Source organism: Elephantulus edwardii, unplaced genomic scaffold (genome assembly GCF_000299155.1).
Source record: "Elephantulus edwardii isolate Elephantulus edwardi_28Jun2011 unplaced genomic scaffold, EleEdw1.0 scaffold00015, whole genome shotgun sequence".
NCBI lineage: Eukaryota > Metazoa > Chordata > Mammalia > Macroscelidea > Macroscelididae > Elephantulus > Elephantulus edwardii.
In genome coordinates, this window is record NW_006399765.1 from 6,526,291 (window position 1) to 6,598,379 (window position 72,089).

At 41.3% G+C, this 72,089-nt stretch overlaps 1 protein-coding gene and 1 pseudogene across 1 annotated transcript; one reads left to right on the plus strand and one right to left on the minus strand.

The window, feature by feature from the left end:
• Positions 1 to 1,725: 1,725 nt before the first annotated feature.
• On the plus strand, positions 1,726 to 59,251 carry CHMP4B (charged multivesicular body protein 4B). Its single transcript, XM_006881453.1, has 5 exons — positions 1,726 to 2,049; positions 52,102 to 52,279; positions 55,732 to 55,846; positions 57,146 to 57,272; positions 58,393 to 59,251. The coding sequence occupies exons 1-5, from the start codon at positions 1,860 to 1,862 to the stop codon at positions 58,455 to 58,457; spliced, it is 675 nt and encodes a 224-aa protein (XP_006881515.1). The 5' UTR covers positions 1,726 to 1,859; the 3' UTR covers positions 58,458 to 59,251.
• A 268-nt stretch (positions 59,252 to 59,519) lies between these two features.
• LOC102875323 lies at positions 59,520 to 60,055 on the minus strand (annotated as a pseudogene).
• Between the last annotated feature and the right edge of the window lie 12,034 nt (positions 60,056 to 72,089).

A 72,089-nucleotide genomic window follows, 5' to 3' on the forward strand; every position in this document is an offset into this window, starting at 1 on the left:
TTGTCTCCAAGGAGCACTCTGGCTGTACTTTCTCCAAGACAACTTCTCTTTGTTTTTTTGTCAGTCCATGGGATTTTCACTACTTTTCTCCAACATCACAACTCAAAAGCACAAATTCTTCTTCTGCCTTCCAATTCACTGTCCAGCTCACAAAATGTTAGTAAGTGATTGAAAAGACGATAGCCTGATTAAAAATGGAATATAACTCAGCCATAAAGAGAAATACAGTTCTGATAGATGTCACATGGATGAAGTTAGAGGATATTATGCTGAACAATCTAAGAAAGACACAAAAAGACAAATACCACATGCTATCACTTACATAAAATAAGCATTAAAAAGAACCATGTTATTATGTGCTATAAAGTTAACTCTGACTCATAGTGATCCTATGAACAATAGCTCTGAATACTGTCCTATCTTTAGCCAATCTCAGTATCTCTGATAAACTTGCCCCCATTGGCACAGTCACTGTGTCAATCCATCTCTTTTGGGTCTTCCTCTCCTGCGCTGACCTCCCACTCTTTTAATTACTAAAAGAAACATGTTATTGTTATGTGCCATGGAGTTGCTTGTGACTCATAGCAACCCTATCTATATACAACAGCTCTAAACTTTGCTCTATCTTGAGCCAATTTCGTTGTCTGTGACATATCTACCTCGATTACCTTAGTCACTGAGTCAGTCCATCTCCTCCAGACTCTTCCTCTATTGCACTGTCCCTCCATCCTTTCAAGCAAGATGTCCTTCTCTAAGGACTGGTCCCTCCTGGCCACATGCATGCCCAAAGTATGTCAGATGGAGCTTCAAAATCCTTGTCTCCAAGGAGCAGCTTGGTTTCACCCTCTCAAGGACAGACCTGTTTGTTGTCTTAGCAGTCCATGGTATAGTCAGTACTCTTCTCCAGTACCACAATTTAACAATTTAGTAATTGTTAAATGGAATATGGAGCTCTGGTGGCCTAGTGTGTAGGGCACTGCACTGGTAACCCTAAGGTAAGACATCTCTGGTGGTTTAAATCCACAAGTGGTTCTGTGAGAGAAGGACAAAGAACCTCCTCCCGTGCAATTTACAGCTTCTGAAAACTTCCTGGAGGATCAGCTATGAGTTGGTTCTGACTCAACGGCAATGAGGTTTTTAAGTTTTTTATTATCTTATTAGCCACAGTTGTGTTGTGAGAATTAAACATGACAACACACAATATCAGAATGTTATGTTCATAATGTTAATTACTGTTATTCTAATTTTTAATTACTGCTCTTTTTTAAATTGTCTCTCCTTCTACCCTTATAGTTGTTGTATGCCCTCTCCTACCTTTATAGTCGTTTTCGTTGGTAGTGCTGTGTGCTGTAGAGTTGGAACTGATCCTTAGCTGACCTTCCTGTGGATTTTCAGGGGCAGTAAATCGCAAGGAAAGAAACTGCCTAGCGTTTTCTTGCTGGACAGCTAGTGTCTTTCAAATTGTAGCACAGCGTCTCACCACTAGGCCACTAGAGTAGTCCCAAAGAGACTACATTTCCCAGCATGCCATCTCGCCCTTTGACCCCGGTTAGACCAGAAAGGCGCGCCACGAAGTACCTCAAGGCGGAAGACTATAGTCTCCCGGCATGCAACGTACCTCTTTCCATTAGATTTGAGGTGCGGTCGACGCATTGCCTGCTGGGAGTCGTGGTCAGCGGCGCGTTGCCCTGACGCCGGCCGGCCCGGGCGTGGGGGCCTGTGGGAGGTGGCGCGGCCGGGCCCAGCTGCGGGGCGGAGGCGGCGGAGAGGCCTGAGGCGGCAGGGAGCGGCGGGGTAAGGAGCGGACGCCGAAGCCGAGCCGGAGCGGGCGGCGCGGGCCGGCGCTGCGAGCAGCAACCATGTCGGTGTTCGGGAAGCTGTTCGGGGCCGGAGGGGGTAAGGCCGGCAAGGGCGGCCCGACCCCGCAAGAGGCCATCCAGCGACTGCGGGACACGGAGGAGATGCTAAGCAAGAAACAGGAGTTCCTGGAGAAGAAGATCGAACAGGAACTGACTGCTGCCAAGAAACACGGCACCAAAAACAAGCGCGGTGAGCCAGTCCTTCCCTCTCAGGCTCCCCTCGGACTCCCGGGGCCAGACTCCACCTTCGGTCAACTCGCTTTGGGGTCATCTCCGGCCCTGGAACTCTCCCTTCTCAGTCTCCTCTCTCGGTCCGGGGCTCCATCCTTTCAGGCCCTTTTCTGCGTCTCCCCGATTTCCCCCATCAACCCTGTTTCATCTCAACCCTGTGTCCTTACCCTTCCAGGCCCTTTCAGACCCTGATCTCGCAGTGTTTTCCGCCCTCGCTGTCTCCTTGCTTCCTCGGAGGCCTTTCCTCCTCCCTCGGACTTGCCCTGACCCCCCAGCCCAGTCTCTGTCCCTCCTGCCCGGTCTCTGTCCCCGCCCCCTCCCTTGCTCATTTCTGCCTCTGATCCTGATCCTTGTGTCTTTTCTAGTTCCCTACCCTGCCCCTACCTCTCCGTGGAGTCGATGAGCTTCCCCTGGCCTCTTCATATTCCCCTGACTCAGAATTCTCCTTGAAATCCACCTTGGTTGGAGAGAAGACTAAGTAAGAGGCGACCTCCCACCCCACCCCGTTCCCTTCTGCCACCGACTTGTTGAGTGAACTTGAGCAAGTTCCTGTTCCTCTTGGGACCTTAGTTTCCCCATCCCTCAGCCTGTGTTTGGCCTACATAAAGCCTAAGGTCTAAGGTGTCTTCCAGCTCTGTGATTCACATCTTGTTGCCTCATAATGTGGCCTTATCACAGTTTCTCTTAGCGCAAGCAAGCCTTCAACCCATGACTCACCACTGTCAATCCCTCCCAATCAGAAGTCTGGACTCCCCCTCCATTTGCTCCGCCTTTACCCAGCCCTCGCGCTTGGGGCTTTGATGCACGATTACTTCCTGTTGTTTTCTGATTTACTGTTGTGTGCCTTCCAGGCTGACCCTCTGGTGGGTTTTCAGAGGCAGTTAATTGTACGGAAGGAGATTGCCCGTCCTTCTCCCGCCGAACAGCTGGCAGCTGGTGGATTTGAACAACGTGCCTTTGGGATTGCAGGGCAGCTTCTTACCACTTAGGTCACCAAAACCTCCTTCTAACTTTTTGTTTTCTTAGGCGGGGTGTATGTGAAGGTGATTTAACTATAAAGAATACCCACCCTGCTGTACCCTGAGAGAGGAGCAGTGTGGAGAGGGGTTTAGAAGATTTTTAAAAAGTTGACTAGTCACTAGGTGTGTTTTCTTGGGCAGGTTAGTTTGCCTCTCTTCGTTTTAATAAAACTCTCAGTTTTAATAAACTTTGCTGAAAGCAGAAGGCAAGATCCTGGCTTTACAGTGCCCAGCACATTGTTGTCTTGCACACTGTAAGGGCTAAGTAGATGTTTTCTCCCTTCTAGCAGTATATCTTGAGGCTATTCCACTGCTGTTAATCAACAGATATTCTGGAAATGGTTTCTGAGTGCCCACTGTGTGCATTGTATTTCCTGGAGTGAACAAAAATAGCTTTCATCCTGATGAGGGAGAAGATAGGCAGCAGACAGCAAAAGAAGCAAGTGAAGACAAAATTGGTGATGATAAGTGCTAGATAAAGAATTCAGGATAATCTATTAGAGAATGATGGGGTGGGTTGGGGAGGAGTGCGACTTTAGAACATTCAGGAAGGCCTCTTTGGAAAGGTGAAGTTTGCGCTGAGCCTTGAAAAGGGACCTCAGCAAAAATCTTCAGGAGCAGTCTTCCTGGCTTCCCAACAGGGCGAACAGCAGGAAAAGACCCAGAGATTGGGATCTTATAAGAAATCATATCCTTATGTCTGGAGTATAGTAATTCAAGGGAAATGTGCTATAAAATTATAAGAGATTGTGAGCTAGCCCCTGAACTTTCCTAATAGAGAGCTTGATATTTATTTCAAACGAATGGAAGATACTGTACTGACATAGTCTTCATCGCTAACCAAGTTTTAAAGTGTTTACTGACTGTTCTTTTTCCAAGTGGGCCACAGGTGGTATTGGAAGGTGGTGATGGTGGGAGCAGGCCGACCAGTAGAGAGGCAGTTGCGGTCATTCATTCTGCTCAGGGCTTTGGTCCTGGCACTGAACACCAAGAGCAGGATTATATTTTGCTGTCTCTAGCTTTTTTCTCTGATGACTCCCTTAGTCAGGATCCTCTGTTGTTCATAGTCACTAGACTCATGTTGTTTTTTACAACCAGTCTGCATATTGGAAGGTTATGGTCTTTGCAGGTGGAAGAAGGTATCAGTTTACCCATCTTCTTTTTGCAGAGCACTTTTTGTGGAATTCCGTTTTGGAGCTAGTATAGTTTCTGGTTTTGAGGGTGATTGAACTGGCTTTCAGAGACTTGGAGAGAGGCTGTAGACTGGAGGACTGAGACAATCTCAGTTTTAATAAACTTTGCTGAAAGCAGTCTATTTTCTTGAAAAGAACAGGAACTTTTGTAGTCTACCCTTTTAATAGTCCTCTGGAGAAACATCTTACCTGCTTATTGATCTAGTACTGTGAGGTATTTGTACTGTCACACACTGTTTATTTAGTCACTCACTGAGTCACTACTGGGCTGGAACTTTGGAAGTCAGAGATGAAAATAGACTCTGTTTATCCTCCAGGAACTCAGGACTGGAAGAATGTGTTTTGTATAGAAATATTAATAGTAGTTAGTACGGAAATGTGTGTGTGTGTGTTTGTACGTGTGTGTGTGTGTGTGTGTGTGTGTGTGTGTGTACATAGTGGGACTGGAGCTGCAGAGGAGGAGGTTCTTGTTTGGAGGGGGAAGGTAAGGATGTGAGGTTGGTTGGCATGGAGTTTGGTGTCTTTGGACAACAGTGTCTTCTGGTAGGAGTTAGTGAATTGGGGCAGTAGTGAAATTAACATGGGGAGGTAACCTCTTCCCTTTAGATCTTGACCTAGGGACAATGAGGAACCAGTGATTGTCTTAAAAATAAAAATGGCATACATACCAGTGTGGATGTTCAGAAAAGCACTCCAACAGCGTAAAGAAAGGAATGTAGATGAGTCAGGAAGAGACTGGAGGCAGGAATCTCACAGACCTGAACTTGAGCCATAGATCTATTCCTTACTAGCTGTGTGTCTTGGGCAGGTTGCTTTGTACTTAATATTCCTCCTCTATAAATCAAGATGTTGGTGTCTTTCTTAGATGATTAAAATATGTTATGCATATAAAACTCTTAGCATAGTGCCTGTCATATGGTACTGATCAATAAACGCTTGCTGTTTTCCCTATTATAAAGGGACTCAGAAATAACGGGAGATTTACAATTACTCAGATGGGGAAAAAAGGCTTAGAGTGGAGACACTGAAAATTGAGAGACCTGTCAGAGTGTCTTCTGAAGGAGACTCAGAAGAGATGTGGTTAATTGTGGGAGTGGCCAGTTTGAATGAGAGAGGGAGAAGTTGAAGATGACTCCCAGGTTTACAATTTGGGCAGTTGGGTGGATAGTAATGCAGCTAAGTGAGTTGGAAAGCACAGAAGGAAGAGCAATACTTATGAATTACATAGTACTCTGAAGTTGATAGGGAGCCATAGTGGCATAGTCTGTAGGGAGCTGCGCTGCTAATCCAGAGTGATACCACTCTGGCAGTTGGTGTCCACTAGTAGCTCCAAGGGAGAAGGGTGAGCCATTTGCTGTGTGATTTGCAGTCCCTAAAAATTCACTGAAGTTTTCAGCTATGAGTTGCTTCTGACTTGATGACAGTGAAAGTGAATTGAAGTTGATTGAAACCATTTTATGTGTCTGTGAACCTAACAGCAAATGCTAAAACTGGATATGATGGTCACATTCTTTGATATTTCTCCAACATCTTATTCAGAGCCTGGCACATATTTAGTACTCTGAGTGTTTATTAATGAATGGAAATAATTTTGTGAGTAAAAATGCCCTGTTACGCCTTTTGTGCAGAGAAAAAAAATGAGTTTTCAGAGGGATTGGTTCAGAGACCAGTTCTGGTAAAGGCATCATGGCCTTCATCATTGATTGACTCATTAAATGCCCACTTAATGTAAAGTGTGGTACTGAGTGTGGGGAAATTAATTGAGACACATTGCTCAGTACCAAATGTGAATGTTGTCTTTATAGAAAGATGACAAATTGCCCTTTGAAGCAAACCTCTGAAGCTTAAGGAGATTTGAAGTACACAGATGTATCTCAGGCAGTGAGTTCATTTAGAGACCTAGAGCAGAATTTGAATTGTGTATCTCTTCCTAGTTTCTTTTTATTTCTTTTAGTCATATATTCATTCTCGTGGATAAGTTCTAGATCTGTGCTAGGAGGTAGGAATATAGAGACAAACCACTCATATTTTCCTGTCATTGAAGAAACTCAAACAACTGCCACATTCCTTATCTATAAAGTAATTCCTTATCTATAAAATAATCTTTATTTCATATGGCTGTGGGTAAGCTTAAGGAACCCCACGGCGCAGTGGTTAAAGCAGTTGGCTTCAAACCAAAGGGCAACAGTTTGTTAGCTCCTCCACAAGAGAAAGATGTGACAGTCAGCTTCTATAAAGATTACTGACTTGGAAACCCTATGCAGCACTTCCATTCTGCCACTATGAATTATATTTGATTTCATGGCAGTGGGTTGTTTTTGAGTTAGAACCAATTAATAGCTGACCTTCCAGCAGGTTTTCAGAGGCAGTAAATTGACTGCGAGGAGATTGCCCATCTCTCGCCCTTGATGCCGCTGGTAGATTTGAACTGCATGTCTTGGAGCTGTGCAGTTTCTTATTACTAAGTCATTAGTACTGTTTGGTGACAGAGGATAGATGGTGATAATTAAAGGTGAAAGAGCTGATGGCACAATGGTTAAGCACTCTGCTATAGTGTTAGCAATTTGAACCCACCAGCCACTTTGGTGATAAAAAATTTGGTCTTCTATTTCTGTAAAAGCATGTTATGTTATAGTAGGTGCTGTTGAGTTGACTACAACTTGTAGCAACCCTATGAACAACAGATTATAACCTTTTCCTCTTCTGTACCATCATCACAATCTCCACCTTGCTCAAAATCCACTGTAAATATTACAGCCTTGGAAAACCATGGGGTGATTTTACCCTGTTCTATAGGGACAAGGAAGAGCAATACATAGACAGAGATACGCCAGAAGTTCAGGCTGGATTTAGAAAAGGCTGTGGCACCAGGGATATCATTGTGGATGTCAGATGGGTCCTGGCTGAAAGCAGAGAATACCAGAAGAATGTCTGTTTGTGCTTTACTGACTCTGCAAAAACGTTTGACTGTGTGGATTATAACAAATTATGGCTAACATTAAGTAGAATGGGAATCCCGGACAGTTAAGTGTGCTCACGTGAAACCTTTATCTAGATCAAGAAGCTGTTGAGTGAATGGAGCAAGAAAACAATATATGGTTTAAAATTAAGAAAGATACCTGTCAGGGTTGTATCCTTTCTCCATACTTATTCAGTCTATATGGTGAGGAGTTTATTCAAGAAGCTGGGCTCCATGAAGAAGAAAGTGGCATGAGGATTGGAAGACTGACCAATAATCTTCAGTATGCAGATTCCTGAAAGTGGTGAGGTCTTGAAGCTCTTGCTGCAGAATATCAGACACTGCCACTTTCAGTGTGGACTGCATCTCAACGTCAAGAAAACAAAAAATTCTCACCACTAGACCGATATGCAACATCATGATAGAAGGGGGAAAGATTTAAACTGTCAGCAACTTCATCTTTCTTAGATCTGCAATCAGTCCACTTGATACCAGCAGTCAGACATGTCACACAAGGAAAATCTCCTCTCAGGGATTTCTCCAAATTATTGAGGAGCAGTGACATTAGTTTGAGGACTAATTATAATACACCTGACTCAGGGCATGATCTTTTTAGTCACTTACTATGCATCTAAGAACAGGACAATGAGTAAGGATGACAGAAGAATTGATGCCTTTGAACTGTGATGTTGGATAAGAGTACTGACTATTCCATTGACTGCCAAAAGAATAAACAGATACCTCTTAGAGAGAGTGATACATCTTGGAGATCCGAGTGGAACCAGAGTTCTTGGAGGCAAGGATGGTGAAGCTTTGTTTCACATACTTTGGGCATATTGTTGAGAGAGGCTCTTCCTTGGAGAAGGCCATTATGCTTGGAAAGGTAGAGGGACTGCAAAAAAAAGAAAGACCCTCAACCAGATGGATTGACTATGGCAATGGGCTGAAGTATGTCAGATTGTGAGGATGGTGCAGGATAGGACAGGGTTCATATCTGTTGTGCATAGGGTTATATTGAGTAATAACAACAGCGACATAACATCGGGTTGCTGTGAATCAGAATTGACTTGATGGTGAGGATCAGCAAGGTAATATATGAAAGAATGTGGTACATTGTGGATATTGCATAAGTAATATAGAAGCAATACCTATTTTCCTTTTTGATGATCAGACTTCTTTGGTCTGAAAAGAAGGATGTAAAAGTTCTTTAACTGAGAGCTAGATGAAAACTAGCTCTGGTGACCTAGTGGCAAGAAGCTGCATTGCAATCCCAAAAGGCACACTGAGGCCACCAAGCTGCTCTGCGGGAGAAAGATGGGCAGTCTCTTCTTGTGCAATTAACTGCCTTTGAAAACCTGCTGGAGGGTCAACTGTAGGTTGTTCTATGTTACGCAGCAAGAACAGATGAAAACTAGGATTGTGTCAGTGTGAACTGTCAAAAAGAAATCCATACTTACACCTCTTTAGCACTTAAATCTCTTTAGCCCCCTTCTAGACTGTGATGCCCTGATGATTTTCTTCGTAAGGAAGATAATAAAATATCATAATTTCTTTTCTTTTTTAAGGCATTGCATTTACTTATGAATATATAACCTAAGTGATTCAGCTTTTAATTTTTTCGCTGTTTTAATAGGGATGAAAACAGTTTGTAGAAAGGATAATTTTTTAGTTTAACAAGAGAAATGTATCATTTATTTTGAATGAGATTGCAAAGTAGTAATTAAATATTTCAAGATTCTGTACATGTATATTTCTCTTGGATTTATGGATGCAAACTAGTGCATTTACAGGTTAATTTATATTTGGCCAAAAATGTCTGATGGATGCAGAGGCCAGGCACTCATGGACAATATATCTTCATTAAATTCTGCTGGTTGCTGGAGCCAGTGTAGCTCACTCATATTTAATAAAGTTGCTCTAAAATGATAGCATGTGAGAAGACATCTTAATGAGTTAAATTTATAATTATCGTGGCCTTTCACTTCTGTGGAATCAAGATGTCAGGTTGAAAGAAGAGCATCGTAATGGTACATGTACCAGCAGGATCTTCTGCCCCAGAGGCCTGGGGATGAAATCCAAAACCCACCCAGGGAACTGAGCAGTGAGACTTTTCCTTGGTGATACTTAAATTTCTTGTTTGAAGAAATAGTTGGCCAGGCTGGGTTTGGTTTCTTTCTTGAGGCAGATGGTGTACCAGAGAAGCCTTGGTGTTGGCTCTCCAAACATGCTGATGCTTTTGATTCAAATGAACAAAATCTTTTTTTGCCCTATTTGGCAGGGAGATTAAATATTTTTAAGTGCTTGCCAGAGTAAATTTATAATGTGATTTGAAATTCAAGCTAGATTTTGTTTGGAAATGTAACTAAATGTGAGAACCTTTAGCTAGACTCTTTTGCTGGACAAAAATTTTAGTTGTTCAGAGTTGGGTTTGAATGTGGTGCACACTATCCTGTGAAGATGTGTGCAAGCCATATCTCTGAGACAGAAAGCCAACATCTGATTTGTTTCCAGGGTCCAAGCCATGACCTGGAGTGGGGCTACTGGAAGCTGGGATGGAGCTCTAACAGACTTAAGGGAATTTCTTTGGGTAGGAAAGTTACAGGAAAACTTGATTCTCTTCCCCTGAATTATTTTTATTCTCTGCTGTCTTCTTTAAAACCATGAGAGAGAGGATACTTAAAAACAAACAGCAACAATTTTGTATTGGTAAATTAGAGGACATTTGAGTATTGCAATGGGAAATTACAACAAACCTAGCTGGATATTATGCTGGCATATTATTAAGTGTGTTTTTAGTTAAATCAGCAGACTTTTACTGTTTTCTTTCTACAAGGCAGGTAGTGTGGTTGGATAGGCAAAAAATTTCAGATTTGAATGGCTTCACCACCACTTATCAAAACAATATTGGGGCTAATATTTACTTCATAGGATTGTTTGGAGGCAGTAGAATAAATTGATGTGTTTGAAGTACCTCATAGAGTAACTGGCATGTAGAGGGACATAACATTTTTCTTGGTATCCCAGATTTTATTTGGGCATAGTAAAGTGTCTTGAATCAGTCAGTGACTCTACAGAAGATGGACAGTCTTGTCCGTTAAGATTTACGGTTTTGGAAATTCATTGGAGGATGGGTGGATAATGAGGTATAGAATCAACTTGAGGGCAGTGAATGAGGGAGTGAGTGAAGGAGTATACAGATAAATAAGGGCTCACAGTTCATTAAGGAAGACACACACATGTGCAGGTAACTTTGATAAAAGGCAAGCTGTGTTAAGTGCACAAATGAAGTGTTAGAGAAAATACAGTGGGGAGAGATTAATTCATCTCTGAGGGTTGGCAGGTTCATCTCACCCAGCTACACATTCAGTGCTCAAGTTCCTTTTGCAGTATTCCTGCCAAGCTATTAACCTCTGCTTGAACCCCTCAGCTGACAGGATTTGTATTAGGTGCTCTATCCTCCCGCTCTATCCGTAGTTTGCCTTTGACCAGCTCCAACTATAAATAAACACCTTTCTTATTTGTAATTGAGATATTTCCTCTACTTCAGGTTGATGTGGTAGCTCCTTTGGGAAGCAAGTTGAGCTTAGAAAAGAATCTGGGATTTGGAGTCAGATGTCCTGGGCAAATGCCAGCTCTGACATTAGACAGTTATGAACTGTAACTGTCCTTTTTCTTTTAGGTCTTTTGGGAAAACAGATTGCTAATTTGGTCTGTTGAGCCCACAGAGAACAGATCCAATACCCTTTTGACATGATGATTCAAGGAAGATTACATTAATGTCTCAAACCTTCACATATTAGGACAAACATTGTCTTTCATTGACTGTTAATTGCCCAGTATTACTGCTTCTTCCTTGTTAATCTCTTCTGTTAACGTCCTTCTGTTCTTTCTTCTTTCTCTTAAGGTTTAGAGTGGGCTGAGCAGAAAAGTCCAGCCAAGGTCTGTGCCATCTCATTTGTTATGGAATTAACTTAATTCTGCTCTTGGCCCTGACAATCCCCATATCACTGAGACTTTTTCTCCCTACAAAGCAATTATACTTCACTTTTCCCTTCATTAGTCAAGGAATGAGCATCTAGGAACCCCTGAAATTTGTTTGGCCCTTCTTAAGGAGTCTTAGCTGAAGGATTGAATGGCTTATGTTCTTAACAAGAACATCTGTCTAGCTTGATTCTCTTATAGCTGATATGTCTAGTGCTGCTGCTTCCTTTACAGGACAGAGCTGGCTAAAGGGCTGTGTGAGGGATGCAGTACTTCTGTTTGTTTATGGCTGTTTAGTTCAAGAGGTTAGTGGCATGGTGAGTGGCAAGAGAGTCAGAAGATCTGAGCTTACAGCCTAAGTCTGCCACTTGTTAGTTTTTTTTTCTTGGGCAAATCTTTTCCGATGATTAGTTTCTTAACCGGCAAAATCAGAAAATCATCTTTATAGTCTTGCATGTACATATAAAGTGGAGTCTGTGGCATTATTTGGAGAATTATTAAAAACGCATATTCTCAGGCCCCATGCAGACCTACTGAATCAGAACTGAATTTTTATAATACTCTCATGTGATTTGCATGCACACTGAAGTTTAGGAGACATCTCTCTATAGTTAGTTGTGAAAATTAAGTGAGAAAGCTAAGTGCTTTTCATGTGCCCCGTCATGATTTATTTTGAATACTCAGAGTTGCCATCTCCTTTTAGTCATTTGACTCAAATTCTGCTTAAAACTTGAACCCTTCACCTAACTTAACCTATTGTCAGGTCCTTTCATTTCCCGCCAAATCTAATGGGACCTCAGAACGAGGTAGAAATCTGTCTTAACTGCTTAGAAAAGAATCCAAAGTACATATTCTGCTGATTGGGTAGCAGTCCACTTTATAAAAAATATAGAATCATCTGGATAAGTGATGATCACTTAATCAGTTGTTGTTGAGGTCATGGGCAGCTCAGTGCCAAGATTAAATTTAGGTATGATTCAGACTCTGAGAGAAACCACTTCCTGGTGGTAAGATCAGTTGGTAAGGAAAGAATTTTCACCCACTGATACTTGTATATTGTTGTTAGGTGCCGTTGATTATGACACATAGCATCCCTAGTGAACAACAGATCTGAACTGTGTCCTATCCTGTGCCATCTACACGTAAGTAAAGGTCCAGGAATTATTTCCAACTGGGGTTGAGGTTAGAAAATTAAGGGGGGCGAAATCATGTATTTTTTTCCTCCAGACATTATTTTTCCAATGATCTCTTGTTTGCTGTTCTTTTGGTTTTTTTGTTTGGTTTTTTGTGCCACTAATACTCTCGTGATCTGCCACTTCCCTGCATCAGGAGAAACATTTGTTTGCTGAGTGCCAGTTCTGTGTTTGGAACCATCTGAGATGCCATGTATATTTCCAGGCATTGAAAAAGACAGCCTAGCCCCGTGTAGTCTACAGTTGAAGATCTTTGATTCTCAGAGAGAAAATTATCATAATTAAATGGTTCATTTATTTTCTTTCTCCTTTGAGTCTTACAGCCTTTATAAAGCTTTTCAGGAACTTATGGATAAAGTAAAACTGGGAAATGCAAGGTTGGCTGTGTGAGGTATGTGATGAGGAAGTGTAGATGGTGGGAGTAAGACAACTTGATTTAGTCTTTGTGCTTGAGAACCCTTAAAATTTCCCAGTAATCAGTTTGTCTCTCTTCTAAAACAGCCAGACTACACTTGAAATGTGTGCAAATGAGGGTCATAGAGACTACTCTCCTAACCTCTGGAAAAGGGCGTGGTTTAGTCTGTCATGCATAATTTTGTTTGTTAGGTTTGAAATTTTTTTTTTTAATACTGGTTTGCTCACAAAATTCGTATACATTGTGTTTCACACTATTCATTGAAAATTGTGTTCCATAAAATCATTCCCATGTATTATGTTTTTTAAAAAATCAATCACCATTGGACCTTGCCTATCATTACCCAATCTTTTCAGGTCCCTGCCATATCCTTCACATTTCCTTCACTCACTCCCTCCACCCACCAGACTGTGCAATCTGTGGTTTCATCCCTACCCATCCTGACCCCTCTGCTCCTACCTCTTCCCCTTTTGGACCTCATAACTTGTTTTACTAGTTATCCTTTTATTTTTACAATAATGGTATTATGCAATATTTGTCCTTGTGAGACTGAGTTACTTTACTCAACATAATGCTCTCCAGTCTCTCAAGTTGTGCGTATTTAATGGTTTAATTGCTCATGATTACATGTGAGTCAGCAACCATGGTAATAGGCAGTGAAGCTAATAAAAGACATTGAACATAAAAGTAGTTGGAGTTTTCTGGTTGATTAAAGAAAGACCTTGGTGCAGTGGTACCATTAGGATGTGGAGTCCCTGTACCAGGAATACATGCCTGTGCATCTCTTAATTTATATTATTTTTTGCTTATCATGGGAAACTGGAAGTATAAATAAGGAGCCCTGGCGAATGGATAAGCTCTCATTTTCTAACTGAGAGGTTGATGATCTGAACCTACTAGCTGCAGTGTGGATTAAAGGTGTGACAAATCTTGTTTCTGTAAACATTCACAGCCTTGGAAATCTAATGGGCAGTTCTCCTCTGTTCTGTAGTTGTAGTGAGTTGGGATTTATTTTGCAGCAGTGTGTCTGGTTTGGTAAATATAGATATTCTCTGTATTCTGTGAACTCTTCCCAGGAATTCATTAAACCACTGGGTGCATTAAAAGCCTACCATTTGGCAGTTGTAAGGATTCAGGCCATGTAACTCATGAACTTTGAACTAGCTCTGGGTGCCTGGGAATCAGAGAAAAGCTGCATGGACAAGCAGTTGTAAGCTCTGATTCAGCTCTGGGTGGTTAGAAGTTGGAATGTCACTCCAGCTATGAAGAGATGAAGCTATGAGGAGATAGATGAGGATGAAGTTAGATTTATTTCCAGGTGAGATTTATATTGATGCTGATTCTTATTACATAGTTGGTGATAAAGGTGGAATTTTCTTGCTGTGCCACTTGCTTAGTAGTGCACTAGATCTGCCCTATTTGATTCTATAAAATGATGTTTTCTTGGAGTTGGAGGTGATGGTAGATTTTTTAGCAGAGATTTTTAATCAGATACCAGCATACTCAAGGTAGTAGGTCTGGGGCTGGATATAAACTGCTGATGCCAGTTTCCTCCTGTTGAGCATACAGAGCAGTAGACTTTACTCAGAGCCAGGAGGCTGAGAGTCGTTAAGAATATGAGTTCACAAGAACCCAGAAATGGACCCATCTATCTCTGGTCAACTTATATTTACAAGAAGATAAAATCTATCAAATGGGGGAAAGACAACCTCTTCAACAAATGGTGCTGGCAAAACTGGACTGCGACCTGCAGAAAGTTGAAACAGGATCCACATCTCACACCATACACAAAAATCAACTTAAGATGGATCAGAGACCTGGGAATAAAGCCCAAAACCATAACATTCGTTCGTAAGAGATAAACTGGGATCAGTCTTAGACAGCCTAATATATGGTATAAATAGATTGCCAAATACAGCCAGAAATGCAGTGTGGAGAGGATAAAATTGATGAATGAGACCATCTAAAGATTAAATCTCAGTGCACATAAAAACGTTTTCCAACAGAAAAGAAAACCTGACTGGGAAAACATATTTGGCAATACCATGTCGGGTCTCATATCAAAAGTTTACAGCATCCTATGGTGGACCTCCCAGTTCAAGACGGGTTTGGAAGCAAGAGTGGCATACACTTCCTAAGCGACATGCTTCTGGAAACTCTTATAAACTTTGATAAATGATGATAGTTCTAGAAAGGCTTCAGGCTTTTTTGTTTATAGAATCGCCGAGTCATGCTCCACTCTATGGCAATCAGCAACAACAACAGGGTGTTCACAAGAAAAAGACTGATCAAACAATTACAAAATGGGCAAAAGATATGGAAAGAATGTTCACAGAGGAAGATATTTGAAGGGCCAACAGACATGGGAAGAAATGTTCAAAATCACTGCAATAAGAGAGATGCAAGTCAAAACCACAATGAGATGCCATCTCACTCCAGTAGCAGTGGCAAAGTTAAACAAGACAGCAAGTAATAAATGTTGAAGAGGATGTGGTAAGATAAGAACTCTTATACACTGTTGGTGGATTGTAAAATGGTACAACCACTCTGGAAGGCAGTTAGGCTTTTTTTTTTTTTTTTTTTTCAGAAAGTTGATCATAGAAATTACACATGACCCACCTATTCCACTGCTTGGCATATACTCTGAGAAAATTAGAACGAGGAACAAATGGAGGCTTATACACCAGTGTTCATTGCAGCTTTACTCACTTGGAAAATGGCTTGATGATCTACTGAAAGGTCAGCCATTGAAATCCCTGTGTTCTACTCTGACACACTTGAGGTCATCATGAGTCAAAATCAACACAAAGACAGCTAGTAGTTTTTGTTGGGGTTTGTTTGTTTTTGTGTTTTTGGTTTTTTTTTTAAAATTTATTTCTAGAAACAGAGCCAGAGCTAGATTCCAGTAGTCTTGTGTTTTCATGACACCTTGTTCTTCCCTGGCTCCTTCCACTCTCAGATTCTCTTGAAAGACCTGGGAGGTACTACATGTCAGAAGTTGGTTAGTCTCAAAATCCAACACCCCTTCCTTATAAAGACACTTAGAAAAATTGGAATAGAAGGGAATTTCCTCAATGTAGTGAAAAGTATATATGCAAAACCAATAGAGCCAATATCATTTTCAATGGAGAAAGACTAAAAACATTTTTCTTGCAAACAGGGACCAGACAAGGATGCCCACTGTCGCTTCTTTTCAGTTTTGTATTTGCTTGCTAGGTCAATATGACAAGAGAAGGAAATAAGAGGCATCCAGATTGGCAAAGAGATGGTTAAACTGTCGCTATATGCAGATGATATGATAGTATACCCAGAGAACCCCAAAGACTTAACAAAAAAAACTGTTAGAGTTAATAGGCCAATTTAGTAGAGAGTGCGAGGATAAAAGATCAATATCCAAAAATCAGTAGGATTCCTCTACAGTAACAACGAGAACTCAGAGACGGAAATAATGAAAGCAGTACCATTTACAATAGCCAACCACAAATTGAGATACTTGGGAGTGAACCTAACTAGAGATACAAAAGACCTATACAAAGTAAACTACAGAGCATTTCTGCAAGACACAATAAAAAACCTAAAGAAATGGAAAAATGTGCCCTGTTCATGGATAGGAAGACTCAATATTGTGAAATGACTGTCCTACCAAAAGCAATCTGCGTGTTCAGTGCAATCCCAATCCAGATACCCAATTCATTTTTCAAGGAGATTGGAAGGGAAATTACCAAATTTATTTTATTTGGAGAAGCAAGAGTCACAGAATAAGCAGAACACTTCTGAGAAACACAAATGAGGTTGGAGAAATAGCACTCTCTGACATCAAAGCTTACTACACAGCAGTAGTAACCAAAACAGTATGGTACTGGAACAATGACAGACACGTAGATCAATGGAACAGAATTGAGAACCCAGAAATAGATCCTGTTATCTATGGTCAGCTGGTATATGACAAGGAAATCAATGCTATCAAACGGGGAAATGATAACCTCGTCAGTAAATGGTGCTAGCAAAACTGGACTTCCACCTGCATAAAGCTGAAACAGAATCCACATCTCACACCAGACACAAAAATCAACTCAGGATGGATCAGAGACCTGGGAGTAAAGCTCAAAACCATAAAGTTCCTAAGAGAAAAACTGGGATCAAGCTTAGAAGTGCTAGTCCAAGGTATAAAGAAACTGCCAAAATTGATGCATGAGACCTTCTAAAGATTAAACCCATGTGTACATAAAAAACTTTTTCCAACAGTGTGAAAAGAAAACCTACAGACTGGGAACAAACATTTGGGAATACCATCTTAGACAAGAGTCTTATAACAAAAGTTTACAGAATACTCTTGGGCTTTCACAAGAAAAATACTGACAACCCAATTACAAAACAGGCAAAAGACATGGAAAGAATTTTCACAGAGGAAGACATTTGAATGACAAACATATACATGAAGAAATGCTCCAAATCACTCGCAGTAAGAGAGATGCAAATCAAAACCATAATGGGATACTGTCTCACTCCTTTAACAGTGGCAAAGTTTAACAGGACAGCAAGTAATAAATAGAGGATGTGACGAGAAAGGAACTCTTACACATTCTTTGTGGAGTTGTTAAATGGTGCAACCGTTCTGGAAGGCAGTTTGGTGCTTCCTCAAAAAGCTGAACATAGAAATTCCTTATGACCCAGTCATTCTATTACTTGGAATATTGTTCTTGTTGTTGTTGTTGTTGTTATGTGCTGTCGAGTTGTTTGCGACTCATAGCGACCCTGTGTACAACAGCCCTAAACCCTGCTCTATCCTGTGCCAATCGCACTGCCTCTGACACACCCATCCCAATTACCCCAGTCACTGAATCAGTTCTTCCCCTCTTGCGCTGGCTCTTCCACCCTCCCAAGCATGATGTCCCTCTCCAAGGACCTGCCCCTCCTTGCAACATGCCCAAAGTATGTCAGACGAAGCCCCAGAAAATGAAATCTGAGGCACAAATGGAGATTTGTACACTAATGTTCACAGCAGCATTATTGACCATCACAAGAACATGGAAACAGCCCAAATGTCCAACCACAAACGAATGGATTGATAAATTATGGTACATTCACACAATGGAATACTCTGAAGCATGTAGGAGCAATGACTTTGTAAATTATTACCTAACTTGGGAGGGACTGGAGAGGTTACGCTGAGTGAGCTAACTCAGTCCCACAAGGATAAATATTGTATAAAACCATTATTATAGAATGAGTATAAGGATTCAAGAGGGGTGAGAGAGGTTGGAAGCAGAGGGATAAGGATGTGCAGGGGGGAGGAGGGATTAATTATGGGGTTGTACAATTTGTTGGGTGGGAGGATGAGGGAAATTGGAAGAATTTGTTCTTGAAAACAGTGTATTCTAATTTTGTAAATAAACTAGTAAAAAAGAAGAAAAAAAGGTGGGTCAGACTTAGGACAAAGATTGGAGGTGCCGTTGACCTTAGAGTGTTTAGATCATATTATACACAGTGACATGGATGCCAGAGAGATGGCAAAGAAGGACTGCTAATAGTGCCTGGAATGGATTGAGAACCTTCATTCATTTGTATTTATTCCTTCAAGGAGCCCTGGTGGCTTATGGTTAAGCACTCAGCTGCTGACTTTAAAGTAGTAAGTTAGAATCCACTAGCTGCCCCTGTAAAGATTACAGCTTGGAAAACTCTGGAATTTATGCGCTTCCAGGGTCACAGTGAGTCAGAATCAACTTGACAGCTCCCAGCGACAACACTTCATTTACAGTCAGCTACGATGTCAGCTTCATGCATTTTCCAGCCTGGTTTCCATTTCTTTTACCAAAATAGACTCATTTCCTCAGTAGCCTTTAGGGCAGAATTTCTTGACCTTGATACTGTTGAAATTTTGGATTAGATGATTCTTTGTTGTTAGAGACTGTCTTTGTGCATTGCAGGATGATTAGCAGCATCCTAGTCTCTATTCACTAGATGTCCATAGCACCTACCCTTCCCCTACCAATTGTGACAATCAGAATGCCTCCAGGTATTCTTATTAGTCCTTGGGAGCAAAAAACACCTGGATTTGAGAATTTCTGCTCTAAAACTCATCAGATCTGGGCACACGCATAGTTCTGGAGCTTCAGTGGCTTACCTAAGGATTGGGAGTCTATAAAAAGGCAGAATAGAGAAGACTGGTCAGCACTTTCAATCCTGCCTTTTTTGCTGTTCTGAAAAAAACTGAAACCTAAAGAGTTAATTTAAGACTGACCATCTCTGCCCCATGGGAATGTGTTTAGAATTGAGATCCACACTCAAGTTTCCTTTCTATAAACCTGTCTAGTGCTTTTTCATTAATCCAGAGCTTTCCATCCTTTTCAGGTTGGATTACCTTTCTCTAATTTAAAAAAATATTAGGCACTTATTGTGTACCCATTTAATAAAAAAAACCCATAATTGCAAAAATTTCAGTTGATTTAGAATTTTTTTAAGAAATTCTTTTATGTTATTATTCTCTTCCTAAAATTACTATTTACCTCCTATTTTGCATCTAAGTAATAAGATTGTATCTGACATAAGTGATAATAGATGCTCAAATATTAGCTGGATTTTTTGTTTTTGTTTCTACTTTCAAAGCTGGGATTTTTCAAATGTTCTTTGTTTTTCTTATTGTGTGATGTATTCCTCATCCTGTGCACAGACCCTGCATTGTGGGCATATTCACAGGCCACTGGAATGATAACTGTGAACCTCATGGGCTCACAGCCCACAGAATGGGAACCAGTTCATGCCTTACACTGTAAGATTTTAGAGAGCAACAGGCCGGTAATGCCTGACTCTTTTTGAAGCCCTGAACTGTCTCCAGACCTGATATGGAAATAAATGCCAAAAGGCTATCTAGAGTCCTCAGTGCAGCTCTGTCAACAGCTGTACTCTAAGGAAAAAAAAAAGAGGCATTTGGTTGGAAACAAGCTTTACGTTTCTAGTTCTAGTTGGTAAATGGGCCTAAGGGGAGTTTAAAATATGACCTTGAACTTGAGAATCTATATTTACAGAACCTCTCTTAAGTACTCAGCTTCTTTGACAAGAACTGTTATTCTTATTTCACATGTAAGTCGCAGAGCAGCCAGGCCACACAGGTGGTCCCTCAGAGAGCCAAGTGCTCCCGGATTTAGGAGCTGGGACTCTGGTTTGACATCCCAGGATGGGCCATTTGTTCCTGTCACTTGATATTGAAAAAAGGAAAATCATTAGATTCCTTCTGCCCAATTCAGTAAACATTTGAATATTCACCGTCCACGTGAAGTGACTCATCAAACACTGATGAATAGATCTCTAAAGTTATTTTCCTCCAGGAGCTCTCCATCTGATAAAGGCTGGAGAGAAAGACAGTGCATAGCTATCTTTAACACACTTTGACATTGGTAGTCAGTACACATATAATAGGAATGAAGGAAGGAAAAGAAAGAAAAAAAGAAATGAATTCTAACTGGAAGTCTTTGGGAGTGAGGGGATTTGGAACAGAAAAAGAGGTGGCACCATTACAGGGGAGGGGATTGTGAGAGCAAAGCTACAGTAATGTGTATGTTTGTATGTATAATGGTGGAGGGGTTGGATTTCAGGGTGTGGGTTGAGGTGTACTAGTGACTCAGGTGGAGTGGAAGTTGGTCTTAACTGAAAAGGACATAGAAACGAAGCTGGAAAATGTGGTAGGTTCTATTTAGTTGCATACTAGGAAGTATGAAAGACTAGAAAGTATTGAGTGAGCCCAGTTTGCCTGTGGGCCAGCAGCATTCCTCCTGGCATCACTCCAGCTGTTGTTTTCCATTAGTTGACTTCTGCTTCCAAATTCTGTAGGTAATGGGATAGGAAGAGAGGCCGCTTCTTTATAAGGAAGCATCCATTGGTCATCATCTTTCTCACTTTTCTGCTCTCTGATTCCGCTTCTGCTTTGTCTGAAGCCCAGCATATCCTGAGCAGCTGGGTAAGAAGCAGAACAGCACTATTTTTCTACACTGAGGGGAGTTCAGGTTACATGCCATGTGGAAGGTAAGCAGGCAAATTTTCATGCTTAAACTAGCTTGACCCAGCCTCAATTTGTTATCAGGTCCTTGGCTGCCTCATACTATGCTGTTGTTCTGTCTGGTTTACTTAATTAGCTGTGATCTTTGGGATTATTTAATCTTCTCATGTATATCTCTGATCCAAGAGACATTTATCTTGGCTGTGGTAAGGACCCCTTTTCTGAGGCCATCCATACATTTCAAATTCAGTCTGGAGTTTGCTTTCTCTTTCACAAAAATGTAACAATGATTTCTCTTCCTCTCCTTTTAACTTTTCCATTCCCAAATGCTGCCTTCATCACTAGGATTGGAAACAGCCCTAGGATTTAGAGGCACTGCATCCAGGTTCTAGTTGTGATTCTTTCACTGTGTTTCTTTGGGCAAAGTACCTTCCCATCTTTGAGTCATTGTTTTCTCAAAATAAAAGCAGATGGAGTAAATGACTGCTAATAGAAAGGACAGTGGTTCAAATTCATCAGCTACTCCTCAGGAGAAAGATGAAGCAGTCTGTTTCTGTAAAGATTTGCAGGGTTACAGTACATTGTCCTATAGGTTCACTCTGAGTCAGTAATTTTTTTCACCTCTAAGATTCTTTCTTGCTCCAACCTTTTCTGAGTCAACAAGTGCCATACTACAGTAGACCTCCTGGGATCCAAGTGTTGCTTCAGGCAGTTTTTCTGCATAAAATGATGGCATGGCTCAGCATTCATTTTGGCTGTTAACAGCTTGGCTACATTTCTGCTCTTTGTAAAAGTTCAGGGCATCTACAGGCTGTTTTATAGAAGGTGCTAGACATTTTTCATTTTGATTCTCTGGTTCAAAGGCAAGCTCTGAATATGGGAATGGCTTTTAGCTGCTCCCTTGAGTTTCATGGGGGGGAGGTGGGGGAGACAGCACAGATGCCAGAGCTCTCCTGGCATCTGAACCTCATTTGGATTTGTAGCCTGCCTCTGACTTTACCGCCAGCTTTTTGGCAAATCAGACACACAGATTTCTGCTGGAGGCTGAGCAGGCCCAAATCCTGCTGGGCGAAAGCGCAGCAGTGATGGGTTAAGCACACTGTGGATGCTCCCTTGTGACAGGAATGCCTCAGAATGCAGAGGATTTGCCACCTGTGTGAGGGTAGTAAAGAAAGGGCTGGCTTGACTTTGAGTAATTTTAATTAAACCTCCTCTTTAGGTTGGTGATTAAGGAGACAAAAAAATTATTCTGGGAGTGTTGGGAAGAGAGGCAGGCTTCATTGTGAAGGGTTGTTTGGTGGTGTGTTTTATTGTTTTTGTTTTTTCTTTTTGGGTGTGTGTGTGTGTGTGTGTGTGTGTGTGTGAAGGTTTTGTGTGTTGTGAAAATCCTAGCCCCACCAAGAGTAGCTCAGCCTTTTAGGAATGGGGGGGGGATTACCATACTGGTAGTGAATTTGGGTTCTTTAAACCTACCATTATCCATTTGCAGTTCTCTTCCTTTTGTAAGCTTTTACAGTATGTTACTGTCTCTAAAGCAGTTCTGGAAAAATCACACAACTGTAGCACTCATCTTTAATACACAGAAGAGAACTCTCAGGTCCAGAGAGGCTAAATGGTGTGTTGAAATAGACATAGCTCATTGAAAGTAAAGCTGGTCTAGAATCCATGGCCACTGCTCCCTTACTTTCTTGAATTGTGCTTCCTCATTGCTTTGTGTTCCTAACTCTGCCAGAATGGTTCTGAAAATAAGATTAAAGCTGCTGGGCAGAAAGCTGGTTGACAGGAGAGATGGAGCAAACAGTTGCTAATTTAGGGGTTGTTTTCCTTTGAGTTATAACTGGCTGTTTGTGGTTTGGTGTGCTGGTGCAGCCTGGGTGGAGGATCACAAACTCTAGCATCTCATCCCTGCTTCATTCCTGTCTTATCCTTACTTCATTCCTTACTCCCTGGTAGACTGAACAGAGTCCTGTCTATATTGCATCACAGATTTCTCCCTGTGCATGAGTCCAGAATAATTGGCCATTTTATAGACAGACCTCTGGGAAATTAAGGAAGTCTATATAAAGAGATCTGGGAGAGAAAATTGATATATAAATGTCCATTTTTGGTACTTTCCAATTTTTTCTTTCTTTTTTAAAAAAATGGAATCATGATCTATGGTAAAGCAGACAAATTTTAAGTGTCAGCTCAGTGAATTTTTACAAGTACACATAACAGTATAACAACTACGCAACTCAGTCAACCTAAAGAACTTTTCCAGTACCATGTTACAGTTTGATGATTTTTACAGCAGCTCAGGATTAAAGTGAGAGCAATATTTGTTTACTCTGACTCTTTAAAAATCCCAGCACCTACCATAGTTCTGTTACTCATTCACCATGTTTTGTTTTTCAAATAATATTTTATTGTATTTTTGGTGAAGGTTTGTGCAGCAATTGGGTTCTCATTCAATAACTTCTGCACAAATTGTTCAGTGATACTGGTTTAATTTTTTTTAAGGCATAAACCTCTCAATCTTCAACATCTGTTCCTTGAACACATATGCGTAGTATTGTTTGCTGTCTTTTGTTCTCATCCCAACAGGGATTAAGACTAGATAGAATCCAATGTAGAAAGTTGGAAGTGTGAAAGGAAGTTTGGAGAGAAGTGTGAGATGTGTGCATTTTTGTTGACACGTACTTTCCCCTAGCCTTCTCAGTGTCCAAGAATAGAAGAAAAAGTCCAGATTATGAACGTTAGTCCCTTCTTCTGTTCCTTTTTATTTTCAGAATGTGCTGGCTGCTTGGGCAGGTTCAGGGTTTACAGGTGCCCAGCTGAAATCTGCTCCTTCAGTGTTTGTTCCACTTTGCACTAGGAAGCTGGGTAGTATGGAGAGATGCCAAAACAGACACTTATCTCTGTTTCTTTGGCCCTTATACTCCAAGGAGCTGATTAGCTTCTCTTCTCTCTTGGGACTCAAGACTAATTAAGAGTTAATTTTAGCCCGAATTTATCTGTTCCCTTTGATAGTTTGAAACATTAGATACAAAACTAAAAGAGACCAAAGACAAACTTGACTGATCATTTTCATGGGTAAGAAACAAGTTTCCTTTTTGTTTGGGTTGTGTGGTGTATTTTTGTTTTGGGAGCTTTTTTTGGTTGTTTTTTTATCTACTAAGGAAAGCTTAGGAAGCTCTGGTGGCCTAGAGAGTAGAGAGTTACACTGCCAAGCCAAAAGCAGGCAATTAGAATTCTGCAGTTGCTGCAAGGGAGAATGATGGGCCATGTCCTCCTGTGTAATTTATAGTCTCTGAAAACCTGCTGGAGGGTCAGCTGTAAGTCAGTTGTCACTCTTAGCAGTGAACAACAGTAAAGTTTATGGCTCTGTGATTGGTAGGGGGAAGGGACACCGTGTTCATCGTGAAAGCAAGATTATACCATTCTTTAGTCTCTTCCTAAGGCAGTCAAGAGCAACATCTAAGCCAGGGTCAGCATGAAGAGGCAACACCCAGGACATCTGATATTACAGAATGTCATACTAGCACATGTGTAGACAGTAGATAGGAAAAGAAGAAGGGTGAGTGGCTCAGCTTGGCTGAGGCGTGTTCAGGTTCTATGAGATGTTAAGTCTTGGGAATATAAGAAACTTGAAAGAATATATGAGTCTGTCTCCCATTCCCATTTTAAAGATGATTAAAAAGACACCTTGATTTGACTAATACTGACTGACAGCAGGAAAATGAAGACATTTTTCCAGCTTGACTGGGAGAAGATGATGGTAAAGAGGAAAGTGAGTGGAATGGCAGGATCATTGAATGATTCTGCAACACTTGAGCGAGAAAGAACAGTATATAGACTTGGGGAGAGAGGAAGATGTGAGGAGGCAGGGAAGATTATTGAGAATTTCCAGTTGTCAGAGCAGAGGGTCCTGCGACCCTCTCACCAAGGTGATATAGGAACTACTGTGGCCAGAAGTAAAAATTTTGAGTGGTTGAAAGAAGCTTCAGTGCTTATCTTCCTTATCTTATTGCTTTCTTATTGACTACTTGGGGACTTGTGATAATTATTTTCCTTGATAGGAAGCCTGCTTTGTAACATTCCTTCTTTATGATCTAGCACTGATACGTAGTATTCATCAAAACAGATTCTTTTCTTCTGGTGTTTCAGTTTCTGATAATTGTATGTAGTTTGAGATGAATTTTCTTATTCTTCTCACATACATGGTTGTAAGATTCCATTCAGAATGGAAGACCAGATGGTAGAAGACTAGATAGCAAATTCATGAATCAGATCTGCTTTTACTTTTTAGGTCTTTTCTCTTCCCCCCATTACTGAGCAAAAGGGTGCTTAAGTTTTGGTTTCTGCCTGCCATTGAGAATTTAACCTCCCTGAGCTTGTCACTGTAAAATGGAACTTAAAATAGTTCTGGAGTCAAACAAACTTGGTTTGAATTTGGTTTTTGTCACTAATTACAAACGTGAGGAAGTTGTTTAACTTTTCTAAGCTTCTGTTTTCACTGTTTTGCCTTATTGAAAAGGAAAAGAATGAAGATTGAACACCTGTTGTCAAGCATGGTGCTCTGTATGTAGCCTTCTTTGTTTCTAGTGGCCCAGTGACATACAGATACTACTTCTTATTTACACATGTGAACAGTGAGACTCAGAGAACTTATTTTGAACCTTTTAGAAGTGACTAATAGGCATTTCCTGGAAAAGTTTCCTCCCTCCTCAATGTAGATTTAGATTAAACTAATATTTACTAATTTTAAATTTTCACATGCATGTAAAACAATTGAAAATTCCATGACTAGGGTCAGGAGCAACTTGACCCTATGTATAGATCACCCATGTATATATTTTTCTTTTAAGACATTGATTATAAATCCCATATTGTATCATCACTCTTAACTCTGTGTGGTTCTTGTTCCCATTCGTCCTTTCATTCTCTCCCTTCCTACCTTCTGAGCTTTTTATCCCTGGGTAGATGCTAGCTTTGTAATCTTGTGTACTTGATTGTTAGAAGAACGGAGCACCACCCTGGTATTATTTTTACCTTATGGATCTTTGTCCTATTTGACTGCACATTGTTTCATAAGAAAATTTAAGTTGTCATCATGTGCTGTTGAATGGATTCTAATTCATTTTACTCTAGTAGAACTGCACCATAGAGTTTCCTCAGCTGTAACCCTTATGGGAGCAGAGTAACAGGTCTTTTTCTTCCTTCCACATGTCTGCTAGTAGGTTCAAACTATGATCTTTTGGTTAGCAACCAAGTGATTAATTATTATTATACTACCAAATCTTCTAGTTGAACAAAATGAAAGCTCAGGTTAATCCAAAGTCACATAGATTGTAAATGATGAAGTCAGGTTGTGACTATAGAGCTGCTTGAAATCTCATCTCATGGTTTCTTGGACTGTGGCTCACTTGTTTCAGAGTTGTTGATAAAAATTAATTCCATGTCAGGGTTAGAATTTGAGTGGACTCAGGAAATTAATTGTAATGAGGTTTGATCTGGATCACAAAATAATAAAAGGTATGGAGGAGGGTTACTACAGAAAGTGTTTCTAGTCATTATTAGCATATGTGCTCAAAAGCTTCACTAAGAACAGAAATACAGATACAGAACTCCTAATAATTTCTGTTATCTTCCCAGGTGGTTAGAAATGGAAAGATTGTCAGCTGGTAGAGGCGGAGTGACTGACCAAACCTTGGGTATCACTTCCTCTTCATTTATTCATATGATAAATGAGCTTGTGAATCTGTGCTAGAGAAATTCTCCCAAGTTGAGAGATTGTTGGTTTCCAAGGTAGGGTTGTATGTATGTATGTTTTCAAAACCACAACTTAAGCAGACCCTCCTTACCCATAACTTACATGATCTGGCTGGGCAAGGATGATACAGGGAAGAAGTGATCCTGTTCTCTTGAAGTACACTCATTTGCTTCACTCTCTTCCCTCTTGCCTTGAGATACAACTTCCTTCATTGTATGAATCTCCTCACCAAAGGATAGAATATGTGACTAATTCCTCCCCAGGTTTATCTGTATTATAGCATCCAAACCAAAAGAAGTAGAAAATTACTTCTCTGGTTGTTAATTCTCTGGAGATAGGAATATTTGTTCAGAGACTTTTGTAGTAAAGGCATAGAGAAAATTGGGGACAATTTAGGGTTAGGAAATGAAGATAGAGAATAATGAGAAGACCTTCCAAATGTGGTGAACGAGGCAAGATCTCATGGTAGATTCCCAACAGAAGACTTCAGCTTTGAGAATGGATTATTCTGTTTCCTTATTTTCTTGGAGAGGTGGAATGGAGAATCATGAACCCTTTTGAAAAATCCATTTAGTGCTGCTTTTCTAGGAAATTATGTGATGAGCATGTGACATTTTTTCCTGTTGTGTTTTAGAGTTTTATAGATCCCAAGTCAAAAATCCCTGCTATATTGCTCTCCCTTCTGTTTCTCAGTTTATCTTATTTCATTTTTATTTTAGGTGCAGCCAGCTTATTTCACCTTATTCTAAAGAATGAGGTGCTGTTGACTCACATGACTAGGAAGGGCAAGATAGAACTAGTTTATCTTTCTGTATGTTAATTTCATTTATGGGTGCAGGCTTCTCTGGGTTCTGGGGATAAAAAGCCTCTACCTCTGGATACTCTTCGTTTCTCCAAGTTCTATTAGAAAAACCCTAGAGAAGGATTATGATTGCTATTTTGATCACACGCTCAAGACTAGACCAGACATTACCATAGGGTTTTCTCTCTCAAACTGTCACTGCCATCAAGTGGGAATCAACTCATAGGTGAGCCTCTAGCAGGTTTCCATTGCTTTAATCACATGGGAGGAGATTGCCTTTTCTCTGTTGGAGATGCTGATAGATTCCAGAGTCATGCTGCCTTTGATCTATGTAACCAGAGCGCTCTTAGAAGATGTCATTCTGTGGCCAAACTTGAATCACATGTTGAACTCAGTGATTTGGGATGCGGGACTGTTTGCAATGGTTCAGTTTGAAGAAGTTGATCCCCAGAACAGTTGCCTTTATTCTTTTCTTCTTCCTGGCAGCCCTTCTCATCCATTCTTTTACATGAGCAGAAGCAGTGAGGACTGCCAGGAAGGCAAAGAAAAGAGCAAAGGCAATGGTTGGGAAGAGCTAGAGACCCATTTCTGGTCCTAGGCTCATTTTTCACCAGGCTATCTTTCAGCAGGTGTTTAAAGCACCTACTTCGAATCTACCTTCTCGCGCCTGTTTCCTTGTCTGCTCAAACAAAAACTCTCCAAGGATGTATTTTGTCCAGTTATCAGCCTTTCATCAGGCACCAAGGTTACCAAGAAAAGTAGGACACAATCTTTGCCCTCCAGGTGCTCACATTTCTAGTAGAATTCCAGAAAATGTGAAAATAGAGATAGAAAATAGAATTGACTCCATTTTTTTGTGGACCACAGTAAGATCACCTCTTCCCAGAAAAAGCACTGGCTTCCTATACTTCATTTGCCTTCCATTCTTTGCTGTTATTATAGTTGTTCTTGTTGTTGATTGCCTTCAAGTCAAGCATGACTCATGACTCTATGGAAAAAAAGACCTGAAGCCCCTCTACAACTGTTGACATTTATCAAAGTTCTTAGAGTTTCTGGAGGCATGTTGTTTAGGAAGTGGATGCCACTCCTCCTTCCAAACCTGTCATAGTATGTTGTTATTAGTTGTTTGTTTGGTGGTTTTTTTTTTTTTCAATTTTATAATTTTTTTATTTTAATAATTTTAATGAACATTTACAGAGATTTTGGATTTCCATTCATTCATTGCTGCACTTCTCTCCCCGCCCAGCCCTCCCCCCTCCTGTATGTTATTATTGTTAATGTGCTGTTGAGTCACCTGCAATGCATAACAACCCTATGTACAGCAGCACTGAACACTTCCCTGTCCTGAGCCAGTCTCACTAATTCTGATACACCAACCCCCATTGCCCCAGTCACTGTATCAATCCATCTCATCTGAGATCTTCCTCTCCTGCGCTCTCTGTCCACCCTTCATAATATAATAATGTCCTTCTCCAAGGACTGATCTCTCTTGGCCACGTGCCCAAAAGCAGAGCTTCAAAATCCTAGCCTCCAAGGGGAAATTTGGTTTCACCCTCTCCAAGATAAGACCTATTTGTTTTCTTATCAGTCCATGGTATGTTCAGGACTCTTCTCCAGCACCACAGAATGAAGGCATCTATTCTTCTTCTGTCAATGTAAGTCATTGTCCAACTCTCTGAAGCATAACAAGTAATTGAGAAGACCATGGCCTGGATTAGGCGCACCTTTGAATCTAGACTGAAATCGTTGCTTTTTAGCATTCTGGAGAAGTCCATGACCCCAGATTTTCCCAATGCAATTCGTCTTTTGATTTCCTCACTACTGGTTTTAAGAGTGTTGATTGTGGATCTAAGCAAGCTATAATTGCTAACAACCTCAATCTCTTCTCCATCTATTATGTTGCTGCCACTTGGCCCAGTGATGAGAATCTTTGTCTTATATATGTTGAGCTTCAATCCATACTGAAAACTACAGTCCTTGACCTTTTTTTTAAAATTAATTTTTTAAATTAATTTTAATGAACGTTTACAGAGACTTAGGGTTTCCAGTCATTCATTGTTGTACTTTTCTCCCTACCCTCTCCCTCACACCCAATTCACTCTTCTCCTTGAAAAGAAAGAAAAACTCTTTAATTGTTATGCAATCCCTCCCCACAAGTCCACTCCATTATGCAGGCTTCATTCTGAACTTCTGTAATAACAAGAATACCCATTCATATATCCCTTTTAACAGTCCTCTCCCTCATCTGTTTCAGTGTAATAAACATCATTCTTCCCCTCCTTTTCTGTCTTCTCTCAAGCCTGATGTCAGTCCCATTTTACAACAGTGGCCCTATGCAATATTTGTCCTTTGTGACAGATATTTCACTCAGCATAATGTCCTCCACGGTCATTCATTTTGCATAATATTTCATGGGTTCCTTGTTTTTCAATGCTGCATAGTATTGCCTTGTGTGAATATACCAGAGCTTCTCTATCCATTCGTTTGTTGATGGGCACTTGGGTTGTTTCCAGCTCTTTGCTATTGTGAACAAAACCACAGTAAACATGGATGTACAAGTCCTTGACCTTTTGCAGCAAGTGCTTCAAGTCTTCTTCATTTTCAGCAAGCAGTGTTGTGTCATATGCATATCATAGGTTGTTAATGAGTCTTCCTGCAGTCTGATGCCACACTCCTCCTCATAAAGCCCTGCCTCCCGAATGATCTGTTCTGCATATAGGTTGAAAAGGTATGGGAACAGAATGCATTCCTAGGGAGGGCCATTTATCTCATTAACTCCCATATCATGTTTCTCTGATTCTGGAAGAAAAGGCTGACTTGGTTTTTCCTTTTTGCTTTTCTGACAATTAAACATATTGCAGTTGTTTTCTGCTGCCATTTCTCTCTCTCCATGCTCCACAGATGATCCTAGACTCCAGACCTTTGTCATAATCCGCTGCTTCTCTTGCTGATTTAGGCAGATGAGAGCTCTTGTTGGCATAGATTCCGCTGGAAGTAAAGGAAGAAAAGCCAATCAGAAAAGAAACACTGCTTCCCAGTCTGGGAACGGAAACCAAGGGCAAGCTGTGTTTCCTCACTGCCCTAGCCAAGAACCTGGTCACTTTGAGCAAGCCTGTGTAAGAGCACTAGGCTTGGGAGTGGATGGCTGGGAGATGTTCAGTCAGTACCTTACTTCTGTAAGGTGTGATCAGACCATGCATGGTGTTTTTAAATACAATTGCCTTATAGTGTCTAGGATGAGGACATTGGCTATTTCATTTAAGTTACTTTTTTGTTTTAGTGAGATAGAAATGTAAATGTTACAGAATTGAAACAGTATTTTCTTCTGCCCCAGCCACTCTCTGCAACTATAAGGTACAGCAGAAGTAGTCTCAGCATTTACATTCCTTCAGATTCTCCCTACAAAAACATGCATAAACCCAACCCAGTCTGGTGTTAGTTCAGTCAGTTCCCACTCAGAACACACCCTGGAGGACAGAGTAGGACAGCCCCCTGAGATTTCTGAGACTGCATTCTTTACAAAAGCTCACTGTTAACTTCTTGCTTTAACCTGTGTAACAGTTGGTGGGTTTGAACCTCTGACTTTTCATTTAGCAGTGGAGAGCTTAACCACTGCATCACTAGGGTAACAGGCCTTGTGAGGAATGCATGAGATTAGACTTGCTCAGAAGTCCCTGCACTTCACCAATTTCATCATAATGGATTATGTTATTGTTGTAATGTACTGTCAAGTCTGAACTAACTCATAGCTAATCTTGCAGAGAGTTTTCAGAGGCAGAAAATAGCACAAGGGGGTTTGGACTATGTGCTTTGGCGTTGGCAGCACAGCTCCTTAACACCAAGCCACCAGAGCTCCCTTATGCATTATATATAGTTAATTAAAATATTGGGTGTTAATTTTGAGGCCCACAGCATCACAGAAAGGCTGTGTGAGAATGGTTTATACTTCCCCACTCCATCTTCTCTCTGCTGAGTCACTAGTCTCTGAAAAATGTTATCTATACTATCTTGATACCCAGCAAGGAACCTGGAAATCATTCTTGCCTCCTCCCTCTCTCCTCCTGCATATTCCAATGGGTGATAGATAACTGATATAGCCCATGGATTTCTCCCTGTTGGTAGCTCTAAGTTAATCCTTTCCAGCTTAGTTTCTCTGTTGTGGCCTCAGTTGAGCCGCTTGATATCCAAACCCTCTGGATTGTTGCACTGGTTGCCAGTCCTTTCTTCCCATAGCAGTCAGTCAGTCTTTTTATTTTTTTTTTTTTAAATTCAGTTTAATTTTATTATTTTTTGTGTGTGTACCGTCAAATCGGATCTGACTGATACGGGAGGAGATTGCCTCTCCTTCTTCAGCAGAGCATCTGGTGGATTCGAACTGCATACCTCTGGGATTCCAGTGCAGCTTCTTGCCACTAGGCCAGAGCTCCCCTAGCAGTCTTTCTTAAATGCAAATCTGATCATGTTTCTGGCCTACTTAGATTCACTCAGTGGTTTCCCAGCTGCACCTTAACGAGGCATTCAAGTTTATTCTTGAGCTTTTCTCTTTATCTTTTCTCACTCCCTTCTCCACTCCCTCATGACATTCTATTCCTTCTGCTTGAGTATTTTTCTTCTGGCTGTCTCTTTGCACTCTTGGGGCACCCCCCCCCCCAACTCCCCAGTCTCTTACCATCCTTTAAAATATGTGATAACTTCAATAAGTTAGGTACCCTGTGTCTCAGTTCCCGCTGTGGGCTGCACTTTTTCTGTTCTGTCACACTATTTGGCTCCCCTGGGGTTTGTGAGTTTCCCGAGCCTCAGAATTGTTACCGTTTTTGTCTGTGATTCCCTAACAAAATGTCTTGAATCAGGTATAATTACTAGTATTTTATGTTATGTACTAATATTATTATGTTGTGTTTTCATTTTAATTTAAAGTTCAAAGTACTTTATGAGTTTTGAAAAAAACTTATTTCTTCTTTTGACTCGGGGATTATCTAAAACTAGGGGAGAAAATCAAGTTGCTGTTGAGTACATTGTGATTCATGGCAGTTACAATGTATCAGAGTAGACCTGTATTACAAATAATGGCTCATTTTTCAGAAGTAGATCTCTAGGGCTTTCTTTTGAGCTGCTGCTGCATAGTCTTGAGGTACCACCCTTGTGTTTACCAGCTAAGCATATTAACTATTTTATAGTTTACCCACAAACTCCATGTATTATTTAGAAGTGTGTTGTTTAGCATCCAAATTATTAAGAGATTTTCAGAGATCATTCTGTTTATGATTTTTAAGTTAATTATTTTGTGATCAGAGGATATACATTAGAGGATGTACAGTAAGTATTTAAAATTCAGAGACTGAGTAAGGCAGAATCCTATTAGAAGAGGAAAAATCAGCTATTTTTTCCGCTGTTATCAAATAGAGAGGACACACTGTTAAGGTGGAAAACTTAAAAGACTTGGAAAAACAAGGCAGTTTCAATCCTGAAGGACATTTCTACTGAGTGAAATGTCTCAGTCACAAAAGGACAAATACTGCATAACACCACTGTTATAAAGCAGGACTGGCATGTGGTTTGGGGGCAAACTAAGAAAAGAGGGGATAGATAATGAATACTGCCTTGGAAGAGATGAAGGAAAGAACTGTTTAAAAGGAATATATGATTAGGCATTATTTGTATGACAACAGTCCAGAATAAGAGGTGCATAGCAACGTAGACTGGAGGGGGGGGGGGATTATACCGCAATCAATGAATTTTTTTTTTAAGTGAACAGGTTGGGTTAGGGAGGAAAATGTACAACAGTGAATGAATGAAAATCAACTTTTTTGTAAACTTTCATTAAAATCACAATAAAAACAAACCAAAAAAAGTCTAGCTTTTATTATTTTCACTGTGTGACTCTGTGGAAAATGCCTTTCATTTTATTGAGACTTGTATTGTGGCCCAGAATATTGTTGTCTTGGTGGATGTTCTGTGGATATACTTGAGCAGAGTAAGTACTCACTTTGCTGTTGGTGGTGAGTGCTATGTTTTTAGGCTGTGTTAGTTGATTGCTGTTCAAGTGTTTGAGATACTTAATGATTTCCTGTGTATATGTTCTATTATTAAGATAGAGGTTGCAGTGTTAGCTTAAAAGTTGGCTTTTCTAGCCATTGTGTTAGCCTCCTCTGGTCTCCAACTACCTTAACTGTAGACACATGGTCTTGCAAATAATCAAGAGCTGTAAAACTAGGATGAGAGAGAAAGAGAGAGTGAGCTTCCAACACTGGACAGCAAGACTTGAGACTGGAACAAGCTGGTGATGGTGATTAGACTGTGGAGAAATTGTGGCAAGGTGTGCCCAGAGGTTTTTTTGCATTTGTGCTGGCCACAGTTAAAGATTTTGCTGTTTTTGCTGCATACATAAAGGAGAATCTGACTTAAAAACTGCTCTGAAGCAAACCTTGGTGGATGTTTGAGGAAACCAGAGGCTTCTTGAATTTGTGTTGCTGAACTGAAACCAAGACTTTTCACTAATTAAGGAATTACATTTTGCTATTAATCTGGCTTGGGACTGCTGGCCTAACTCGAGACATATTGTGAGATATTCTTTGCCTCTTCCACTTCCCAACCTATTTCTCTAATAAACCCCACTCTTTATACCATAAATGTGAGTAAGGTCTGTGAGTTAACAACAAATATCAAACCCAGTGATTGGTGGAAATAGATGCAGGAGCATGAGTAGTGTGTCTGACCTAGCAAGCAGTTTGCCTTTATGAAGCAGGTAGAAGTCAGACTTAGCCATCCACACACGTCCTTTCTGCTCCTTTTAAAGAGATACTGAAATTTAGCTAAAGGTGTGTGATTATTTCCCATAATTCTATTCATTTTGCTTTCTGTATTTTGAAATTTTACTAGGTATGTAAATGTTACTATTATAATTTCCTGGAAAGCTGGCTCTCCCTTTATCATTATTAAATTTTCTTCTTTATCCCTTGTATAGTCTTTATCTAATATTAATTACTATTACTTTGTTTGAAGTTTACTTCAATTACTTTAATGAAGTTTTCTTTTGATGAGTATAACCATTCTTCCATACTTTTCTTTCATGTTAGAAGTATTTCTTGTTGGCAGCACATAGTTTGTTTTTTTAATATTTTTTTTTTATTGTATTATTTTTATGTGTACTGTCAAATCAGATCTGACTGGTACAGGAGGAGGTTGCCTCCTCCTTCTCCAGCAGAGCATCTGGTGGATTTGAACCACGCACCTCTGGGATTGCAGTGCAGCACCTTGCCACTAGGCCACCAGAGCTCCCTACATAGTTTGTTTTTAAACCAAATCTATCTCTGCTTTTGAGTATTTAGAAAGTTACATTTTAATGCGATTATTAATATGGTTATGTTAAAATCTGTAATTTTGCTCTTTCCTCCCCCTCACTTGTTCCATCTGTTCTTTGTTAAAAAATTTTTCCCCTCTCTGAGGAAGACGTGGTCGTTTTTGCAGGCGTGCGGTGTTCACCCGCTCCTGCTCCTGACTCACCGCTGTTCGCTGTCCCCGGGGAACTAGTCGGTCAGGAAACCGCACCGCAGCCATGGCTTTTAAGGACACCAGAAAGACGCCCTTGGAACTGGAGGTGGCCATTCACCAGATTAGGATTACCCTAACCAGCCGCAATGTAAAATCCCTGGAGAAGGTGTGTGCCGACTTTATCAGAGGTGCAAAGGAGAAGAACCTGAAGGTGAAGGGACCGGTCAGGATACCTGCCAAGACTCTGAGAATCACTACAAGGAAGACTCCTTGTGGGGAAGGTTCCAAGACCTGGGATCGTTTCCAGACGAGGATCCACAAACAACTCATTGACTTGCACAGTCCTTCTGAGATTGTCAAGCAGATCACCTCCATCAGCATTGAGCCTGGAGTAGAGGTTGAAGTCACCATTGCAGAGGCATAAATCAACTATTTTAATAAATTGACTATCTGTTGGTAAAAAAAAAATTCCCATTGTTTGCCTTTTCTTGGACTGTGTAATTTCCATTTTATCAAATTATTAGCTATAACTCTTTGTTTTAACATTTTAGTGTTTGCTTTAAGGTTTATATGATTCCTCTTTAATTTATTGCTGTCTGTTTCCAAGTGATGCCACATTCCTCTTCATAAAGTCGAGCTTCTTGAATAATTTGCTCAGCATATAGATTGAATTGGCAGCATCAGGATGGATGGTGAAGAGATTGAGATTGTTAACAACTTTAGTCTGCTTGGCTCCATGGTCAACACTCTTGGCACCAGTAGCCAGGAAATAAAAAAATGTACTGTGATGGGAAAGTCTGCTGTTAGGGAGCTCTCCAGGGTACTGAGGCGCAATGGTGTCACTCTGGAGACTAAGGTGTGTCTGATACAGGCTATGGTCTTTGCAATCACTTGTTATGAATCAGAGAGTTGAACAATGACCAAGGAGGATAGAAGGAGAATTGATGCCTTTGAGCTGTGGTGCTGGAGAAGAGTATTGAATGTACCCTGGACTGCTAGGAAAATAAACAGATTCATCCTGGAGAGGGTTAAACCAGGCTGCTCCTTGGAGGCAAGGATTCTGAGGCTTCGTCTGACATACTTTGGACATGTTCTAAGGAGGGAGAGGCCCTTGGAGAGGGACATCATGCTTGGGAAAGTGGAGGGACGGCGCAGAAGGGGAAGACCCTTGTGCGGTGGATTGATTCAGTGACTGGGGTAATCGGGATGGGTGTATCAGAAGCAGTGAGATTGGCACAGGATAGAGCAGGGTTTAGGGCTGTTGTACATAGGGTCACTATGAATCGCAAGCAACTCGACGGCACATAACAACAACAACAACAATAGATTGAATAGATATGAAGAAAGAATACAACCCTGACACACTTGTCTTCTGAATTTTAAACCATGCAGTGTTCTCCTGCTCTGTTTGCACAACAGAGTCCTGGTCCAGGTATAGGTTTCACATGAGCATGATTAAGTGCCTGGACTCCCATTTTTCTCAATGTCAGCTACAACTTGTTATGATCCACATAGTTAGATGCCTTTGTCTAGTCAATAAAGCAGGAGTGGCATCCACTTCCTAAACAGCATGCGATTGGAAACTATGAACTTTGAGAAACATGATAGTTATAGAAAGGCTTTAGGTCTTTTATTCATAGGGTTGTTATGAGTTGTGTTTGATTTGACAACAATCAGCAATAACAACAACAGTCAATAAAGTAACAACAAATAGACTCTAAGTAAAGGAATGTGGTATCAAGATCAGAGAGAAACTCATCAATAACCTGTGTTAAGCAGATGACACAACTTTGCTTGCTGAAAGTGAGGAAGACTTAAAGCATTGTTGCAGAAGATCAAGGAATGCAGACCTCAGTATGGATTGTATCTCAGTGTCAAGAAAACAAAGATGCTTAACACTGGACCAATCGTTAAACAACATCATGATGGATGGAGAAGAGATAAAAATTGTCAACAGCGTCAACTTACTTGAATCCACAGTTACCACCCTTGGTCCCAGCAGTCAGGAAAAAAGGAGATGCATATCACTGGGAAAGTCTGCAGTTAGGGACCTCTCCAAATTATTGAGGAGTAATGATGTCATCTGGAGGATTAAGGTGTGTCTGATTTAGGCCATGATCTTTCCAGTCACTTGCTATGCATCTGAGAGCTGGACAGTGGATAAGGATGACAGAAGAATTGATGCCTTTGAGCTGTGGTGTAGAAAAAAAGTGCTGAACATCCCAGGGACAGCCAAAAGAACAAACAAATATGTCTTGGAGAGCGTACAGCTGTATTGCTCTTTGGAGGCAAGGATGATGGGGCATTGCTTCACATACTTCAGGCATGTTGCTAGCAGGGGTTGTTCCTTATAGAGGGACATGATGTTTGGAAAGGTGGAGGGTCAACAAAGGAAAGGAAGATCCTTGACCAGGTGGATTGATTTGGTGACTGGCGCAGTGGGCTCTTGTGTGTTCAGGAAGTGTGAAGATGGCACAGGATAGAATGGGGTTTAGAACGGTTGTTCATAGAGTCGCTATGAGTTGTACTCAACGCCACCTAACAACATTTCCAAGTGATTATTACTACCTTATATATAATATAAAGACCTCTGTTGGCTAAGTGGTAAGGAATTGCACTGTCAACATCCAAGGCATACGGGTCAAATCCACCAACAGCTCCAAGGGAGAAAGATAAGCATTGTCCTCCCATCCCATTTGTATTTTATAGCCTCTGAAAACCGTATAGAGGGTCAGCTATGCGTTCTGACACCTAACAACAACAGTTTTCTTCCTGTTTCTTTTGCTAGGGGTCTTTGAGCTTCCTGGATTTATGGGTGTATTGATTCATTAAATTGGCAAAAATTCAGACATTCTCCATTTAATCCTCTTTATTTTAGGGACTACAATTAACATGTATGGGAAGTCCCTAAATTATTAAGGAATTCCGTTTGTCTTTGATTCAAATTTGTAAGCAAGTTGGAAAAGTTAGGTACAGTTTGTATCTAATTTCAATCAAATATTTGTCTTGGTATATGCACCTTGGTAGTATGTATCTTTCCTGTGTATTTAAAAAAATTTCAAGAAACACTTCTAGATAACCTTAAAAGGCATCTTTGACATAACAATGCAATAATAAGGGCTTGATACCAAAAGTAGCACTCATTTGCTACTATTAATCATTGTTTTTACTTCAGATTTGTTTTATATAATAGACTTATATTTTAACTATGAGTTCTATGTAAATCAGACATTCCTGCTTATTGGGTTGCTTGAATTTATCCCCCTTCACTGATGCTTAAAATCATAGTAAACTTTTTTTTTCTCCTCTGTTTTGTTGTGAATTGTTAGAGTTTGTAGTCCTGTATTTTCACATTTACTAATCTTTTCTTCTGTAATGTCTAATCTGTTCATCACATCTGGTATTTTTAATCTTTAGAAGTTCTTTAGAAGTTTCCCCCCCCTTTCATTGCTACTCCATAACTTTTTAACATATGGAGTCTAGTTCTAACTACTTCAGTTCCTTTTTCTACTTCTAAAGTTTGTGTTCTGGATTAGTTGTAACTGGTTGATTTTGCTCATTATGGATTATATATACCCACTTATGTTTATGTCTAGCAGTTTTTGATTGGGTTTTAGAAATTTCACCTTTTTTGATGCTAGGTATCTATTTCTATATATATTCTTTAACTTTTTTCTAAACATATTTCATTTTCTTGGTTGTAGTCTTTTTGGGTCTTTAAGATATGTTAAATCTCTTTAGTGTTGGACTAGTTTTTCTCTACTGTTGAGACAAGATTCTTTTGAATACCTAATACTTCGATTTTCCATTCTGGCAGGGCAGCAAGCACCATAAACTGGCTCAGATGAACACTTGGCATTTGTAAAATAACCCTGGCTTTAATTGGTGTATACACACACACACACACACACACACACATCTCTCCACCCCCACTTCCCTTCCTGCTGAATACTTGAAGAAGACCTGCAGATCTCTAGAGTTCTGTTTCTGTAGTCCTTCCCCTCACTCCTTTCGTCCTTTCCTACAAACTTCATCTGCTTTGGTGTCTTCAACTCACAGATTGGGTGGGCTTTGCCTAGGTTTGCTCTTCCTGGAGAAAGGAAAATGATTGGCCATCATAAAACTCACCTTATTTCTTATCATAGGGGCTACTTTAATTTTTTATTTGATATCACATCTTGAAAACTATTACTTAGTGCATTTTGCCCATTTGTTATTGTTTTAACTTATCTTTAAAAATCTAGTCCCTAACATTTTTCTCTTGTCTAGAAGCAGAGAGAAATAATAGATTTGAATACGAACTTAGCGAATTATTTATTCTCTCTATACCTTCTATCACCTCGTCTGTAAAATGAGGGTAATAAATTTTTTAAAATGAAAAATGAAAGAATAAAATGCAGGGGGCTTTGAAAAGATGTCAGCTCTGGTTACATGAGCAAAGAAAGGTCCAGGATCCCAAAGATTGAGCCCCAACTATTAGAGGCTGAAAAGTGTGTGTGGGGGGAGAAGGGTCTAGAAAAAGGACGGAGAAGAAAAAGTTGTTAGGGCAAGGAAGCCAGACCAGAGTTTCCCTTAAAGCTAGACAATAGTGCCAGCACTTGTAAAGAAATGAAGGAGGTTGAGGACATCTGGGGTCACATTCTAACTGTAGCCTCTTCCTGGATAGCTTCTCTGCCCATCTGAAGCAGCTGAGTTCAGAATCGCTGTAAAACCAATGAAAATAAAAGAGAGGCTGCTAATTTCATTGGACAGAAAAATGTGGATTATGTGAAAGACTCAGGAAATGGAGTATGTTGATACTAAGTACATTTTCAGGGTCAGTCTTTTGTAATTGTTTCATTTCATTAGCTGGATATTTCAGAAGTACTTACAGTTTTTTTTTGGGCTGGAAAAAAGGTGCATAGATGGGGTGTCAAGTTCATCTTTTGTGTCTGAGACTTCAAGGAGTGAGAAAGTTGGCTCTGTGACATAACCTGGTTGTAGCAGAACTAGAAAGTAGTGCCAGGATGTGTCCCACCTTGCAGGTTTTATCTAGACACAGATCTCTTCGAAAGTAGTAGAAGGAACACCATGTGAGGGAGCTGGATTAGCTGTGAACTTGAGCAAATTGTTGAACCTTTGTAATTTGGGGATAACCTTAATTGTCAGGTGTTTTAAATATAAGTACTTACAAGGACAGATAAATGAGTAATATGACCAGGTATGATAGGTGGGCAGGGGTGGACACCCAAGGTGAACTAGAAATGTTCACATTCCCTTCAAGAAGGGATGGATGCAACTCAGCTCAGGTGAATTGTTACTAGGCAGAAGGTAGGCTCAGTGATGCCATTAATAACATTTTGCAAAGAAAATAAAAAATCTGGAGTTTTGTGTGAAATATGTCTCATTCAGATTTACATATGAGGACATGTTAATTAGATTACGAGACAGTTAAGACACGTATGTGAGTTACATGAACTCTGAGTTTGAGCATCTGATGGGTGTTTTAAAATTCTGCAGCCTGGTACAAGGAAGAACATTGGCCTTGGATTCTATAGGACAGAATTTTTGGCTGTGGTCTCAATAACCATGGGCAAGTTACTTTCCTTCCTGGGACCTAGTTCCTCTCTCTGACCCTTAGTTACCTTTACCACCAAGTGCTTTTTCTCAGCTACCAGTTGTGTCAGAGAAGTGACACACCCCTTCTTCCTGCAGCAAAGATGTGGGAAGCCAGCCATTGCCCTTTAGAGAGCAAGAGGTTTTTGCACTGCTTCCTGGATGACCTGATTCCTTAGACCCACCCCCATCTTATGCACTCAGGAATAGTCTGCAATTCTCTCTGTCCCTTGGTTCTCTATTACTTCTTGTCAGGTGTAGTTATAGAGGAAGTCGTAGACATGCTGCCACTAGAAACAGCCCCCTAGACCCGTTGGTTTTAAATTTCTATGACAGTTCCATGAGGTTCACATAAGAAAAGTAGATAAATGACAGAAGTTTCAGAGATTTTGCCAAATTCTTTTGACTGTAGTCCCTGGGCCTTCTAGAATATAGAGGGAAAGTCACTTTAGGTCCTGAGAAAAGATCCAGAGGCCAGTGATTCTCTAGAGAAAATGATGGACACAGGTAAGGAGTTGAAGCAGGAGGAGGAAAATGCTCAGGTATCTAGTGTTTTCATGGATTAGCTTTCTCATCTATCCTGTTTGTATGTGGTATCCCTCTTATTTTGCATCTGATGAAATATACTCCGATGAAGTAACTTACCCAGTCCTTGCCATCGTCAGAATTCTGACCTGGTTTTCTGGCACTAAGCCTTGTGCTCTTGTCTTTGTGCTCTACTTACAGTAGCTGCCAGCAAAGGGAAAAAAAGATGATGAAAGCTTGTGTTGACTGTTGATCAAGGTGGTTTAAAATTGGTTTTGTCAGTGGTTGGTTTTGGGAGTTTTGAAGGGAAAATGTCTATGCTAAGTTTTTCTCCTGTCTATTAAAATAGGTTCCTCGAAGTTCTGTAGTCTTTAGTTAATAACACCAATGTCCAACAGTTGCAGAGAATTTACTACTTACCGGGCGCTGGACCAGGCACTTCACATATAGTCATTCCTTGGAGATACTGCAAGTTCAGTTCCAGACTGCCCAGGTGAAGCACTTAAAAATACTGCAATAAAGGAAGTCACAGTATACTATAGTCTGGTAGCTTAGTGGTAAGGAGTTGCAATGCCAGTCCAAAGCCCGTGCAACCAGCTGCTTCCCCCAGTTACGGCCTCTGAAAACCTGCTGGAGGCTCAGCTATGAGTCCGTTCTGACTGGACGGCACATAACAACAGCATAATCTGTTAAGTCTGCATTAGGATTATGAAAAAGTTTGATGTATTGTGAGAATTATGAAAATATGACATAAAAAGTGTGTAAGCTGGTACAAAAATAGCACTGATAGACTTGCCTGATACAGGGTTGCCAGAAACTTTCAGTTTGTCAAAATGCCATATCTGTGAAGCACAATAAGACAATGTATGATGTATGTACATCATCTTAATTGAGATGAGTATTATTATCTGAGGATTAGTGAGGTGAGGTAATTTGCTGATGATAGAGCTGAAACTCCAATCTGTGCAGTTTAACTCTGTTACGTGACCGCTGTAACTTGGAGAGCTACAGGGCTGTTTTATCATTCATTTATCCACCTATCACAGAACTGACTTTGTTATGTGCTATTTAAATGACTTTGAAACAGTTTTGATACTCTGTTAGGTTGTTAATTGTGGGACTTATTTCTTTCCTCTTTGTCTCTATTAAACAGATAAAGGGGTTTCTTTCTCTCCAGAATTTTTCCCTTGCAGCAAGTACTGTACTCCTGTGTGCATGCTGATGAAGTCAGCAGGGTTTCAGACTCAGCTTTCCTGAACATATACAAGTACTTATTTTACCATCTCTAAATGGAGCACATTAGCTCCAGGCCACGGAGAGCAAATTATAGGAACAGGGAGATACATCATGGAGAAAGGAGGCTGCTCTGAAAAATGCTGTCTGCATCTCTAGCCTGAACTGTCCAGCTGTGTGGAAATAAATGCAACAATGTCAGGGATAGCAGTCCAAAGATTTTGCAGGATGAGGCCCACTTTCCCACGGGTAAGTAATAATGGAAACAAAGCCGTCTCTGTCAGGGCTTGGAAGGTGCATTTTTGGTTTCTGAGGCCAGTACTTCCTAAAGGAGTCTGGCGGCACCTTATTGTACCTGCCACCTTTGTATAGGGCAGGAACTCAGTCTTCTAAAACTGCAGGCAGGATCAACAGCACCCATTTGGGGAAAGTACTCAGCAACCAGGCTGATTAATGTCTCTCTTCTAACTGGTAACATAGGAGAACAAATTGAGTAGCTTAGGGGTTCCTTCCTATGTCAGCATGAGCTTTTAAATGGAGCATGCAAAGGGCAGAGTTTGGAAATTTTAACTGGTTAAAAGAGCATTAGGCAATGTTGGGGGTTTTTTTAGAATTTATTATTAATTTCAATGAAAATTTAAAGAGACTTTGGCTTTCTATTCATTCATTGTTGCACTTTTCTCCCCTCCCAGCCCTCCCGCCCCCAGTATACTACCCTCTTGGAAAAGTAAAAGAAAAATTCTTTGTTTTACAATCCCTCCCCCAGGTCCACTCCACTATGCAGCCTTCGCTCTGGACTCGTGTCATGACAAAAATACCTAATCACATATCTCTTTTAAACAGTTTTCTCCCTCATCTGTTTTAATGCAGTATACATTATTGAACCCATCTTTCTCAGTCTGCCCCCAGCCCCGAGGTCAGTCCTATTTTATAACAGTGGCACCATGCAGTATTTGTCCTTTTATGACTGAGAAACTTCACTCAGCATAATATCTTCCAGGGTCACCCATTTTTAATAATATTGCACGAGTTCCTTATTTTTCAATGCAGTATAGTGTTCCATTGTGTGAATATACCACAGCTTCTCTGTCCATTCGTTTGTCAGTGGGCACTTAGGTTGTTTCCAACTCCTTGCTATTGTGAACAAAGCCATGATACATGGGTGTGCATATATCTGCTTGGATGTCGGTTATGGTCTCTTTTGGGTATATTCCCAGTAGTGGAATTGCTGGGTGAAATGGTATCTCTATTTGCAACTTTTTGAGAAAGCGCCATGCCACCTTCCACAGTGGTTGCACCATTTTACACTCCCACCAACAGTGAATAAGAGTTCCAGTTTCTCCACAACCTCATCAACATTTGTTGCTTGCTCTTCTGTTAAATTTTGCTATTCTGACTGGGGTGAGATAATATCTCATAGTTGTTTTAATCAGACTATTTTTTTTTTTCAGACTATGTTTTTAAGGCAGAAAGAACTATGGGCTTAATTATAGCCACTTAATAACAGATAACAGAGTTGAGGTGGTAGAAAGAGACCTGAGTTCTAGTCTTGATACTTCTCTGACTCTGTGGGATCCTGGCAAGGTGGATCATCTTCCTGCCTGTTATTTTTCTCAATTATATGTTAACAACTGTAAATTCCATAATTAATGAGGGGTGGATGTTATCGCTTCTGAGAGTCCTTCATGCTCTCTCTGCTCTTTGAGGCCAAGATTTTACTGGGTCATTGTTTGGAGGGATCTTACTCCATGTACTGTACAATTCCTAATACTCAAAGGAAGATGGATTTCTTTGACATTGGTGGTAAACTTGGTTATATTTTATTTTGTGTATTTTTCTAGCTCATACAGAGCAGACAACATATGACACCCTCCACTCCTACTGGTCGAGCAGAGTGACTAGTGATTGGCTTGAGGGTTAGATGTGGTTCTAGTGACTAAAAGGACCCTGACTGTCATCCCTGCCCTCATGCAGAATGAGTGAGGAGCACTTGTGTAGTTGTTGGAAACAGATTAGGGCTCCCTCTCCCTCCCTTTCTACAACAGCTGGCCTGCAGTAGCCCTGCCAGGATCAGGCTGCTGAGGGTTCTTTGAATTCCCACTTAGACTTGAGCCCTGGTGTTGCTTTTCTGTGTAAGTGTCCTCTGGAGTGTGTTTGTGTTGCTGGATAGTTCATGCTTAGAGTCAGAAAACAGCACTAGATGAATTCAGATGTAGCATCTTGGGTCTTAATAAGGACTGTAGATAACAACATTTATTTACCTGTTGCTGTTGAATGTAGCTGTTGACTTGTAATAACTCTGTAGAGTTGATAAGACTACTCTATAGGACAGAGTAGAATTGTCCCAATGAGTTTCTAAGGGTGTTGTCTATAAAAGATAACAGATTGTCAGATAATTCTCCAGCAGGATGGCTGCTGAGTTCAGACTGCTGACCTTTCAGGTTGCATTCGAGTGCTTAACTGCTACACCATCAGAACTCCCAACAGTCATTTAATGAGAGCCTATTACTTCATCCTCCCCTTCCCTTTAATCCTTTAGTAATAGTAATGGATGTATACACATTTATGACTTTTTTATACCTATTGAGCTGCCCAAGTTGTTTGCCCTTTCTTTGAATACTCTGAGAGCAAAGTTAAGTTTGCCTTTGCCTGAAAGAAATATATCTGGTTGCATTCAACTGATGTAATTTCTGAAAATATTTTCTTCATGAGCATGAACAGAGATGCTTTGTAGGAGGAGTTTCCGCATCTGGGCGAACTATTGCTCTCTGCTTCTTAGGGTAATCTCATCTGTGTCTCTTCTCTGAATAGCTGTTTAGAGGGTCTAATGAAGCAACTATCTGGAGACTAGTGTTTATTTCAACATGGTTGGAGTTGTTTTTGCTTCAGCTTTCAGAGCCAATAAAGCTGGTTATTAGATTCTGTAATTGCTGCTGTAATTACTCTCTTGGAACCAGCACAGGCATAATTAAATATGGAGATTCCAAGGACTGATTTTTTTCCCCCTCCTTCTAAAAGCAACCTTTTCAATGTATGTTGGCCTGGGTTGTATTTGAAATTTTAAAACTTTTGTTTTAGTGAATTTTGCTGGGGGTTCTTTGGAAGAAAGAGGATTTGTTTGGACTCCTCTTTTTTCTTTTTTTTAAATAAAACCCCTTTTATTTAGATGAGCTCCTTGTTAATTAATCCAATTTTTTCTTTTATTCTAGTCACCAGGAATAAAAACCAGTATGTTTAAAAAAAAAACAAAAAACAAAAAAAAACCCCAGTATGTATTTATACAATTGCTAGAGTTGGCTTTTTGGACTTTGGGGATGAATGGATATAGAAATAATATATGCAGATTTCATTGGCCATAAATAATGGAGAAAAAAATTTATTTCAGTGCAGGAAGAGTGACATTCTCTATTTTCAGCTTGTTGAGAAATATACACAGGAGTGAGACTGAAGTATTAAAAACCCTATCAGGCCCCATCCTCCCATGAGACTGGAGTTCACTGCATGGAGGGAAGACTGAATTCTGCAGGAACAAGGTGTACTTCTGGAGGGCTAGGCTGGTTTGCTCAGGACCTTTTCATTGTATCAGAGGTGTGGCACCTGTGGTGGTAATGAAGGGTAAAGAGGCACTGAATTTCTGTTTATGGACCAGGAGGAATGCAGGAAGGGGATTCTGCCTAATACTTATTTTAGTCAGTGTTTCACAACAAGTTACCATTTCCTTTCTGAGTCAGAGGTGCATAGGAAATAAACTATAAATGTACCCACATAGGAAAACTGGGTAGAAAAATTAGAAATGTCAGCTGTGGTGCTGGAGAAAAGTTTTGAATGTATGATGGACTGCTAAGAAAACAAACAGGTTTATCCTGGAGAGGGTTAAACCAGGCTGCTTCTTGGAGGCAAGGATTCTGAGGCTTCATCTTACATAGTTGGGGTATGTTGCAAGGAGAGACTAGTCCTTGGAGAGGGACATCATGCTTGCGAGGGTGGAGGGACAGTGCAAGAGAGGAGGACCCTCTATGAAGCAGATTGATTCAGTGACTGGGGTAATCAGGGTGGGTGTGTCAGAGACAGTGAGATTGGCACAGGACAGAGCAGGGTTTAGGGCTGTTGTACATAGGGTTGCTATGAGTTGCAGGCGACTTGACAGCACATAAGAACAACAACAAAGCTAATGAAATTAGGGATTCAGTATCATACTTTGTTAAGCACTTAATTTTGTTCTGGTGGAGAAAAGACATCTAGATTAAAATTCTGTTGCTTTTGTTGTATACTGTTGACTTCAAACTGACTCTCTAGGGGGTTTTCAGAGGCAGTTGACTACATGGGAGGAGATTGCCCATCTTTCTGCCAGCGAGCACTGGTGGATTTAAACTGTGTGTCTTTGGGTTAACAGTGCAACTCTACCAGTGAACCACCAGAGCTTCCTCAAAATTCTATAGAGATAAAATTGGTGAATGGGACCTCCAAAAGATTAAATCCTGTACTCATCCAAAACAAGAGAGTGAAAAGTAAAGCTGTTGATTGGGAAAAAACATTCAGCAATACCATTTTAGAAAAGGGTCTCATATCAGAAGTTAACAGAATCCTACAGGGCCTCCATAAGAAAAAAACTGATAACACAGTTACAAAATGGTCAAAAGACATGAAAATTATTTTCACAGAGGACAGTACTCAGATCGCCAATAAACACATGAAGAAATGCTTAAAATCACTGGAAATAAGAGAGATGATGCAAATCAAAACCACAATGAGACACCATCTCACCCCAGTAGCAGTGGCAAAGTTTAACAGGATAGCAAGTAATAAATGTTGGAGAGGATGTGGTGAGATAGAAACTCTTATAAACTGTTGGTGGAATTGTAAAATCGTAAAACCACTCTGGAAGGCAGTTTGGCATTTCCTCAGAAAGCTGAACATAGAAATTCCATATGACTCAGCTATGCCACTGCTTGGAATATACCCCCCACCCCCCAAAAAAGAGAACTGAGACAGAAATGGAGACTTAATGCACCAGTGTTCATACCATCATTCACCATTTCAAAAACACAGAAACAGCCCAAATATCCAACCACAGTCAAATGGATTGAGAAATTACGGTACAGTCACATCATGGAATATTACACAGCATACAGCAGCAATGATTTTGTAAATTACTACCTAACTTGGAGGGACTGGAGAGCATTATAAATGAACTCAGTCACATAAGGACAAATACCATATAAGACCATTTATTATAGAACGTATCTGAGGATCCATGGGTCAGGGGAGGGGCGCAGGGGGTGAGGATGGGCTGGGATAGGGAGAGTATGGTGGTGGTTAATCATAGGGTTATACAATTTGATGGATGGGGGTAGGTGTGGGTAAAGGAAATGAGAAAGATCTGGTGTGAAAAATAATGTATACGAACTGGTAAGTAAACCAGTATAAACTAAAAATTTTATTTTAAAAAATTCTTTAGAAATTCTTTTATTAAGACATAAACAGGACAAAGACAAAAAAGGACAAATCATTCCAGAATGAGCGAAACCATCAGCATGATGCTAAAGGTTCTTCTCTGAATTAGGGCTATAACTTTCATTTATACAGTTTGAAGACATCATCAGATTTAATTGGTGGCAGGTACAGTTCATCACCATTATAGGTGGTGCTCCAGAAACAGGCAAAAGGCTATGATTAGTATGCATGCACAATTATGGATAGCTTACTTACAGATTTGGTTCTCGGGCTTCTGCCCATTGTGGTTAGAGCTGTGACTCATGATCATACCAACTATTCTTGGCAGAGTGGTAAGAACATATTCAGGCACATTTCCTTGTTCTCTGTGCAAAGTGCGCCTCTCAAGTCTTGCCCACCCAGCAGTTGTAATATGCTTTCATTTGAACTCTTTCTAAGGGCAAAACCATGTGACTGATTTACTAGTCAAGAACTCAAATAACATCTAAATTTTGGCTCTCATACATTTTGTACAATTATTATTGTGCTGGATACAGATCTATAAAGATTAATAAATATTATATCCCTTGTGGGAGAGGATTATTTTTTAATCTTTGATATATTTGGGCATATGCTTTCAGATAATACTTTTTTTTTGGGACACAGTTCAGTCGGTGATGGGTTCCAAAGACCTAGTTGTTATATAAAAATTTGTGTTATGTGGAAATGAAGAAGGCTGACCATATCATATCACAAAATGGAGAATAATGACATTTTTACATAACTTGTGGATTATATCAGTATGTTGTCCAGTCAGAAGCAACTCATAGCTAACACTCCAGTGGGTTTTCAGAAGCAGTAAACTGCACAGGAGGAGATTGCCATATTTTTCCTTTGGAGCAGCACTAGCTTCCGACCAAGTGCCTTTTGGTTGGTGGCGGGACTTCTTACCACTAGGCCATCAGAGTTCTATATGAGTTTTGTATCAATATAGTACTAACCAAACAATGGAGAATCATGGACAAGTCTAGTTGACATATAACCTTAACCATCATGGCCAGCATTACTCTTGTGTGGCATTTTTGATGCTCATTATTTCCAGATGAACACTGTAAGATAGTGGAGTTTTTTATTATAAAGCAAAATGTTGGATAATGAGGTAGTTAAGTAGTACATGAGTAAGTGAAGAATAAATACAACAGATTACTTCAGTAAGCCACTTTCTGAACCCTGTCTCCCTGTTAATAAAATGATCTTGCTGAGATCTCTACCTCTAGGATTGGGTGATGTTGGATTAAATGAAGTAATTGGGACCATCAGCTGCCATACTTGCTTACCATGGAGGAGGCTTTTACAATGTCTTGATTAAATCTTTTTGGTAGGCAGTTTGTTACATGCTGGGTTTGTGCTATGAGTGGTGTTGCTTTATACTTTGAGTAGCTGAAGAGTACCTGGACAAGGGTCCACACCATACCACACCACCTCTTTGTGGAAAACCAATGCCTAGACCATTTGTTTGTCTGGCCTGAGAAGGCTTGAGAATGTATCACTTGATTAGGCTACATCTGAGTGGGTAGAAGAGTAACATAGCACCAAGAGAAAAAATTCACAGAAGGCAGCCAGAGGGAAACAACTGGCCTACCTTGCCATCATTCTTGATTCAGACCTAATGTGAGGACTGCTAAGATTAGGCTTATAGTGAGAATTTTGGCCTAGGATACTCACAGGCCATTGAAAGCCACATTAAACCACACCAAAACTTTGTGCTCTGGGCAGAGGAAATTACTGAGTGTCTTTAAACATTTAGTAAATGAACAAGAGAGTTAAATTTACACTCCCTCTTCTATGACCCCTCAGTCCCCTGGACACTCCCAGCTGAACTGAATAACCACTCTGTTGTTGTTAAGTGCTGTCAAGTCAAGTAAAACTCATAGCCACCCTGTGAACAGACCTGAATCTCATCCTATCTTGTGCCATCCTCACCATGTCTGAAAAACTTGAGCCCATTGCTGCAGTAACTGTCAGTCCATCTTGATGGGGGTCTTCCTCTCTTTCGCTGACCCTCTACTCTTTCAAGCATGATATCTTTTTCCAAGGAGTAGTCCCACCTAGCCACATGTCCAAAGTATAAAACTGCCACCCTTGCCTCCAGGGGGCATTGCCTGTTCTTTATTTTGAAAGTCCATAGGATAATAGTCAATACTCTAACACCACAGTTCAAAGACATCATTTCTTCTTCTGCCGTCTTTATTCATCTTCCAGCTCTCAGATGCATGGCAAGTAATTGAAAAGATCATGGCCTGAATCAGATGCACCTTAGTCTTCAAACTGACATCACTGCTCTTCTGTATTTTGGAGAAGTCCCTGAAAGCAGATTTGCCCAAAGCATTGTATCTCCTTATCCACTCCAGGATCCTCTTTTCATAATGTAGGAGGCAGAATAAACATTGCAGGGCATGAGTTTGCAGTTCCACACCTGATTTATATCCACTCTCTGCTGTGTCTCACTGGGGTGACTTGGACTCTGTTAACAAAGCCTCTCAGTGTCCTCATCTGTTAAAAAGGAGGAGTCTATTCTTAAAGAGTTGCCATTATAAGAGACTGTGCTAGCAGATAGATAGAGTGTTAATAAGGTTCTTGGGGCTTCTGAATATGATAGCTTAGATTTCTTGAAGTCATTGATAATTAGGCCATTGACATCAGAAAAAAAAAGAATGATTATATTAAGTGGCTTTTTATCTTTCAGTGAGATACATTTCATTGTTCTTCAGATTTTTCATTAAGTTCTCCTAGTCTGCTTTGACTTTTCACTGGAAGAATTTTTCTTGGTCACTGTATCTGTTGCTTTTTGAGGTGCTGCTAAATGTTTAAACAGTGGTTAAGGCCGTTTTCCCTTGATGAAGGGTTCTCAGGATGGAATCTTGGGCTGAAAGGGAGTGTGAGTGCAATGAACATGGGAATTGTTCATGTGACTTCCAGAGAAACCACAGCCCTATGAAGAAGGTGATTAAATTTTACTTTAGCCAATGAAAAATGAAGCTCTGGAATGGAGAGCGTGTAGATGTATGAATTCACTTGCACATGTACTTTTCCACATTATCTGTGAGATTACTGCTATCTAGGTCCAAGTTAGGATACTGGGCAGCTTTCCTGATCAGACTTAGCCCAGTTTAGCTGTTTTTTCTTGTAAGAATCTATTCTGAGCTTGAATACATTTTCAGAAGGGAAGTTACTGGGTCAGAGGACATGAATATCATTGTAGCTGTTGCCATGTGTTACCATAACACTTTCCATGAAAGGATTATAACAGTTTACAGAGTTGTCAGCTGTATGTGATATAATACAGCTTTTAGCTTTTATTATTGTTGTTGTTGTTGTAAGGGTGGAGGGACGGTGCAGGAGGGGAAGGCCCTCTGTGAGGTGGATTGATTCAGTGACTGGGATAATCGGGATGGGAGTGTCGGAGACAGTGCGATTGGCACAAGACAGAGCAGAGTTTAGGGCTGTACATAGGGTCGCTATGAGTCGCAAACGACTCAACGGCACATAACAACAACAACAAACATTATTATTATTACTATTTCTTGTGTGTGTATCATCAAATCTAATCTTACTGGTACAGGAGGATATTGCCCTTCCTCCAGCAGAGCATCTGGTGGATTCAAACTGTGCTCCTATAGGATTGCAGTACAGCTTCTTGCCACGAGGCCACCAGAGCTCCCTAATACATTATAGCTCTTTAACATTAGATGATCTAGTATTTGATTTAATAATTTATTTTTTAAATTCAGTTAGCATAAAAATGGTACTTTAAAGGTACTATATAATTATATACTATATAAGAGAGGTCTGGTTGCTTAGTGAGTAAGAAGTTACGCTGCCAACCCAAAGAAATTCTGTTTGAATCTGCCAGTTTCTCCATAGGAGAATGTCGGACAGTCTCCTTCATATAGTTTACAGCCTCTGAAAACCCACTTGGAGGGTCAGCTGTGAATTGATTTGTTCTGACTTGACAGCAATGAAAAGTTTTTTTATAATTAGAGCTGTCTGTTGTGAGGTATCCACTATTTAATGTTGTGCTAAGTGTTTACATACAATCTCCCTGTTAATCTTCACAGTGAATCTGCTAGAGAAGCTAAGTAGTTCACTTAAGTCTGTGTGCTACACTTTGAATCTCAAAGCAGTTTAACATATGCTCTGAGTCCCTCTTTATGCTTTGGGGGTAAGCAGGGTTTGAGTTCTTGCTTGTATGCTTGTTTACTAGCTGCATTTGAGGGTATGTGAATTTTCTTAGAGAAATTAATGAAGAGAATACTAACTTTATAGTAGAAGTATATTCAGTACAATTGGGAAGAAGACTCAGGTAAAGACTAGGACATTGTCAGTGCAGACTGGACTTTCTGAACCCTGTTTTTTCCTCTATACAGCGGCCCTCCAGGCACTCAAGCGCAAGAAGAGATATGAGAAGCAGTTGGCACAGATTGATGGCACACTATCAACCATCGAGTTCCAGCGGGAGGCCTTGGAGAATGCCAACACTAATACCGAGGTGCTCAAGAATATGGGCTATGCCGCCAAGGCCATGAAGGCTGCTCACGACAACATGTATGTGACCTCCGTTAGATGGGGCAGGGGTTTCTTTGTGTGTGTATGCGCCTGCACAGTAGGGCAATTCTGGTGCTGGAATGCCTTGTGTCCAAGCCATGCTTTATTTAGGTGGACTTCTTGACTTAGCCATTCATGCAGCTGTTTATTTTAATATACGTTCTTTTTTAAAATTCTCTCCAAAATTCATTAAGTACTTTGTTGCCTTTGGAAGCAGTTCTAATGGAATGAAACTTGATTCAGAGGTATTGTGATGAGCAGAGTGTTAAGCTGGAAAGGTCACAAGACAGTCCTCTCACCCAGGCTTTTCTTGATTATCAATGTGAGGAAGCCAAGTCCGAGAGAGAGCAGGTTTTGCCCTCGTTTGTATGTGCACTTGAGCAAAGCTGGGACAGGATTCAGTGTCCAAATTTTTCCTAAAGCAGTCAGGGTTCTGAAACATATGGTTCATCAAAAGCTCTCATCTTTTCTTGGAATGTTCTTCTTCCCTTGCTCTCTGGGTTTGGCGGTCATATTGCCAATGTTCATGGGCTCAGCCGTCTTCCTCAATCGTTTGCTGCTTTTCTTTGGCAGTAGCCTAAGAAAGTGAATTGTTGTTGTGTGGTGTTGAGTCAGAATCAACTCCCTTGAGGAGGTTTTCAGAGGTAGTAAATCACACAAGAGGAGATTGCCCAGGCTTCTCATGCAGAGCAGCTGATGGATTCAAACCACTATGAGATTCGGTTCAAACCATGCCTTTAGGGTTGAAGTACAGTTTCTAATCACTGTGCCACCAGAGCTCCCTAAGAAATTGGAAATTGGATAGACAAACTTAGTATAATTGTTAATAAAAGAAGAGCACCTTGACTACTCTGTGAATACTGTATTTGTTTCAATGCTTGGAATTGGTAGCTTGCATTTCGGGCTGTTTGTTTTCTTTCAATATTCAGCCATGGTTTAGTATCAAACAAAAAAAAATCCATTGCTGTGGAGTCACTTCCGACCCATAGTAACCCTGTAGGATGGAGAAAAATTCCAGAGTAGAATATAAAATGGAATTCCAGAAAACCAAATTCACTGCTATGGAGATAACTCTTTCTCATAGTGACCCTGTAGGATATATATGATGGACCTGCCCCAGAAGGTTTCAAAGGCTATACATCTTAATAGGAACAAACTACTTCATCTTTCTTTCATGGACTGGCTGGTGGACCTTTGGTTAACAGCCCAACCAAAGAGGGGGTTGGCACAATAGAGCTTATGGCCTATTTTTGTAGGTAAAGTTTTATACAAAGTCATATTGTTGTTGTTAAGTGTCGTCAAGTTGCAGGTGACTCATAGTGACCCTATGAACGAAAGTCCTGGACACCTCCTGTATAACTTTCCTCCTTTCTCCCAGTTTATAGGGTTTCCAGAGGCAAGCTATTGTGGAAGTGGATGCCACTCCTACTTCCAAGCTTGTTTTAATCAGGGAGCTTCACCAAACACTGTCTACCACGGGTAATGAGTTCTCACATTTGACTCATCAGTGTCACAGTGTTCAGCTTCACAGCAACCACGAGTTAACGCTGTACAGCAGAGGTTACACGTTACATACCAGGGTTACACGACCTGGAAGAATGTTTCACCAAAAACAATTAAAGGCAGGCCTGATGGCCGCGGAGTAGAGTCACCCACCTTTGGCTTGGGAGCATGGCTTAAGCCAACTGTTCTCTTTCTCTCTCTCTCTCTCTGTGCTGTTAGTGGTGTTGTTAAGTGCCGTTGAGTCACAGGCGACTCAGCAACCCTATGAACAAAAGTTCCGGACACCCATTTATTTATTTATTTCATATTGCCTGTGCCTACTTTGAAGTTAATATTTACTCTTTAATCCTTTTATAAAAAAGAGTTTGCCGATCTCTATTCTAGAATTATGAGATTGAAAAAGTAGCCTTCAAATAAGTGAGATGCTGTCTAAGGGTAGAAGTTTATTGAACTGATTTTTTAAAGCAAGCTTCATGGCTGCCTCATTTTTATATAGTGCTTAGCACTGAGCATACTCCACTAGATGGTATGTGCTTTAAAGTGTGTGTGTGTGGGTGTGTGTGTGGGTGTGTGTGTGTGGGTGGTGGTGGTGGTTGTTAGGTGCCCTCTAGTCAAATACAACTCATAGCAACCAACCCTAGGAACACAAAAGATTTGAACCCTGTTCTATCCTGCACCATTCTCACACTTGCTGACACTTAAGCGCCCATTCTGGCAGTCACCATGTTAATTTACTTGGTTGAGGGTCTTCCTCTCCTTCACTAACCCTCTACCTTTCCAAGTATCATATACCCCTCCAAGGAATAGCCCCTCCTGGTAACATGCCTAAAGTATGTGATTTGAAGCCTTATCATTCTTGCCTCTAAAGACCACTCCAGTTGCACTCTCTCCAAGATTTATCTGTTTGTTCTCTTGGCCATCCATGGGATGTTTAGTTCTCTTTTCTAACACCACAGCTCAAAGGCGTCAATTCTTTTTTTGGCATCCTTATTTATGGTCCAGTTCTCAGATGTATAGCAAGTGATTGGAAAGATTATGGCTTGAATCAGATGCACTTACTGTGTGTTTATATGTGTGTGTGTGTGTGTCCCCAAGGGAACTCTGATGGCCTAGTGTTAGGAAGCTGCACTGCATTCCCAAAGGCATGCAGTTCAAATCCACTGCTCTGCTGGAAAAGGATGAACAGTCTCCTCTTGTGCAATTAACTGCCTCTGAATACCTATTGGAGAGTCAGCTATAGATCAATTCTGACTCAGTGGTACACAACAACAAAGTCCTTAGTAGTAAGGAGTTGGGTTGCCAATGCAAAGGTATGTAACTTGAATCTGCCAGCTGCTTTGCAGATTCTGATAGGCAGTCTCCTCTCATGTAATTTACTACCTTTGAAAACCCACTTGAGGGTTAACTATGAGTTAGGTCTGTATGATGTACACAAATAACATGTGTGTGTCATATTGAGTAAATGTGTATTTATTTGACTGATGGTGTGTATAAAAGAACTCTCCATATTTTCTTTTCCTTTGGGGCCTAGCAGAAGAACTGTAAGTGGATTTGAGTATGTGGAAAGGGCCTTTAGGCCCAGAAAGAGCTGTTGATCTAGAAGTTCAAGCTTGTAGTGTCAGCTGACATGTTTATTAGCTTGCATGAGAGACCTTCACATTTTTATTAACTTCTGTCTGAGACCAATCTAACTTTGCTAAGCTTTATTTCCTGAGGGTGTTGGACTAGGAAATGTCTAAGGACCCTTCCATCACCTTGATTTTGTGATTCTCTATTTTAAAGGGAAGGCAAAAGGTAATAATGACAAAAAAAGTAATTCCTCACAGGGAATAATAGCAGATTGGAGCCTGCGTAGTAGATTGCATGAAGTGAGGTTTCTGTTCCTGCCTTGTAGACTCTTTTTCTGTAAACTGATAGATCAATATAACATCCATCAATTTCATTTAAAGGGACATCGATAAGGTCGATGAGTTAATGCAGGACATTGCTGACCAGCAAGAACTCGCAGAGGAGATCTCAACAGCTATTTCAAAACCTGTTGGTTTTGGAGAAGAGTTTGATGAGGTGAGTGACTTCATATAGATCATATAAGTAAGCTTTACCAGAAATGTGAGCCTGAAGAAGGAGCTTTGATGTGCTGATTTAGGGTTTCAGGCATTGAGGGCATGGCCATAATCTTTCTGAATTTTGGACTTTGAGGTGAATTTATGTCAATGATTAATTTCACCTCTAGTTACCTAGGGGAGTTACTCTTTCCAAAAGCTCAGAGCTGGGAGCTTCAGAGATGACCATGTGCTGGAGAAACTTAGAGGATTACTTTCAGAGAATCTTGATGTAGTAAAGGTAAAGCCAAAGAAGAAACATTTGGATCTAACCCCTGGCATCTATTTAGATCTAAGCTAGTTGAAAATTTTTGCTGTAGCTTTTTGAGACATTGAGTCTGTTTAGATTTTTCAACTGTAGTAACAGTCCTGTTGAAAGGACTGTTCCTTATGCCTCAAATTTTAATCCACTGCTCTTACGTCTTGAACAGAATTCTTATGCTTATCCCAGCATGTCACTGAGAGAACAGCTAGTGGAGCTACAGCTGATAGAGATTTACTCTTGGCTCCCAACACCAGAGTTTTGATGTTTTTTGGCCTGCAGTTTGATTGACTAATTACACTAATTTCAAACCAGCAAACATTTCTGAGCACTAGCTCTGCATGTCCAGCTCTGAAATAACGAAAAGAAATTAAAACATCACCCCTTCTCTAGATGGTTTACAGCCTGCTGTAAAACACCAGACCCTTTTCTCAGACCTCATCAGATTGAAACCAACCTGGTTCACACACAGATTCTGCCATTGCTTGATGAGTAGTACCCTAAGCAAGTTGCCTACTCCTTCGTTCATCTCATTTTCTCATTTATAAAACAGGAACAGGATCAGATAATTTCAGAGGTTCTGAACATAAATAGAAGTTCAGAGGTCTCCATAAATGCTCAGTAGTATGTTATGTTCACCAGTAGGAACATGTTTATTGGGGAGAGGATGGGGAAAGAGTGGATAGATAATGAACACTGCAGTAGAACAGATGAGGGGAAGAAATATCCAAAAGGAATATATGATTAGGCAATACATGTATGACAACAGTCTGGAACAAGGGTGTATTGTGGGGTGGGGTGGCACAGGGGAGAAATGCATAATAATGGATAATTTAAAAAGAAACACGTTTAGGGTGCTTGGGCTATCACGTATATAGAGCCTGGAGTTCTTCTCCCCCTCTGATTGTTTCGCTGAGGCATCATTCAGGAATGAGGTGTCACTGCACAGGCTGAGTTTCCCAGAGAGGTTTATCTCACTCTTGTACTTTCTTTTACCAGGATGAGCTCATGGCAGAATTAGAAGAACTAGAACAAGAGGAACTAGACAAGAATTTGCTGGAAATCAGTGGACCCGAAACAGTCCCTCTACCAAATGTTCCCTCTATAGCCCTACCATCAAAACCAAGTGAGCACTTCCTATCTATTTTTGACATCCCATGGTGGGTAATGTGGTCAGGTGGCTTCCATTTGGGTCCTGAGTTTGCTGGGGTTTGAGAATTAGGTAGACTCTGTTGTGATGATCATAGAGACAATGAATGGTTCCTGTCATAGCTTCTCTAGAATAGTGTTGTTGTTTTTTAACCTCAGCACTATTAACACTTGAGGTCAGATAATAATGTATTTGGGGCCAGGGACTTTAGTGTGCATTGTGGGATATTTAGTAGCATCCTGGCTTCTGTCCACTAGATGTAAGTAGCAAGTACTCCACTTTCCAGATATGACAGTTGAAAATGCATTGCCAGATATCTCAGGATTGGAAGTGGGGGGAGGTGTAGAGGAGAGAATGTGTGTAGACTTACCCTTACGATGGCTCTTATCCCTGTATCTGGTATCCTGTGCTGTGCATGCCTATAAAAACTACTGAGAGAAAATACTTGATACTATAAAGTGTTGACACCCTTTAGAGACTAGCTAATAGACATTGTTGTAGATAAAAGACGTTTCATTTCTTCCTATTCTTCCTGCCCTTCCCTTCAATTATTTCACCCCTGGGCAGAAGTATTACATAACTTCTATAAAAAGCGGAGCTCTTTGATTTGGTGTGAGGAGCAAGCCCTGTGTTTGACCAGGTGGTAGACCTCATTCTCCTATGTACAATGAAGAAATAACCCCTCTAGTGTGTGGGCAAAGCCACCTCGTGCTACAGAGGTGGTTCAGTTAATCTGGAGTAGAGTCTGAGCGGGTTGCTTAGTATAGAAACACTTTTGTTAGAGTTCTTCCCACCCTGGACAACTTCAGAGGCTGTGGTAACTGAGGGCCACACGTAAATCTGATTGGCTCTCTCTTGATACAAGGTCTTTCTTTTTAGGTCTGGTCCTAATGGGGCCAAAAGGAAATGCTGGGCTTAAAGTATACTGATTGCCTGGCACAGAGAAACAGTCCCTGATAACCTGGAAGTGCTGACTGGCTGCAAGGGCAGGGCTGTTTTGTAGACACCATGTAGCACAATCATGGGCGCCCAGCCAGAATCTGTCAGGAGTCACGGCAGCAGGCCCTCCTGAATAACCTTTTCTTTCTTTACACAGCCAAGAAGAAGGAAGAGGAAGACGACGACATGAAGGAATTGGAGACCTGGGCTGGAACCATATAACTGGTCCAGCCCCAGGCTAGGCCCAGACAGACTCTGTTGGCCTGCAGCAGTGGGCAGGCGCATGTGCGTGCAGGGCAGGCAGGACATGGTGCAGGCAGATTGCCATCTCGCTGAATCCCACTCCAAAGCACTAGCGCCGCATCACTGCTCACTCTGCATAGCATGGTCTGCACCTAGCGGGGCGGGCGGCGGGATGGGAGGTGCCTGCTGTTTATAATGTTGAATTTCTGTAAAATAAACTGTATTTGCAAATCCAACATTGAGCTTCTGGACTACGCTAACTCCACTGCTGAATCCTCAATGGAAAGGGTTGACCGTTTGCAGTCAAAATGATCTGAAAATGTAGCCTCTGTCCTTTTAAGTCAGTTGACTTGTCGCACATCTCTTTGTAAGACTTGTATGGTACTGGCAGAAAAGTCGTTTTTAAGAAGCCATAGGCTTTTCCTTGTCTTTAGCTGTAATAATGCATCTGATTTTTATTTCCTCAAGAACTGTATTTCTGTCCATCATCTGTGTGCTGGCCCCTGTGTTTACCACTCTGGCCTACTCCTCGATCCTACTCCTCTGTTCTTTGGAGTTTGTGACACTGATATGAAATGGATGATATTCTCTTGAGAGTAAATGAGATTGTTAGAATTAAATTCCAGCTATACATTTTTCTAACATAGCTCTAAGGTCCTTGTTGCTGTTTGTGATAACTGATAGATAACTCATTGGAAACATGTGCATACATTTATATTCAGATGAAATTATGGTTTGCACTGTCTATTAAATATCTCAATTAATTTTCATACTTTGCCTTTGTATTTATCATTTGCCTTTGAGAGGTGACCCTTTCCAGGCCACCTTGGGGTCCACTGGAGTCTTTGGGGTACATGGAAGACTTGAGTATGATATATGTCAACTATTTGAGCTAAAAAAGCAGAGACTGTCATTCTAGAAGTGTGTTCCAGTGCTGGAGGCCACAAGTCTATAGCCCTTGGATCCACAGAGCACAGTTCAGGAGGGAATTGCTGCTGCTTTTTTTTTTCTTATTAACAGTATTTATTTATCTTTCCTCAGTCAAACCCTGAGCCAGTCACTTTCCCCAGGCTGCCTGGGGAGTTACAGGGAAAGGAACACATAGAGTAAATGAGACATGGGGGAGAAAACCAACAAACTATGGGAGGTGGAGATGGCTCCCACCTGGCGAAGAGGATCAGAAAGGCTACTATCAGACAAAAGAGCCCCATGGCCTCTGAGAGGGTAAAGCCCAGAATGGTGTAGGAGAAGAGCTGCTGCTTCAGAGAAAGATTCCTGGCATAACCAATTATGAGGCTCCCCAATAGTCCCAATCCCAACTCCAGAGCCAGCCACTCAAACCTTGGCAGTTCCAGCCTCAATAAACTTGGCTGCTGTGTGAATATCCCTTCTTGAGATAGTGCTGGTTTGGAAGCTGTGACTAGGGATAAATGAAATCAAGGACTGTCAAGTGTCTCTGGTTGTCTGAGGACCACTGCAGACAGTGGACGGTTGAGCAGCTGAGAGGCACTCTTGACCAGGGAAGGGGTGGAGACAAACTTGATGCAGGCATACATTTTTAGGGGATGAGGGGCTTTGGCAGGAAAGCTGTTCCTAGTGCAGAGAATACAAAGGGAATTGTTTCTTATGTAGCTTCAAGGTCTTCCTTAGTTCTTCTCTCTCAGTGTCTGTGGGTCATGTTAGCCAGAGCCTTCACCTGTTAGAAGCCATGGTGCCCCACTGGATGATAATAGAAGGAAATAGCCTTTTCCACAGGAAGGAAGTACAGAGAATTTAAGACAAGTATTAGTCTCAGGCATGCCACTCTTGCCATGTAACTTTGGTCCAGCCCCTTTCACTCCACTCTTTTTTAGTCTTATCTAAAGAATGCTATGGACTCTGCTTCAAAAGAGTGAATTGAGATGCATGCCTAGTCCAAAACTTAAGATTAAAACCAACCTACACTCAGACACTGACATCACTGGATGCCCTGAGCAAGTTGCCTACCCTTCCTGTGTCTCATTTTCCATTTGGTCAAACAAGGTGGCAGGAACAGATCATTTTAGAAAACGTGTCTATAAGAAGCTGCTCATAATCTGATCATGAGCTCCCAGAAACACTTAGAATTGGGACTCAATGACAGTGGCTTAAGAAATCATAACTTATGTGGAGGTTGATCAAGCTCTTCTCAGTAGTGCTCTTTCTTTCCACTTCAAGAAGAAATCTAGTGGCAGAACTTCCTGCCAGCCTTCTGCTACTCAACCTGCAGTTGATGTGGCCCTCCTCACCTACCACGCGCATCCCTTGGTGTGAGGGGTCAATTTTGAGTCTTCAGCTCTTCTCATCTGCCACCCCAGGTACTTTTCACACCAAAGCTAGGTGAGAGAAATTTCTAAACCCAACCATCCAGCTCTGACAGGTCTAGAAACCAGGTCTTGGACTTCCTTGAGAAATCATTACTACCCGAGTTTGCCTTATGCCAAGACCTATGGGATAAAGCACTCAGTTAATACCCAGCCTTTTTCCTGCTTTCAGAAGGTGCTCAGTTGAGCAAGAGAGAAGCCTAGATTTCTTCGCTACAAACAATAGAAGACTGAACTGGTAAAGGCATAAAGACATTTTTAGTCACTAAAAATACATTGAAATATTTACTGAGCACTGCTCAGGTGCTGTTCAAGGCACTGTTAATAGGTGAGGAGGTAGATTGTCCTCAAGTGTTTATCATTTACTCATCTGGGGATGCAAAATCTTGAAGGAAGTGGCTACTCGGTCTGAGGCCATTATGCCTCCAATAACTGGGATCTTTGCCTATAGCTATTTGCTGTCCCCAGCACATTGGCTTCTCCTTCTTACGGTTTAATGGCTCTTGGTCTTCTGATGGCCCATCATCATACTCAGCTCAGGATTAGGAAATAAACCAGCATTTCTGCTCCACCCATTCTTCTTTTTTTTTTAATTAATAAAAATATTTTCTTGAATTTCAGGAACTTGGTACTTTTTCTGTTAAAATTTCAAATCTTTGCACACAAATCATCACTGTACTTCCTAGAATAGTGTAAGTTAGGAGTTCCAGATTGTTACTACATCCCGTGTCACACAGCACAGAAACCCCAAGTCCTGGTGTTGCCCAACACCCCCCACCCCGGACCATAACTACTGATTACTGTTAGACCAGCAGAGGACAGTGACGGAAGTGGTGGGCATTCAAGGAGGAGCTCCACTGTCCTCGTGCATGCTCTCCTGAAGCCAGATGCTCCACCCATTCTAACAAGACAAACCTTTCCCAGAGAACTTCAAATAAACTATCCCTGTGTTTCATGGGCCTAACGTGAGGTATGGCCACTTGCTGCAAGGGAATCTGGAAAAGTGGGTTACTCTAGACCAATTGAGTCAAATCAAGGTTCTCTCCAAAGGCTAGGGGCAGGACCTCCCTTCCCTGAACATGTTACTATCCACTGGATACCTGGACAAAAGAAAATTTATGTTAGCAAGGAAGAGAGGTTGTTGCATAGGTGGTACCAAGAGTGTCCACAATGGGTGCCAACGGGCTTCCACAAGGCAGACACCAAAAATATCCAGGCAGATGGGTGGTTGGTTAGTGCTCCTTAACTTTCTTCAGAAAAAGAGATTCCACTTGTTGCATTAAACACTCTGCCTCCACCCAAGTCTTTTCTGTGGTTGGAAAACTAAAGGTGCACTGGAAATAATGAGGGTGCTTAGTAAGAAAATGCAATCGCTGGGCCCACCTTTGGAAAACTCAACAGCATCAAGTCCTCAGAGTGGCCCCTCCCTGAAGTGGTCATTTTCACATCCTCTATACCTTCCCCAAAACCTCCATTAGACAGAACTTCATCACTCTTACAACATTGATTGCAGCTTCCAAACCCTCACGCTAATTCCAGTCCCTTGGGCATATTCTCTTCACACAGCTGGACTCTTCCTTCAGGGAGATCATGCTTCCTTTGTTCCCCACCTTCACCTCCTGTTAATTGGTGAGGATGCTAATATAAGCTTCCTGTCCCATAGAAGCCACTTTTGTTTTTTTCTGTTTTAGTGCTGTCTGCTTTATTGCATTAGGAATCTTGTAGCTTTGTGCACTTTTCCATTTTGTTGTTAGAAGCCACTTCTATATTTTACAAATGTATTTTAAGTACCTTTGGGCCCGTTCTGAGGACGTTCATGGCTTGAGGGGAAAATTAGGCATCATTATCATCATTGCTACCAACTAAAAAACCAACTGCCACTGTCAAGTTGATTCTGACTCATGACGACCCCTGTGACAGAATTGTGGTACATAGAGTTTTTAAGGCTGTGATCATGTGTAAGATAACTAGACCTTTCTTCTGAGGTGCTCTGGGTGGACGTGCATAACTCTTGCAACATCAGGAATTCCTAATTGCCACCAGAGGTCAGATGTTCGCAGCCCTTAAACCCAGACTACAGATGCATAGAAAGGCTTAGTGGGGAAAATGCTATCTTAACCATGATTGAAGAGTAATAAGGGCTCACTCAGCAAGGGAAAAAATTTGAAAGACAAAGGATAGGAAGGAAGGTTGTGAAAAAGCATCTGCAAAGGCCTTAAGGACACTCTGCTCCTGCTGGTGGGGCTGATCTGGACAGTCGCCGCTGTTCCTCTTTTTTTTTTTACATCAGATGCCACTTGAAACTTGGTTGAGAAAGCACCTGTCTTAGGCTTGCAAACTCAGGTCAGGGATTTGGAAAGGATCCTATACTGACAACTCTTTGCTCCATCACCTGGAAACACTTGAGATTAATGACTTAATGGCAAGAGATTGGAATAACCTGGAGACCTCTTAACTTGCAAATAGTCTGCATCTATCCGGGAGTCTAGAAGAGCAGACAGGTACCAGAGTCTGAATGACTCTCCTAAGGCCAGGAAAAATCAGTGAGGTCTTACACAAGACATGACTCTTTAGCATGATGTGGTTACTGAAGGAGATATGGCTAGATGAGTATAAAACTGACCAGAAACTGCTTAAGTCACATAGGTGAAATTTAATGATGGCCTAGGCCAAGTAGAGGAGGGGATAGATTTTAGAGAGCCTTTGGGATACAGGAAGAACATAACTGAAATTTCTTATAAGTATTTCTTATCTCAACCTTTAAAAACTTATAAGACTTGTATGGGGGAGCCTTGGTATCACAAATTGTGAAGAAATTGATAACTAGCCCAAAGGTCAGTGGTTAAAATCCACCAACTGCTCCACAGGAGAAAGATGTGGCTATTTGCTTCAGCGAAGACTTATATAGCCTCAGAAACTCTGTGAGACAGGTTTGCTATATCCCGTAGGCTCACAAGGAGGTGGAGCTGACCGCAGTAGATTTCTGGTTTGGGGATGTATTACATACACAATATATCAACACAGAGTGCAGACATAATCTTTAAGTAAGTGTATACTAACAAAGATTCCATCAGTAGGAGTTCAGAGACCACAAGTTAATAATTTAAGGTGCCTAGAACATTACCTACCCTATAGTAAGCATTCAGTGTTAGCTATTGGACTTCTGTTTTATAAGACAGTATCTCCTATTCTCCCTGCTCTTTTAGAACTAACCACATGTCCTTTAAGAGGTGTAGTTTAGCAATCCCAGAGGTACGCAGTTAAAATCCACCAGATGCTCTGCTGGAGAAGGAGGGGGCAATCTCCTGTACCAGTCATATCTGATTTGACGGTACACGTAAAAATAATAAAATTAAATTTAAAAAAAAAAGGTGTAGTTAACCAGGAGAATAGAGTGAAGCAATTTTGCATGACTCCCAAGGCCATGTTGTATAAGAAGTAATTTTGCTCTGTTGGCTGAGACAAGTGCCTTTAGGAAGCAGCTGTCTTGAATTGACATGTGAGAAGTCTGGCTGCACTGAAGCCCCCATATTGTAAGGAAGCCCTGTTGATTGTGCCATGGGAGATTGGGAGATTTCAGGAATCAGGAAGCCTGATTCCCTTTCTCATTAAATCTGAGATCCCATTTAGCCTCTGAGGTAGATCTATTCCAACGCAAGAAAGGTACATAGTTTGAATCCACCAGCTACTCCGTGGGAGAAATATGGACAGTCACCTCCTTTGTATTTTAATGCTTGCTGGAGGGTCGGTCAGGTATTAGTTGAGGCTGTTCTGACAACAACAAAATTCCAGTGCAGGGGCGCTCTGGTAGTATAATAGTCTGCTCATTGGGCAACTAACCCAAAAGTCCATTAGCAGTTGGAATCCACCAGTCATTCTGCAGGAGAAAGATGTTTAACACTATAGGGTTGTTATGGGTCAGAATCTACTTGACAGCAGTACTATTCTATGTATATACTCTTACCCCCATTCTATAGATAAGTAGACTGAGGCGTAAAAAGACTACTTTAAAAAAAAATTATTTCTATTATTGTGTGTGTGTGTGTGTGTGTGTGTGTGTGTGTGTACCGTCAAATCGGATCTGACTGGTACAAGAGGAGATAGTCCCCTCCTTCTCCAGCAGAGCATCTGGTGGATTCGAACCGCATACCTCTTGGATTGCAGTTCAGCTTCTTGAAAGACTACTTTCTTAAGGTCTCAAAATTCCTTCTAGAAAACTGAAGAGTAAACTCAACCCAGATTTTAGGGTTTCCGGGCATTTTTAAGAGGCAAATTGTACATTGAGACTCTTTCCCAAACCTACCAGACCAGGGAATTGAGTTCCTGGAACTCATTCACGGAAGATCTTTTAGGAAATGCTGCTTTGACTCCTCTTCAACTCTGGGTGTAAAGGGAGACAGCTTCTCATTCACGGAGGATGCAGGGTCCAGGCAATTCAAAGAGGTGTGTAGCTCTTCCGGCGGAACGCGTGCAGGTGCGGAACCCCTGCCGCCCTCGCGTTTGCAGAGCCGCCGCCGCTGCCACGCGCTCGGGAGCCTGCAGGTGGCGCTATCTCCCCGGGAGTGGACGGAGCCGAGGGGACCCGACGGGCTCCCCGGGTGGTCTGCGCCCTTGGAGAGCGAAAGGCGGACTAAGGACTACGAGGGGTCGGCCGAGGAGGAAGTTTGCGCCACCTTCTGCCCGCCCGCCCGCGCCAGGGTCCTCTGGTGAGGCTGAGGGGACCCCCTGTCTGGAGGAGGAGGAGGTGGGCGTGCGCCTGGGCCCATGCTGGGGTCTGCTGAGGAGAGGGCAGCTCCAACCTAGCCGGGAGATGGTCCATTATAGCAATAACCATAATAAAGAGAAATTACGGAGCACCTCCTTTGCCGACTCCTTCCGGGTGTGGCTGCCCAGCGCCGTTCTCCTCTGGGAGGTCTCTGCGCCCTGGCCTCGGGAGTTTGTAGTGACCCCTTTCTCCTGAGGTGGCTGGAAGGCAGGGCCCAGGCCGTGGAACTTTCTGACCAGGAGCAGAGCCTCCCAGGAGAACAGACCCCAAACAGCTGCCCCTTTGCTCTTCCCCACCTCGACCTCCTCAGGAGTTTTCCTACCCAACTGCACAGCTGCCCTTTCGCTCTTTGCTCTTTGGCCAGGGGGGCCATATGTAGATAGCCAGGCATTGTCCCCTGCAGAGGGGCACAGCAGGCCCGAGGAGGGGTACCTGGACACTCTGATTTCGAAGTGGGCTTTCGCCACACACTGATGAGGCAAAAAAGACCCAGCTTTGTAAATTTGATGTCCACCCTCCCACCAATTGGACAGAATTTCTGAAAGCGTTAACTTAACAGTGCACTTTCAGAACTGGTCCAGGCTGGCTCCAAGGTAGTCACATTGGAGAAGGGCGTGTTTTACAGCTTTAAGTGTTTAAGGAAAATTCTTCTTCAGGACTCCCTCACATGATTTTGGGGCTCAGTTGCAAAATGAAATTACAGAGCCCCGTCTGTATTCAAAGTTTAAGCATTTCAACACTGTGGCAGTAAGATAGTGAATGAGAGTCTCTGTAGGTCACACACACAGGAAGCGGATCTTGGTGCAGGCCAGTGGTTTTGCTCACCTGCCACGGCCTCCTCATTGACCTCCTCCATGGTCCTCTGACTCCCTACAACCACTTTCTACTCAGAGGTACTGTCTCCTCTCCCCCTGTCTCCTAATTTAAAAAATTGTGGTCAAAATACAGATACCCAAACAACTACCAATGTAACTTCCACTTTTATGATTCATTGACATTATGGTTCATATTCTATCATCATTATTACTGTCTCTTGGCTTACTTTGTTGTAGGGAGTTGTGCTGCTAAACAAAGGCTACTCCTTTTCAGCAGTTCAAATCCACCACCAGCTCTGAGGAAGAAAGATGAGCAATCTTCTTCCTGCAATTTATAGCCTCAGAAACCCATTGGTTGGTGAGCTATGAGCTGATAGCAACCCAGTGGCAATGAGAATAATAGAGTAAGGAACGTAGGGAGTTAGGCTGCTAAATCAAAGGCCAAGTCTCTCTGGAGGTTCAAATCCATTAGCAGATCTGAGGGAGAATGATGGAAAATCTCGTCTCATATGATGTACAGCCTCAAAAACCTGCTGGAAGGTCAGCTATGAGTTGCTTCAGGCAATGAGAGTAAGTGAGTAACAGAAACTCAAATGCTCCCCCTCCCAAATAAAAATTCCTTCTTCAAACCTCTAATACCATGAGTATTCTTTTGTTTATGTCATATAAATGATATCATACTGTATTTTCCCTTTTGTAACTGTCTTATTTCTCAGCATCTTTCAAGGTTTGTCCATGTTGTGGCATGTATCAAAACTTCAATTCTTTTTATGCTGTGTATTATTCCATGGCGTAACCATACCACGTTTTTCTTATCCATTCATTTTTTTTAATAGATTGAAAATTTTTGCCTTTTAGATATTGTATAAAGTGCTGCATAAATATTGGTATAAGGTTTCTGTTTGCATTCCTGACTAAACTTCTGGGTATAATAAATACATAGAGTTGGGATTTCTGGGTCATATATGTTTAACTTTTTGGAGAGCCATCAAGGATGGCTTTTAGAGTCTGTCATCAGAACTATCTAGGTTACTGCCCTGCCTGCCTCTTATCCTTAAGACCAAGAACAAGGCCCTTTTACCTGGTCTGCTTCCCCAATCCTCCTCCTTGATTAGACTTGACTCCCTAGTTGTACCTTCTCACAGCTCCACAGAAGTCTCCATGTAGTTCTCATCTCTATAGAAATGTGTATAGTGTCTGCCTCTCACCACAGACAAAAGTTCCATGTGAGCAGTACTATTGTACTTTCTGCACTCAGCACTACCTTGTATCTACAGTACGTGCTCAACCAAATACTAATTGATTAAAAGTAATTAATTGATGCAAAGGATGGTTGCACCAGGTTTTCAAATCTGAATTTCTTTGCAACTGAATCATTTAGACAAAAGAGATCTTAGGGGGAAACCATTATATAAAAGTTCAACTGCCTTGGCTATATAGCAGGGATGAATGGCTGATGTTCTGACCCCAAACACACACTGCTAGTGTCCCTACAGAGCAGTGAGTTCAGTGAACCTGGCTTTATGATAATGATATTGGCTAAGTTTCTTTGCTCTTTGTACATGTAACCTTCACCAACCTTCTTGGCTGATGATACTGAACTGTTCACGTTAGCTAGCTATCTTCACTTTACCTGGTCTCCCACTTCACTGTTGTCCTGTTTGTCAGTCTGTTAATGTTCCTGTGAGGAGGCATGGAGGAGGTCACGGAGACCACCTGCTTAAATGCCTACAGCATTATATATCATTAAGTTGTTGTGTGGGTACAGATAGGCAAAGAAGCCTGCCCAGCTAGCTTTCTCTGTCTCTCCTCTCTCAGCCTTCTCTGCCCATGTGACCACCTCTGGGCTCTCAGAACAGTGACTTGGCTGAGCACAAGCATATTGGTGAGCAGAGGGGACAGCCCCTGTCTGTTAGTAGAGGCAGACTATCTCATCTGTATTATCCTCCTGGCCTCGCTCTGGTCATGGAAGACCATCTGTGGCCAGAAGCTGGGTGCTCCTTCTCTCAGACCTCTAAGCTGCCTTTAACATCAGCCGGAATTTATAAGCCTGTAGTGAGTATTGAGCACGTGCTAACAGCTTTCTGGGCTTTATTTCCCTCAGTCCTCATGATAACCTTTAGGAATGTTAGGCTGTTAGTATGCTCCCCACTTTACAGTGGAGGCATGGGAGTGATTCAGTCACCTGGTGGATGATTCAAATCCTCAACCTTGCCTCAGCTCAGGTGTTACTGATGAGGCATAAGTCAGCTCCACATGGATGAGAGAAGAGGAGATGCAGACTTTCCTTGGCTTCTGAGGTTCTAGCTCCATTTCCTGACCCTGCCTGGGACCTGTGGTTTGACAGAGGTAACTTGGGACACATCTCAGTTCTGCTGCTGACCAGCTGTATGACCTTCATGTTCAGCTTTGTTTTCCTGGACTCACTCTACCATCTGAACAATAGGAGAATAGATATCAACAGTCTCCTACCCTAGAAGCAGCCAGGAACTTGTGGAGGATCTTGAAGCCTTTAGCATGTCCTAAGTGCTAGGTAGAGGGGATTAGTGAGCGATCTTCATGCTTTCCCCATTTCTGGGCCTATCATTGAATCCACAGGAAGTTCAGTGACTCTTCCTCAGTGGACTAGAGACTTGAGTAGGGTTTTTTTTAATAGTAAGTAAACTTTATTTGTCTGATTCTGTGAGATGACATTGTCAACAGTCACAGATCTGCATACAATTTTGTATTGAGTATTTACAATTTATAGTAGTATTTTTTTCTCTGAAAAGTGTTAAGTGCGAAATATAAGTAAACCATGAAGTACTGTCATTTGATGTATTGTGTCATAGCTTAAAGAGCTCTTCAGCAAATTTGAGTGAGTTTTTCAATCAGAGAAGGCTGTTCCTATTGAGGTGCATGCAGCCTGACGGTGGCAGGGTGCTGGGTGCGGGTCCTCACCTTGCCACCAGGTGGCACCCTGATCCTCTAAGGGTCTCAGTTTCTCCATCTCTTGTCAGTGGAACCCGCAAGAGGCGTTGGATCAAGAGTAAAAGGTTTGAGTTTCAATTTTGTGAGCAGTCATAATACTCCCTCTGGTAAGCATTTCTTTCCTGAGTCTGCTGGAACAAATTGCCACAAACTGGGTAGTTTAAAACAACAGAAATGCATTCTTTCTCAGCGCTGAAGGCTCAAGTTTGAGATCAAGGTACTGGTAGGATATGTTCCCTCTAAACGCTTTGGAGGAGAATCCATTCATGCCTCTCCCCTAGCTCCTGGTGGCTGCAGGCAGTCCTTGGAGTTCCTTGTTTTATAGTCATGTCACTCCAACCTCAACCTACTTCTTCCCTTAATTTCTTTTCTGTATGTCTTATTTTTTGTCTCATATATTTGTCAGTGGATTTCAAGCCTACCTAGGTAGACTAGGACGAGTTCATCTCAAGATCCATGACTTAATTACACCTGATACCGTTCAACTCACTACCAAAATAAAACACAACCACTAAAACCCTAAATCTGTTGCTGCCAAGTTGATTTTGGTTCATGTGTTTCAGAGTAAAACAGAAATTCATAGGTTTTCTTAGCTGTAATAATTTACAAAAGTAGATCTTACATGGTAACACTCAGTGGGTATGAACCACCAACCTTTGCAGTTAGTAGTCAAATGAAAACCATTTGTACCACCCAAACACCTAATCTACTACCAGGGGCTCTAATAGTCATCCACACCTCACAAACATGCTATCAGAGAAATGAAAGTAAAAATGAGATAATTTCTCTGAGGACTTAAGTCAGTGTTGGCATTGCGATAAACTTAATAACTGGGTTTTGCCTCTTTGAGTGGACAAGCTGGACCTCCCTGGGTTTGGTGTGCACCGGCAGTTTCGGGTTTTGTCCCTGGATTGAGAGGATGGTGGGCAGATGGGCCATCTTGGGCATCCCATTCTGGCAGAGCACTACCCAGAAACATATTTTACCCGTAAACGGGCCAATTAAGGAGGCAAATGTTTTCAAACAGGAGGATTTATTGGCATAGAATGTGCCATCTCTCGGAGTGGGAGGAGTGGGTGTATGTGCGGAGCCATCTGGAGGAGAGTTGTTTATCATATTTATTTAGTTACGAGTTGCTGGTTTGGAACTGGCAGGGCTTCATTAGGTGTGAGCAGAGATCCTCTGAGGGTGTGCATGCCTGAGGCTGTGGGTGGCTCTGTGCACGTGTGTGCCTTTGTGTTTGTATGCATGTGTGCGCACTCCTTATTAGATTCATCTCTATGCACATGCAGAGGCATGCAGTAAGCTCAATAAGTAGGATCCAGTCCAGTCCGGACACTGTCGAGTCAATTCCACCTTGTGGTGACCCCATTTGGTACAGAACAGAACTGTGTTCCAGAGAGTTTTTGTAACTGTCCTTTTATGAATGCAGATTATAGTGCCTCTGGCTGGGTTTGAAGTGCCGGTCTTTCAGTTAGTAGTCAAATGCAACCATATATGCCAAGAAATAGATTGCCAAATATTCTTCCAGTTTTCTTCTTTGTGAGTTCAAAGCAACAACCTTTTGTTTTAGTAGCTGAACATGGAATCATTTGTGTCACCTAAGGACTCCTTGAAAGAAAGGGCAATCCTCAGTGAGATGGATTGATGCAGTGACTGTAACAGTGAATTTGAGCATGGCAGTAAGATCACGAGTATGGTGCCAGATAGGTCATGGTTATAATCTGTTATTCATAGAGTCACTATGAGTTGTTGTCACCTTGACAGCCCCTAACAACAAAAAACACTCCTCAGTAAATAAAGAAGCATGCATCTATGTTCTTGTGGATGTGCGTGCACACGTGGTTTTGTGCACGTAGTTCTTGCTTTCTTTTTTGCATGTGGATGCTTGTGTGACTGTAGCATTTGCATGTTACATACACTTACTGCCTTAGCCAGCCTAATGTCCTGAAAGCGTTTAATGTTTACTGATCAGTTTCCTTAAGGACATTTCTGTGTTGTCCTTCTTCTCTGATCTCTCTCCTTTGTCCTCCTGTGTGTTCCTTTGGGTGGGTAAAGTTTCCAACCTCTCAGAATCTCTTTTTTCTCTAGGCCAGAGGTTACCAACTCAATTACTCATGGAGCCAGGCAAGTCCTGTGATTGAGAGAAGTGGGCACTGCCTGGCTAGGCTTTGACACTGACTCATCAAAGAGTGTCTTGATGTCTGTGAAGATATTTGCTCTTCTGTTATTCTTAAAACATGTAACTCTTTGAAGCTACCTTTTAGTTCCTAGCTCCTGATAGAGAAGTATGAGACAGAGAAATCATTGCAAGTGCAGTAATAACTGAAGCTACAATTACTTCGTTTTGCATTCCGGGAGACAATAAATAGGGAGAGGTTAGGACTGTGGTGAATAGGAGAGGTGTGCCCTTTGTAAATGATAGGCAATTCTAACTTGGAGTTGGCAGATATTAAAATTCTCCAAGAGAAACCAGAGATCTATACTTTTAAGTAACTTCTCTTGATTTTTAAGCATTGGCTACAAGAATTTTAAAACACTGTGCAGGCCAAACTGAACTTGACTGTTGTGCTTATTGTTGTTAGGTAACGTCAAGTCGAGTACAACTCATAGTGACCCCATGAACAACAGATCTGAACCCCGTTCTATCCTGTGCCATCTTCACACTTCCTGACACACTAGAGCCCATTGCAGCAGTCACTGTGTCAATCCTCCTGGT

Excerpts from the sequence above, each read along its gene's own strand:
- CHMP4B (XM_006881453.1), top strand. The coding sequence starts at position 1,860 with ATGTCGGTGTTCGGGAAGCTGTTCGGGGCCGGAGGGGGTAAGGCCGGC. Across the intron at positions 52,280-55,731 it reads AAGGCTGCTCACGACAACAT|GGACATCGATAAGGTCGATG; the intron begins GTATGTGACCTC and ends TTTCATTTAAAG. Across the intron at positions 55,847-57,145 it reads TTGGAGAAGAGTTTGATGAG|GATGAGCTCATGGCAGAATT; the intron begins GTGAGTGACTTC and ends TTCTTTTACCAG.